The 71,482-nt window shown below is 46.8% G+C and overlaps 6 protein-coding genes across 6 annotated transcripts; 5 read left to right on the forward strand and 1 right to left on the reverse strand.

The window, feature by feature from the left end:
* Positions 1 to 7,467: 7,467 nt before the first annotated feature.
* PtA15_1A430 (uncharacterized protein) lies at positions 7,468 to 10,520 on the forward strand (the record flags this gene model as incomplete). Its single annotated transcript, XM_053165458.1, has 6 exons — positions 7,468 to 7,758; positions 7,823 to 9,825; positions 9,971 to 10,087; positions 10,158 to 10,237; positions 10,315 to 10,386; positions 10,459 to 10,520. 6 exons carry the CDS (start codon positions 7,468 to 7,470, stop codon positions 10,518 to 10,520), a joined length of 2,625 nt encoding a protein of 874 aa, XP_053016647.1.
* A 29,868-nt stretch (positions 10,521 to 40,388) lies between these two features.
* On the reverse strand, positions 40,389 to 40,932 carry PtA15_1A431 (uncharacterized protein; the record flags this gene model as incomplete). Its single annotated transcript, XM_053165459.1, has 3 exons — positions 40,389 to 40,530; positions 40,624 to 40,820; positions 40,900 to 40,932. 3 exons carry the CDS (start codon positions 40,930 to 40,932, stop codon positions 40,389 to 40,391), a joined length of 372 nt encoding a protein of 123 aa, XP_053016648.1.
* Positions 40,933 to 41,140: 208 nt separating this feature from the next.
* On the forward strand, positions 41,141 to 43,425 carry PtA15_1A432 (uncharacterized protein; the record flags this gene model as incomplete). The annotated part of the gene is made up of 4 exons (XM_053165460.1): positions 41,141 to 41,498; positions 41,588 to 42,854; positions 42,964 to 43,251; positions 43,350 to 43,425. 4 exons carry the CDS (start codon positions 41,141 to 41,143, stop codon positions 43,423 to 43,425), a joined length of 1,989 nt encoding a protein of 662 aa, XP_053016649.1.
* Positions 43,426 to 43,628: 203 nt separating this feature from the next.
* PtA15_1A433 (uncharacterized protein) lies at positions 43,629 to 48,452 on the forward strand (the record flags this gene model as incomplete). The annotated part of the gene is made up of 4 exons (XM_053165461.1): positions 43,629 to 43,719; positions 46,528 to 46,636; positions 46,717 to 46,984; positions 48,330 to 48,452. The coding sequence occupies 4 exons, from the start codon at positions 43,629 to 43,631 to the stop codon at positions 48,450 to 48,452; spliced, it is 591 nt and encodes a 196-aa protein (XP_053016650.1).
* Positions 48,453 to 64,531: 16,079 nt separating this feature from the next.
* PtA15_1A434 (uncharacterized protein) lies at positions 64,532 to 66,356 on the forward strand (the record flags this gene model as incomplete). Its single annotated transcript, XM_053165462.1, has 9 exons — positions 64,532 to 64,746; positions 64,828 to 64,919; positions 65,008 to 65,135; positions 65,246 to 65,281; positions 65,383 to 65,481; positions 65,565 to 65,735; positions 65,816 to 65,957; positions 66,028 to 66,236; positions 66,309 to 66,356. 9 exons carry the CDS (start codon positions 64,532 to 64,534, stop codon positions 66,354 to 66,356), a joined length of 1,140 nt encoding a protein of 379 aa, XP_053016651.1.
* A 939-nt stretch (positions 66,357 to 67,295) lies between these two features.
* Positions 67,296 to 69,035, forward strand: PtA15_1A435 (uncharacterized protein; the record flags this gene model as incomplete). Its single annotated transcript, XM_053165463.1, has 10 exons — positions 67,296 to 67,353; positions 67,453 to 67,473; positions 67,553 to 67,616; positions 67,690 to 67,873; positions 67,982 to 68,239; positions 68,351 to 68,416; positions 68,484 to 68,517; positions 68,594 to 68,634; positions 68,721 to 68,815; positions 68,903 to 69,035. The coding sequence occupies 10 exons, from the start codon at positions 67,296 to 67,298 to the stop codon at positions 69,033 to 69,035; spliced, it is 954 nt and encodes a 317-aa protein (XP_053016652.1).
* Between the last annotated feature and the right edge of the window lie 2,447 nt (positions 69,036 to 71,482).

Genomic DNA, 71,482 nt, shown 5'->3' on the forward strand with positions numbered 1-71,482 from the left:
AAAAAAAGAAAAATCAGAATCAGTAAACTGACATCCAACATGAATGATAATAAATGAAAAAAATGAGTACCAAAATAAACTTCAAATTTTGGGTGGCAGTGAAAACACATCAAAAATTCCAAATTTGCACTGCAGGTAACAAAAAAAACAGTATTTGATGTGTTTTCACTGCCACCCAAAATTTGAAATTTATTTTGGTACTCATTTTTTTCATTTATTATCATTCATGTTGGATGTCAGTTTACTGATTCTGATTTTTCTTCTTTTTTTTTGGAACAGTATTAAAGATTTTCCAAAATTATCATTTCATGAAAGAATATTTTCAGCTATTATGCACTTATTTTTTCCAAAAACATTACTTATATTCATTCTTTTGAAACCTTTCTGTCCATCCTCCCAATAACTCAGAACTTAAGAGGCATGGTTTGTAAGTCTCCTATTCAAAAGAAATGTCATGAAAACTTTCTTCCGGGCACTGTACAAAGAAATCTGAGTATACAGTTTTCTTGGCAGTACTTTGGGAACCCTCATGTAAATTCTTCAGGCCAAAACTAAAAACCTGATTGAAGGAATCTGTTTTGTACTATATTTCAAAGGAATCCTCAAGGATATTTCATTGCTCTTAAGGATGGCTATCAGTTGGGCTGTCCAAAAGGTGGCCCAAAGCCAGGTGGGTTTGGGCCGGGCCCGGACACACTATTCAGATAATTTTTGAAAATTGGCTTGGCCCATCAGACCCGTTTACTAAACCGGTGGTGCATGGGCAGCCCACGGGCTTCCCCCAATTGGGGATCTGGGGCAAAGAGGGGGGAGGGAAAAAACCAGTTCCAGCATCTCTGTTTCTCAAAATTCCAGCCATTTACCAACCAACCATCAGACATACCCACTTCACATGGAAAAGAGGATGGCAAAACCTGGTTCACCCAATGACCAAGGTGGAATGAACAACATCCAGGTATTTGGAGCAGAACAAAAAACACCGTCTACTATGCAGCAGGACAATCACCCAGGCTTTTTGGAAGACCTCAAGCTTTTTATTTCCTCAAGTTTCAATCCTCAATCCTCAAGACTCATAACTCATCTCCATCTTTCTTCATCTTCACCCCCTCTATTCTGTTCTCATCTCCCCTACTCCTTTCCCTTTCTTGGTCCTAAAACATAATTCTGTGGGTTTATTTATGATTTCTTCCTTTCTCTTCTTGTCTCTTTTCCTCTTCTGTCTTACCTCTCAATGGTCCTCAGTTTCTCTTGATTCATCCTTGTGTCTTTTGTGATGTGTTTCTTTTTTTTTTCTCTTCTCTGTTGTCTGTGGTGGGTGCGCGCGCATGGAGCGCGAGGAGATGATGATATGTTTGTGACAGGCCTCCAGGAATCCAAGTTATTGGTGAACTTGGAGGATGGGGGCATAGCATCCTTTCTGATCCAAGAGGGAGGTTATCAAAATAACATCAATTTTTTTTTTCTGAATCCGAGTCCCTGAGTCAATGAGTCCCATTGAAGAATCCATTGAGTTCCATCAATAATTCTCCTCTACTTAGATCTTTTCCCAACAAACCAAACTGCCGCCAAGGATCAACCCTCAACAAAAACCTCAAAACCACTCCACCAGCTATCAACTCGAATCCCCTTGACTCTTTCTTTTCCGGACCATCCCACAAGGGCAGCCACCAGGCACTTTTCCCCTCTCAGCGCTGTCGCCGGCCTAGCACCGGACAAAGCTCCATACCGTCCAACTGCACCTGTAGTATACAAAGTCACCATACTTCCATGTCTGTTTTTTGGCCCAAATTGTCAAACTTGTTGTAAACTTAAGGATGGGCTCAAGGTTGTCATTGTAGGAAACTTAGTTGAGCTAGTCCAAACTAGTGTGCATTGCATCCCTGGATCTTTGTCCTGGATGGACACCTTTGATAAGGCTCTTTTTTCAGTCAACCTTGATGAAAAAATGCAAGACCCATCCAAGTATGTACCAACAAGATGGAATGCTACCTTCTTAATGATTGAGTTTTTCAATGGCATACAAGCTTGCGTCCCAGATCAAACTCAAAATTGAAGATGAAAACTTTGAATATTTCCCACGCAAACTTTGCAGTGGGAGGAAATCAATATCATTGAACAATCCCTTGAACCTTTCTACCAAGGCAAGCTTATTTGTATCTTTGTAGGATCATGAGCTTCTGCTTATGAATTAATGACTTGGATATTTCTCTCTTACTCCCAGCCATTGTTGTCTTAGTGGGTCACAGTACCCAAAAATCAACCACACCTACTGCGCAATGAAAGCCATTGAGAAGCAACTTGCCTATTACCCCAAAAGTTGCACCAGACCTAGTGAAGCCAAAGCTGGCCTCTTTGATATGGTTAAGCCAATGAAGGAGAATTTTGTCAAGTACTGGGATCCAGAAAAGTAACTAGCGGCCATTGGACTGGTTTTAGACCCTCAATATAAGATTCACTATCTCTGCTACAGCACTAAAAGTGTATGAGGTGGTATTGAGAACCAAATTGGTTGGATAGTGGTTTTTGGGACCAAATTGGTCTGAATTTGGTTTGGGAACCCATTTGGTTACCAATTTGGTTCCCAAAACCATTTTGTGAGAGAATGACCACCGTCCCCTAAGAGATTCAGTTTTCAGAACCAATCTTGCAACTTTTTCCCAAATGTTGTGGGATTGGTTCTGGAAACCAAAATGTTTGGTGTAAAGTTCATCAAAACCAAAAAGTTTAGCAGAGCAGTTCCCAGAAATATTTCTTGGAACCATCCTTAAGTAGGCAGTTTTGACAACTGTAAACGTTCCAAGCTGGGGACTGCGGGCTGCGCAGCCACTTATACCATATAAATATTTATGTCCAACCGGCCACTTGGAAAGATCCCCCAGTTGCTTCCTCCAACCAGAGACTTGAAAATCCCCCCAGTTGCTTCCATCTCAATCACTTCATGACCTTTGTCCCTCTTCTCCACCCACTCCATACCGGACATTGCCCATCCCGCATCTTGTCTTGTCCCGCTGATTACCTTGTTTCTTGTTGCACATAGTCATGTCCATTGAATTGGCCAAGAGAAGCCAGTGGAACACGGACCTGAACCGGCTGCTGAAGCCCCGCCACGCAGTCCTGCCAGGTGGCAGCCTTGGCCTTATTTGGCGGAGAAGTCAGCCGGTGGCAAACATGTTTGGCCTGGCGTCAATATTTGAGGCCAAGGAGTCCCTCGTCTCTCCCATCAACATCAGTCCCACACCTCCTTTCCCCCCTTAAAAAATCCAGTGTTGTGGTAAGACTAATCCACTTACAAACACATCAAAAATAGGGAAGAATTAAGATAATAATATAGTATAAAGTACAAACAAAACCATTATAGTACAAAACATACTACAACCAACATCTTACACATATTTCTCAATTATATTATCACCCAGAAAACCAGTACTAGTCTATTTAATTACATAATCAAATTCATAGTAGAATCCTAGTTTCACATACAAATCACACCCATTACATAGTACAAATCTATTCTAGGACTAAAAGGGACACTGCTGAAAGATTCCACTATCACATGTTAGAAAATCTACTCTTAGATCATGTTTTCAACCCAAAGAGGAACAAGCCAAGTGATCACAACTCAAAGTAGTATACTATTTCACAAATATCGTGTACAGCTTCCCAATATAGATTAGTATTTCAACACTACAACTGTACAGCATCCCAAAGTAGTATTCTATTTCACACTTGTAAAATCCACTCTCAGACTAGATTATTTACTATATAAGGAGGTCTCTTCTGCCCCTTCTTGTTCCCTTTCTTCCCCATGCTTGCACTAAAATATAGTAATATTAAGAGATTACTTCTGCATTCATCACTTTATTATAGTTAGATCATCATAGTTAAGAGTTAGATCATAAATCAAGAAATTGATAATTATAACTTGCCCTTATTAACAAAACTCAATCACGTCAAATTATAACATCTCTCTTTAAGCGCTCAAAATCTGGTTCTTAGGTTCTGAAATAGCTAGATTTTTGAATACTTCAGCAGATTGCGCCACACTATAAATTCTAGTGTACATTCTCCCAGAGCTTAATTAAGGAAGGCAGCCCTTCAAGCACCTTATAGTTTAAACTTACTCAGTTTTGCTATTATTCCCTTCCAAGCTCAGATCACGCATTGCGCAGAAGTTCCACAGTGTGCTTACCTTCTTTCCCATCCCCTATTGAGGACTGGGTCTGCAACACTTGTGCCGCTTCCCCCTGCTCCAAACAAGCCCTTGCCTTGGCCAGCCAGTACACAATCAAGACCAAGTTTGCGGGAAATCTGCAAGAAGGCGCGATAGCAGTGGTGGCCATGTACAGCATCCTGACCCCCTACAACATGACTAGGTATGCTCCCTTCCTGGTCCCCCCTCTAGTACTACCCCGTCCTCATATTGACCCTTCTGGTTTTTCTTTCAGAGACAAGTTTTACACCCAGTACATTCAGAGTTCCGTCTTCTGTCTCCTCTGTTCTGGGCAATGTTGAGGCACAATCTGGCGAGAATACCATGCTTGGTGAGGTTGTGTCCCTGATCTCTGAAAAAATGAAAGAGGTGGACCAGGTCTTCATGTCCTGATCATTTTGTTTCTGTTTTTATTCTTAATAGTGTTTTTGGAGTTTTTATATCTTGTAGTTCCATAAAGTCTTTTCTTATTATCTTCCCTGAGACCAAATTGTAATGCAAGGACTCTTGAAATTGTTCAAATCAAATTGGTTTGCACAGATGTTTCCTGGAACCAAAGATCGTCCAAGAATGTTTTTAATAACCAAAATATGGTTATTGAAACCATTTGGCTCACCAATGTTGGCTATCCAAACGGATTGGCCAGTTTCAGGAACCATTTGGCTGACCAATCTTGATTTTTCAAACCAAATTGCCAACCAAAATAGTTTCTGCACTCTTTTGGTCAACCAATTTGGGTTTTCAAAACTGTTTGGCCAACCAAATTGGTTTTCAACACTTATCAGCCTGCAACCATGTTGGTTTTGATAACCATTTGAAGTGGTTTCAAGAATATTTCTTTGACCAAATCAGTTTTTAAGATGTTTTCAGAACCACCTGAGGTGGTTCTGTGAATATGTTAAAAATATCTGAAAATGGTCAGTTGGACTTGCTCCTCAGGACATCCAGGACTGAAGCCCCATTTATAAACAAATATTTGAGTTTTATTTTGAAAGTATTCGAAAACAATTTTGAAACAAAAACAAAAACAAAATGAAAGATTTTTGATTTCAAAAATCTCTTGGGCAAGCTTCAAACAACAGGGTGCAAATATAAACATTTGTGCATCCCTGACTGAGTAGCCTGCCGGAGTGGGTAGGCAGGAGCAAGATATCTGTGACACAGGCCAGGACAGCTGGAATACAGCTCCAGGACCGGAGCTTGAACCGGATGCTCCGCTGGCCCAGGAGGTTCCCTCGTGTGAGTACAATGTTCCTTGCTTGCCAAAGACCTCGGCAAGCAGGTCAAACTATGTATCGGCACCAGTTTGGACCGGTAGGTCCAACAAGTCCTTGGAGCGGCCTGTCCGAGCAGTTCTTGGACATGGCCATCACCAATTGGCCCATCTGCTTGGACAGGCAAGTCCAACCCCTTGTTGGACCGCCATATCCCAGAACGAGGTTGGCTAGAGGAGTCGTCAGACATGCCGGTCCGAGAATTGGTGGTATACATGTACCCATTTGCAACCTCCGCCGACCCAGTACAGAAATTTGAATGGGGAGTAGTAGCCTGGCAACCACACAGGTGTACTGCCATTTCAAAAGTTCAATTCCTCAGGTGTTGGATTTCTGAAATCTCAAACACCCCTCCCGGGTGCGTTTGAAGAGTTTTGAGATTATTTTGAAATGAAAAGAAGTCAAAACAAAGTTGGTTTTGATTTCAAAACGATTTCAAAATAATCTCAAAATAGCGTTTATAATTGGCGCCTGAGTGTATTGGAAATATTTTGAAAACCATTCAAATTGGTTTTCAAACTACAGTTGCGAGGGGCATATTACTGTACAGATTAAACCCTCAGGGGTCCCCGGTTCGGAATTTTGGGATCTGGGAGGGAAAAAAAAAACAGGAGATTCAGCCTAATTTGGCAGGATCTGACACTGATCTTCTGAGTGAACAACCTCTGGGATGGTCTTGAGTCTTGAAGAGAAGCAGTTGGCAACGGCCGCGTGTGGAGCAAAATTGTGTGAAGGGTGCTGAGAGGTGAAGAGGGCACTCGGACTCTGTAGCTATGGGCTGATGAGTGCTCGGACAGGCTCGGACCCCATGGCTATGGGTTTATGAGATCCATAGTCATGGAGTTACAGGCTATAAACCCATAATTATGGGCTTATGGCATGTACTGAGTGTTGGGTTTGGAATGTAGGGGCCAAAAAAAAAAAAAAAAAGAAAAAAAAACTGGCTGGTCAGATCAAACCTTAGCCGGGATAGAACTAGAATCTACAGCCTCCAAAAGGCCCAAAACTATCATTTACATATTGTGTTTTGTAGAATGCTTGGACGGATGGTCCTGTTGCTGTGCACAAATCATGGCGTTGCGTAATTCCATTTTTTTTGTTTTTGCCTCGCATTGTGAAATAAAGATCATCATGATCATTTTCACTTTGGTACAGGCGGGCTCCGTATGGCAGAATGATGGAGATTAAACTGGGGCTGTGCCAGATAACCCCATAACTATAGCACTCAACTTCACTCTTGAAGTCCAACCATTAAGCAAAACACAATACATGTTATGTTAAGCCCATATGCATGGGCCTAATTCGGCCCGCGTCTCAGATCTGATTTTGCGGGCAAGGCTGTACAGTACATAATGGAGGACTTCCCGTCACTTTTGAACAGATCTGGAATTTCAGATTTCGCAGGGAAATCTGGAATCTGGAACTCTGGATCACTTCGGGGATCTTCGGGGACCCAGATTTCCCTGCGAAATTTGACATCTGGTGGCTCAGATCTGACTTTCCAGATCAACAGGAAGTCCTCCAGTATGCCCCTCGCAACTGTAATATTTTTTTGCACTTGTGCAGTGTTTTGGAGATCATACCATGGCCAAATTAGATTTGCATCTTGGAGAACAGAAGATCATCTGCAGCCCCAATGGTGACCAAAAGCAGTTCAACATTCTACATAATAATTGGCTGGTGGGAGGGAAATGGGGCTTGATTCCCATCATTTTCTCAGTTTGCCCGAATTGTGATGCAATATCTGTGGCCTCCCCCTCAGGATTGATGATTTGCCTCACGATGGTTGATGGATCAGTACGGCAGACTCCTGGATAGTCAAGGTTATGATGGTGTTATGTAGCTGGGGTCCAGACTCCTGCAGAAGCATCGTTTGGTCCTGGGGGTGCTTTTCCCTCGACTGATACACACTCTTTTTTGGGTTTTGGGGCTGAGCAGCTCTTGCTTGCTTGTGTCCCTGCTTTCGACCAGCCACCCTCCGCCATGTCCTCCAGCACACCCGCCCCCGCCAGGCTCATCTCCCCCCTCAAGGGCGCCCTCAGCCGGGTCAAGAACATCCCCAGCGCACTCAAGCCATCCAGCCTCTCCCCCGCCCGGCCCCGGCCCAAGTCCAAGTCGCCCAGCCGGAGCCCCTCGGCCTCGGGCGAGCTGTCGAATGCCGTCGGGATGTGCTCGCTCGAAGTCAACAGGGCCGCCGGGCTGCCCTACTGGAAGGCCGTCACCCGCCTCAGCTTCGACATGGACCCCTTCGTGATCATCAGCTTCGGGAAAAAGGTGCGCACACAACACACACACTCACCATCCGAAAGCTAAACAGAAAAACCCCTGCTCGATATAGATCTTCCGGACCCGGGTCATCAGACACTCCATGGATCCCGTCTGGGACGAGAAGCTCTTCTTCCATGTCCAGAAGAGCGAGATGCCCTTCACGATCCTCTTCAGCATGTACGACTGGGACAAGATGTCCTCAAACGACTACATCGGCGAAAGCCAGCTGCTCCTCGAGCACCTCATCAACGACACCCAGCAGAACATGCTCCTCGACCCCGAAACTGGCCTCTACCAGCTAGACCCATCCGGCAAACTGATCGGCGACCACATGACGTCCTACGAACTCCCCGTCGTCCACACACCCTCTCCCACCACCACCACCACCACCACCCCTTCAGCCGAGCCCGCCGGCGAAGCCACCTACAACGGCAAGCTGTCCATCAAGGCCAAATTCATCCCCTACTCGGCCATGCGCCAGGTCTTCTGGAGGAAGTATCTCGACGAGTTCGATACCGACGACTCGGCCACCATCTCGACCACCGAGCTCACCTCGATGCTCGACTCCCTCGGCTCAACCCTCACCCGGGAGACCATCTCAGGCTTCTTCTCTCGCTATGGGAAATCATCAACAAACGACCAGCACACCCTATCCTTCGAACAGGTCATCGGCTGCCTAGAATCAGAACTAGTCAAGCCTGCCCACCAACGAAACCAGATCGATGCCGAAGACGAGCAGATCGGCGTCGGCCTGAATGCAGTCCGTCCCCCAGCCGAAAGGCCTCCGCAACCCGACGGGGGACCCGACCAATCACAATCTCCAGCCGCCCCCGATCCCTCCACTCCGGCCTCGCCCCTCGTCTCCATCAGCTTCATCGGCCACAACCCCATCGACGTCACCACCAGCCTCGACCACCAGCCCGATTCACTCTCCAACTCGCCATGCAGCACCAACCTGGATGAGATCAGCGGCGACGAGCCCTCGAGCCCAACCCACACCCGAGCACGCTCCCACCTACGATCCGAGAAGGTCGTCAACATCTCCTGCTGTCCGATCTGTCACCAGGAACAGCCCCACTCCCAGGCGGAGATCGACATGGTCACCCACATGGCCGTCTGTGCATCCCAGGACTGGACCTCCCTCCAAAACATCCTCTCCCCCGGAAACTTCGTCACCTCCTCCCAAGCCAACCGCAAGTGGTTCACCAAAGTGATCGGCAAGGTCCAGAACGGCAAGTACTCCCTGGGCGCCAATTCGGCTAACATCATCGTCCAGGACCGAAGGACGGGGAAGCTGATCGAAGAGAAGATGCAGGCCTACGTCCGCCTGGGGATCCGCTTGATGTACAAATCCGGAGGCGGCGGCGGCGGCGGCGGCTCGGGGAGCGCGAAGGAGAACCGGATGGAGCACCAGAAGATCAAGAAACTCCTGAAATCATTGACGATCAAGCAGGGCATCAAGTTCGACTCGGCCGACTCGATCAAAGAGATCCAGCCGTTCATCAACTTCCATGAGCTGGACCTGAACGAGGTCAAGCTACCGCTGAGCCAGTTCAAGAACTTCAACGAGTTTTTCTACAGAGAGCTCAAGCCCAACGCGCGCCCGATCGAGAGTGCCGAGGACGGGTCGGTGCTGACCTCGGTGGCCGACTGCCGCCTGATGGTCTTCAAGGACCTCAACCAGTCGAAGCAGATCTGGATCAAGGGTCGGCGGTTCAGCCTGCAGAAGCTTCTGGGACCCTTGGGCCTCCGGAACATCGTCCCCGGCGACACTCCTCCTCCTCCTCCGACGACGACGATGGGCGTCGATCAGCCGTCGATGGGCGACGAGAAACAGGGCCTGGGAGGGCCCGGAGCCGCAGCAGCCGCCGAGGAGGCCGAGCACGACGCGTCCAACGAGACCAGCTTGGCCAGCATCGCCAGCTCCGCCGCCGACGACCCCGCCGCCGCCGACCTGGCCCTCAGATGGGCCCTCGCTATCTTCCGCTTGGCCCCGCAAGACTACCACCGCTTCCACTCGCCTATCGACGGCAAGATCGTCGACGTCGAGTACATCGACGGCCAATACTACACGTATGTCCTTCCCCCCCCCCCCCCCCCCTCTCTACTGTGCCTCACAAACTCACATAGAACGCGGGGTTTCTGTGGCGGGCTGGAAGGGTCAATCCGATGGTATGTCCGCTGTCGGTCCACACTCGCTAGAGACTCGTATGCTGAGATGCTTGTGCCAGGCGATCCGGTCGACCATCGATGTCTATGGCGAAAACGTGCGGGTGGTGGTGTGCATCGAGACGGAGAAGTTCGCGAAAGTGTACTGCGTGTTCGTCGGGGCCATGTACGCATCTCTCTCTCCCTCCCTTTTCTTCTCCGTTTCGCGGTGCTTGGCTTGATTCGTGTGGACGTAGGATGGTGGGCAGTATCAATATGAGCATCAAGCTTGGCGACCGGGTCCGGAAGGGCGACGATATCGGGTACTTCGCCTTCGGTAAGCGCCCGCAGTCTCCTCCCCCCGCTCCTCCCCAATCGCTGATTCTTTGTGTGTGTGTGTGTGGGACTCTGCAGGCGGGTCGACGATCCTGGTGGTCGTGGAAAGCGACAGGATCGAGTGGGACGCCGACCTGCAGACGAACTCCAGTCAGCCCCCTCCTCCCGCTATCTTCTCCTTGACGTCGCGTCTGAGCTGACATGCCCGTGTACTGTGGACAGGCCATTCGATCGAGACGTTGGTCCGGGTGGGCACACGCGTGGGCGCCCGCAAACCTGCCTGAATCATCTCTGCCCCCCCCCCCCCCCCCCCCCCCCCCCCGCCCGGCTCTTCCGCACCCTCGCCAGATCTATGTACATCTCTTGTACCACTCACTTATCTACTCGTTATCTCCGCATCTTCTTTCCCCTTTGAATCCTCACATTACGCACACCTGTAGTCGCTCTGAACTTCCCTGTCCTTTTACTTATCTCTCCCCAGTATTAACTCTATATTTATGACCCGCGCACCATGTTATATTATTATGAGTATCAAGAATGCCCAAGCAATGTTGTATTATCCTTATCAATAGACAGTTCCACAACAGCTATTTAATCAGTTTTATATATATATTCATTTGGATAACCAAGCAGTACATCTCTCCACCTATGTTCCTGTTTTTTTTTTTTTCTCCTTCCGTTGCCTTGGTTGAGGCATGTGCAAGTTCAGAGTGCCATTGTTGACCTCTTAGTTCGGCCGCGTTTGCAGCATTATCACTCTAAATGGTTGATGAAGAGCGGCCGGGTGTCCCATGGGTTGAATGGAGCCTCAAGGTCACTTGCACCTCAGAAAGGCCCTGGTGACTTGGACACATGCAGCAATTGGAGTTCTAAGTGAACCTACTCTGAGGCGTATTCATGATCTACTTGAGGGAATGGGCCATAGCCTGTTCCTAGGAGTGTGTCAAACTGTCATATCTATTTTGGACTTCCTGAGGTTGACCACCACAATGCTAGATTCAATCAAGCCCCCAAAATGTACCAGAGAGGCACTCCAAAGGTGTACGTAGATCATGCTGCCCTCCTGGCCGCAAGCCACAAGCCAAGCTTCCCCCATCATTGGGAACTGGACAAGCACAACCCAGGCCTCAAGGCAACCAAGTGTTTACCAAAAGCACTCCAGAAGTGAGTGTATGGAGTCCGTACTCCGATGATTGTTGGAGTGCAGACTGGAGTCCTCCAAGCCGATTGGAGTGCAGAACCGGGGCCTCGAGAGTCTTTGGGGTGCGCCCCAAAGAGCTGCAGTGGCCAGCAGATGTAAGGAGTGTCCGTGAGTCTCACTCCGCAAGATAGGAGTGCGTACCCCCAGCACTCCATTCCTGATCTTTCTCCTCCCCAACAGGGGAGCGCACTACTGGGACCGCCAGCCAGAGCTGGAGAGCCTACACTTGAACCCCATATCTGTGCCTCTGACTGGCCGGATGGCCGGTGATTGGGCAAGGTATACTACACAGCCCATGGGATGTCTGGCCATCCAGCGGGCTATGTGCATGCACACTCCCCTCAATCCTGGCTGCCAACTCCTCTCCATGACTGGCACAGACCAGCATTGAGTGGATTAACATCTCCTCTCAATGATCGGCCTGTGCCGGTGTGCTATTCTATTTGTGTAACAATGCCAAAAGCAGATTGATTGAAGAGGTATTGTGACAGCATAGACACAGCTATCATTCATTATAAGAGGAGGAAGTAAGATATTATGCAAGCAGTGTATGTGTACATACATGGAAGGGACGGGGTGTTATAGATGGAATGGAGGAGACCATTGAGTGGCAACATACACACCCCAGGTTGCTTGACGGCTGGTCATTGAGTGGGCTGTGTAGGAAACTCAATGGCCGGTATGGGACTCCATCTGTCCTAGGTGGAGGCAGTCAGGAGAGGGGAAGAAAGGTCATTGAGTGGGGTCTCCTCCACTTGATGACCATTGAGTGGCAATATACACACCCCAGGTTTCTTGATGGCTGGTCATTGAGTGGGCTGTGTAGGCCACTCAATGGCTGTTATGGAACTCCACCTGTCCTAGGTGGAGGCAGTCAGGAGAGGAGAAGAAAAGGTGCTGTTTAGGCTGCCCTCTGTATTGGTCCGGATGATGTCCATGTTATGAGCTGCACGCGCGCCGTACGCTAGGTCACGCCTGGGACATGTTGTATTTAGTACATGTCACAGCTCTCCATCCTAAGGGAGAGCGGAGGAGAGATCCCCAAACTCTCCTCATCTAGCAATCTACATAGTTTGCCAAGACAAGACAGGATTAGGTCTTTCTTCTCTATAGTTTCGACCATAACATATTGCTAGATCATCTCAAGAGAACAAGGACCAATCAGAACTGAAAACCAGACACCAAACAGAACAAGTTGATCCGTCGGATCCGAATAGAACAAACTGAACCCAAGAACTGAACAGACACGAACTGAAGAAACCAGCCCGAACCTGTAACTGAGATGGATGCCGCCGCCGTCGCCGCATTACAACAAAAACTGGCCAATCTGATGGCCGTCGTCAACAAAGAATGTGGCCTCCGTTGACAAGCCGAAGCCGCTAGACAAGAGGCCGGGAATGCACGTCAAGCGGCCGAGAATGCATGGCAACAAGCCAAGAACGCTCAACCACCACAGGACGCCCAGGTCCCAGCCAACAACCAACTGGTCGTGGTAGCCCAACAACCTATCCGGGCCCCGAAGATCGGAGTACCGGACAAGTACGACGGCTCACGAGGCGTCAATGCCGAAGTTTACGCAAGCCAAGTAAGCCTCTACATCCTTGCAAACGTTGCAGCGTTCCCGGACGACAGATCACAAATCATATTTGCCCTTTTGTATTTGACGGGACAAGCGAGCAGTTGGGCCCAGCCTTGGATGCACAAGATCTGCGAAAACCGAGCCGCCACCTACAGCGAGTTCACGGACGCGTTTGAGGCTATGTTTTACGACACGGAGAAACAAACGAAAGCCAAACGGTCATTACGACTTCTGAAGCAGACAAAATTGGTCAGCCAGTACACCCATCAATTCCTACTATACACTCACAACACGGGATGGGAGCCCCGGACCCTCGTTGGCCTGTACACTCAGGGCCTGAAGAAGGAAGTCCGCATAGCCCTGGTACTATCTCGCACCCAGTTTGACACCCTGGCAGCGGTTTCCAACATGGCTCTTAAAATCAACAACAAATTGAATGGGCTTGAGTCCGGCACCATCCCCTCAGCCTCAACAGCGGATCCAGATGCAATGGACATATCAGCGATGCGTGGACAGCTGTCTGAATCAGAGAGGAGTCGGATGATGAGGGAGGGGCTGTGTTTTTGTTGCGGCAAACAGGGTCACCAACCACGAGAGTGCCCTGACAAGGGCAAGGGGAAGGGAGCCGTCCGCGTGGCCGAGATGGAGGAGCAGAGCGAGGAGGTTCGAGAATGGGAGCACAACGGAGGGGTCAAAAAAAGACGGAGCTTGGGAATGATGGGTATGCCCCTCCCGAGCTCACACAAGGAGCTATTAGTTAGTGTTGGCGCTAGTGATTTGGTTAACAGTAATACAACAATTGATCCCCGACTGTTCATTTCATTTAACCTCGCGCCACACACCCTCCTTGAGCATACCACGACCAATGTTTCCCATCCAACCAGATTCCTGGTGGATTCAGGGGCCACACACAATGTGCTGAGCCTCGCGTTCGTAGCAAGAGCAGGCCTGCTGGCCCTGGCGTCCTCGTGCAACAGGACAATAGCAGGGTTCGACGGATTGACTAAGAGGTCCTCATATGAGCTGGACCTTAGACTTGACCACTCGACCGAGCCGGCTAAATTCATTGTTACGCAACTGAAGGACTCGTATGATGGCATATTAGGAATGCCCTGGATCAAATTATTTGGACACCGCATTGACTGGAGGACGTGTTCACTTTGATTGGACAAAGGCTACATTGCGACCACAGAGGCAGTTTTGTCTTATCCGACAAAAGCCTTGTCAGACGGGAGAGAGCCCGTGAGGCAAGCAAGGATAATTGACGAGGGAGTGTGTGCTTCGCGCACGTTAGCACTCCCGCAATGTAAGCTTGATTTCATTCCTTTACCTGCAGTTATAGAATCAACTGGCAAGCAGGATCCTCTCCTAGAAAACACTACCCACAGGACACCGACGAACCACACCGCCACGGCCGGCAACCTGGACCAGGCTGAGGATTTAGCAGCCGCAGAATTGGCTTTGTCTTATCCGACAAAAGCCTCGTTAGACGGGGAGGAGCCCGTGAGGCAAGCAAGGATAATTGACGAGGGGGTGCACACTTTTAGTGGGATAACGCCCCCGCGATGTGAGTCCCCACCCCACCAACCCCTTAAACTCAATGAAGCAGCTGGCAAGCTTTTGTGTCCATTAGAACTTGAAACACTGGCGGCCATCAGTACGACCAAGGCATCATGGTCAACTTCAGCTTGGATTGCAGCAAAGGCAAAGCAAGCAAACCCGGTAAGGAGAGCGGAGGAAATCGTCCCACAACGCTATCACCGGTATCTGCACCTATTCCGAAAGATAGGGGCCCAGAAACTACCACCAAGACGGCAATATGACTTCTGAGTGGAACTGCTACCTGGTGCGATCCCTCAAGCCAGCAGGATTATCCCGCTATTGCCCGCGGAGAACGACGCAATGGACACATTAATCCGCGAGGGCCTTGAACACGGGACCATCAGGCGGACTACACCCCCTTGGGCGGCTCCGGTGCTATTTACAGGGAAAAAGGACGGCAACCTGAGGCCCTGCTTTGACTACCGGAAGCTCAACGCGGTCACCGTTAAAAATAAGTACCCACTACCCTTGACTATGGATCTGGTGGACAGTCTACTGAATGCAGACAAATTCACCAAACTGGACTTACGGAACGCGTACGGGAATTTACGCGTGGCGGAGGGCGATGAAGACAAACTCGCGTTTGTGTGCAAGGCAGGCCAATTTGCGCCGCTAAGAATGCCGTTTGGCCCAACCGGGGCGCCAGGATTCTTTCAGTTTTTCATCCAAGACATCCTACTCAGGCGCATCGGAAAGGACATAGCGGCTTACCTGGACAACATCATGATCTACACACAGAAGGGGTCTAATCATGAAGATGCGGTTAGTAGTGTGCTGGAAACATTGAGCAAGCACCACCTATGGCTTAAACCTGAGGAGTACGAGTTTGGACAGGATGAGGTTGAATATTTGGGCCTTTTGATCTCATGCAACCGGTTGCGGATGGACCCGACGAAAGTCACGGCCGTGACTGAGTGGCGGGCACCCACCAACCTCACAGAACTTCAACGATTCATTGGTTTTGCCAACTTTTACCAACAATTTATCAATCATTTCTCTGGCACCACGAGACCACTACACAATTTGACAAAGGGGGATCAAGCTTTCCAATGGGACTCACGGTGTCAGTCGGCGTTTGAGCGACTGAAGACAGCGTTTACTACAGCGCCGGTATTGAAAATTGCGGATCCCTACCTGCCTTTCATACTGGAGTGTGATTGCTCAGACTTTGCCCTGGGCGCAGTACTTTCACAGGTTTGCACCAAAGGCGACGAACTACACCCGGTGGCGTTTCTATCCTGATCTTTGATTCAGGCCAAGCGGAACTATGAAATTTTTGACAAAGAATTACTGGAAATTGTGGCGCCCTTCAAAGAATGGAGACACTCCACACAGACTGCAGGCAATAGTGTATACTGACCACCGTAATCTCGAGAGTTTCATGACAACAAAGAAACTCACGAGGCGGCAAGCACAGTGGGCCGAAACATTAGGGTGTTTCGACTTTGAGATTGTTTTTAGACCCGGTAAACAGGCCACTAAACCGGATGCGTTATCCAGACGCCCTGACCTAGCCCCGACAAAAGAGGACAAGCTATCATCCGGTGTGGAACTACTCAAAGGGGAGAATAGAGCTTGGAAGGGAAATGGATAGCAACAATAGTACTAATGTAAGCTATGCAAGGGTGCTGATGAGGCTGCCTTCCTGACTAATGCTGAGGGGATGAGAGTAACACTAAGAAAAAGAAGAAAAGGTGTGGCTGATTTCTGCTTGATCTTAGGAGCTAGTACTATGAGCTTAACTACTGACTAATGAGGGTAAGAGAGTTGGAGGAGTGATGAGAGTGGGGAATGCAATGGCAAGGTTCAATAGCAATGGGTTCAGGAGCAACTGCACTGATATCAATGGGTGATGAGTAATTTCTAACTTATAATTTCTGTATATAGAATTCTGCATATAGTTCTCTGCATGAGGTACAAGTGAGGGGGGGAAGACAGTTCTTATAGTAAGGAGGGATGAGCACAGACAGTGGAGGCATTCTGGCTATGGGAATAAAGGAATGTACAAATGGGGAAGAGTGATGTGAAAATAGTAACAGTATGTAATGATGAGCAATGCTGAAAGGGGAATGCTGGTTATGGGAATAAAAGAATGTACTAATGGGGAAGAGTGATGAGAACATAGTAACAACTTGTGATGATGAGCACTACTGAAAGAGGTAAGCACAGATCTAATGATGTAATGTGTACAATAGGTATAGTACATAATGAGAAATGTATGTAAAGGGTTTAGTATGTGAAAGTAATTATGTAAAAGGAATGTACTGTAATGATTCAGGTAAGTTACTAATGAATTGAGTATTGTAACTAATGAAGACTGTAGGTTGTCTGTAAGTCTTATATCCTCTATAACTACTGAACCATTGAAGATAAGGGGGTACTATGTAGGAGTGACTATATGTGAAATTTGATGTAGAACCTGAATATTTAATAATAATGAGGTATTTGTGAAGGGTGAAGGGGAGATGGGCTATGTAATGATGAATATATGTAAAAAGAAGCAATAAAATACTACTTATGGTTTGGAATGGAGCACCACATCCTCCCCCAACTTATTGTCTGTCCCCAGGCAATGCACCAAAGAGAAGAGTGATCCAGAAAGAGTTGAAGAATGTTGAGTCCAAGAGTCCAAATTCCAGTGTTTCTGCAGGAGGTGAAGTCCAAAGTCCTGAGTAGTAGTCCAAATCCAGAGTCCAGTGTCCAAAGCCAATAGAATCCAAGTATAATCCAAGTCCAGTATATCTGAGTCCAAGGTATCCAAGTCCAATCCAAAGTCCAATAGTCCTATGTATCCAGAGTATCCATAGTCCAGTATCCAATCCAAAGAGTCCAGTATCCAAAAGAAGGTCCAATTATCAATGAGGGGTGAATGTATAAGAAGATCTAACTCTGCTGAAGGCAATATCCTTGAGACAGACACATATTAGACTAAATTCCACTCTGAAGAATACAATAATTTTCCTGCCTAACTGAGGCCAATGGAAGAATGCAATGATTGATGATGAATGATGGGGTTGATAATTGTAGTTTCTGAAGGTTGTGAATGATTTGGGGTTGAATGGCTGAATTTCTGAGTATCTGAGTATATAATGTAGGGTTCTGTGAAGAGAATTTGAAGTCCAGGGAGGCTGATAAGCTGTCCAAAGAATATTCTTGCTCAAGTTGGGTGGTTTCTGAGCTGCAATGTGTTGGAAGAAATTGATTATAATAGTGAATGAATGAAAGGTTGGTTTGTTGGCTGAAGAATTCCTAGAATACAGGGTGAAGATGATGATGAAGGAATGATTCATGTTCAGGAAATGAAATGAATGATGATTTTTCAGAAAGAATGATTTAGGATGATGATGATGATGGAGGAATTGAATGAATGACTGGATGATCCATAGCTGGGGAATGATCCCTCCTTCTCCTCATTATTGGGGGGGAATGAATGATTGATGGTTCCTCTTCAGTACTGGGCACTTTGGAATTCACCCTTTTGACGAAAAAAGCCTTAATTTTGTCCAGATGGGGAATGGAACATGTGTCCATCCGCGTGTACTGTTGAAAGAGGTTTCCTGATGTCTGAGCAGGGGCTCCATGCGGAAGGCGCGCGTGCGGAACGCCAAAAAAAAGAAAGGAAATGGTCGACCTGTATCTTCGGAACGGCTCGATGAACTTTCTTGAAACCAAGCCCATTCGAAAGGACCGATTCCATAGATCAAAATGGTATATACTAATTATTTTTAAGGGTTGATTATTGGTTGTGTAGGGCCGGTTAAGGATTCAGGCAAAATCTGCGGGCGCGCATAGTAGTAATGTGAGCCTGAGCCTCTATAGTGGCTACAGGACACAAGAAAAGTGGGAGGCACTGGTTGTATTTCTTGGGATAAAGAACTACAATCAGAGAGAAGAGAGAAAGAGAAAGAAAGAGAAAGAGACAGAGGATATAATGATCTGGAGGGGGTCTATCTACTCCTTGTAGGAGGATCCTCAAAAGTCTACTTGAATCACCTGGAAAAGTGATAAGGACAGCTGTGCCAGACCAACAAGGGCTACAGCCTCCGCGCGCACCAAGGAGACGGTGGGGGGACACAGAATAGTAATACTAATCTGCTCTGATTTTTAGACTGATTCTAGGATTAACAGAGTAACCTTTGATCTTGAGAATAGTAGAGGTGAAAGCAATAAAGAGGAGCAATCAGGAGGCACAGAGAATCACTCTGGATAATCAAGGTTCAAATGAAGAGTATACTTACTGTCAATATCCTAGGCGCCTGTGACGGTAGGAGTACTGGGAGCGGGGTATCCTCTTGTAAGGTGATCCTGGGTTATCTACGGTGTGGTTCTGGGTGGTCTGAAGTCTGTAGATCCTCCTCAGGCAAGGGGGATCCTGACTTCGAAAATTTTCACAGTTTGCTTATGTAATTACATATGTACATGTGGTTTGGCGCGCCTGGTAGCGCTGACACGTCACAACTGCGCATGCGCGCCACAACTCAAGGACTCAGGGAAGGAGTAGAGTTACAAAGAATTGGTGAGTTGTAACTAGGGTTAAAATTGCGTGAGGAAACAGAATATGAAGTCAGAATAAGGATATCTCTTAAGATGGAAAAGATATAAAGCAATTCATATGTAAAAGTAGATAAAGGCAGACTTTGGGTCAGCTGTGATGACTCTAAGGCTGACAAGTAACACCGCGTAAATATAAGGCGATATGTTTTTGGGTATAACTTGGATGTCCGTCGATGAAAAGTTCTAATTCCGGGCTCATTAGAAAGGCAAGAAGGAGGAGATGAAACGAAAGCCGATCATTATGAAAGATTAATTCGGCCAATGGGCGGCCGTGAACGCTGAATGAAAACCGTAAATGAGGCCGCGTAAATCCTAACAAAGCTTCGAGCGCTTATAATTCCAAAACCGCTCGATAGAATCGGCTAAACCCAAGTTCAAACGAAAGCCAAGATCGGAAAGATGAAACTGGAAAGGTGTAATGTGAATTTTGAGGCCAGCCAAATCGTTATTGAAACGCTCCAAAGTTTCATTACAATTTCCGTGGTTTCCGCCGCAAAGAAGTTGAAATCCAAGGGATACATAATGAAATGAACCAAAGGTACCGCCGAGGGACTGTCCAAATGGACTCCTGAGGCTGGCCAATCGTCTTAAGAGGGTGTTAGATGAAATGATCGCGGTATTTACGCGCCAAGAGATATCGGAAAGGGTAGATTAAACTGGGTCGAACACCAGAGTCAAAATTAAAGAAATGAAAGAATAACCGCGCCAACCAATTCTGAAAGGTGAATGCGTCCATAGTGACCTCATGAAGTGAGGAAGGAATAGTTTCTATAAGGTCTAGGTCATTGGTCAACGGAAAGTTCCCGTTATCGCTGTTTGTCATCCGTAATGTTTTCCTCCAGCGCCACTTCCACGCCCTCGTCACCAAAAGAGAACCTTGATAACTCATTAGATTATTCGTCAAACACATCCATAACTTCATCTCAACTTGACAAAGAGGCCGCTATTAGGCCTTCCTACGAAATCCCATTCTCCATTCGCAGAGCGCACTCGTTCGTCAACAACGTTCACGCGTACAACGCCGGTATGAGAGACTCTTTTAAGCCCGAAGAAGTCGATGCCTTGCGCCACTATATCCAACAAGGACTCCTCGCCTTTGCTCGTGAGGACCTCGGCGACCCGGTTGCCGCACGAAACGCACGCCTTAAATTGTATAGCCGGTTCCACAATGCTTTTACACATGTATGTCAAATGGATTCTGTATGTATATATATAAGAATTTGAAAAAAAAAGAAGATTGATTATAATACTGATATTTTTCCCTGTTTCTATAGATGGATACCCATTCAATCATAGATGCCATGATAGAGGAAACTGAGGAAAAGAATGCCCTGGAGTTATTAAGGGTGAGGGACCAAGTGGAAGAAGAGGAAGATGGTTGGAGAGTAGAAGCAGAAATGGAGAGGATAAGAGCTGAGGGTAAGTTCTATTTTTTTTTTTTTTTTTTTTATTTAGAATTTTACTAATGCTATGCTTTAATTTTCTTTTATGTATTTTAATTTTTATTTTCAGATAAGGAGAAGGGAAAAGAGAAAAAGAAAGATGGAGAAGAAGGAGAAATGGAAGAAGATGATGTAGTGATAAAAGAAGAAGAGGTGAGCTTGACTTTATTTTAGTTATTTTTATTTGAGTGTATTTGAAGCTGATTTATATTGATTTGTTTCTGATTTTATAGATTTGATTTTTATTTTGCTTTTATATTTTTGTGTAAGAAGATGAGAAAGAGAAAGATAAAAGAGAAAAGAAATGAATTGATTATTCCTTATTTATTATTTTTACCTGGAGTGGTATTCCTTGACATGAGTTGCAGCAAACCTTCTGGCCAGTTCTGTGCCATCCAATTCCTCCAAGATGTAAGATCCTCCTGGGTTTTGAGCTTTGATTCTGTAAGGGCCATTCCATTTATTCTCAAAGAGCTTGCCAAATTGAGAGTCCAAAGATTTGTTATACACTACTACTAATTGACCTTTCTTTAGTGGCTGCCTTGATGTTTTCTTCTTGTTCCAATAATCCACAGAGTTTTTCCTGGAATCCATGAGCTGCTGGTGTGCTTGCTGCAAGATGGTATCCCTGTTTTCAAGCTGCTGAGTCCTAGCCAATAAAAGATCCTGAGTTGATTCTACCTTTGACCAATCCACTCCAAAGAAGGTTTCCAATTCTAAATCAATGGGTAAGATGGGGGGCTGTCCAAGAACTAGCTCATAAGGTGAGTAACCAGTTGATCTCTTGGTGGAAATTCTGTCTGCAAATAAAACTAAAGGTAAATAATTCCTCCACTTCTTGCCTTCTTTTCCACAGAGCTTGACCAAGGTATCCTTAATTGCCTGATGTCCTCTTTCTACCATACCATTTGCTTCAGGATGATAAGGGGTGGTGACTTTGATTTTGATTCCAGATTCCAGAAGGGATTTTTGAAATTGTTGTCCAAATTCAGAGCCTCCATCCACTGTGACTGACCAAGGGGCTCCATATCTGTAGATCCAGTTGTCCAAGAACCACTGAGAGATTTTCTTTGCCTGAATCTTTTCTAGTCCAACTGCCTCTACCCATCCAGAAAGGTCATCTCTTGCAATTACCAGGTACTTCCATTTGCCAGCTTTGATGTGAACTGTATCCAAACTGACTCTTCCAAAGATGGTTGCTGCTCCTGTAGGTTTCTTGGGTTCCATTGGCAATTTTGAACTCCTCTTCTGGCAAGCTTCACAAGACTGGACCCACTTGGTAACACCTCTCTTGAGACCTGGCCACCAAAATCTGAGTTTAATCCTTCTGTAGGTTTCAGCAATACCTCTGTGGCCTAAGGATTCATGAAGGGAATTGAGGATGGATTTCTGAGCTGAAGGAGAGGTGACTACTATCTGGGAGAATGGTTTGTTGATCCTGTGCAAGACTTCATTGGAAAGGAAGAAGTTGGCTGATTTGTGCAAAATTTGCTTGAATTCCAGGCTGCTGCATCCTGGAGGTTTGTTCATGGTTGAAAGGTATTCCTGGAGGTGCTTCCAAATTCCTTGCTGCAAGTTACTTACCCCCTCCCCCAACTTAGCTGATGTCCCCAGAAGCAGGCCAAAAGAAGAATTTTTAGTTCCAAATCCAGGGTGAGGTTTGATCCAGGTTTCATCTTCATCAAAGCTAGGACAATCATCTTCATCAGAATCAGGGGGTCTTCTTGAAAGTCCATCAGGTAAGGTGAAAGTTTTTCCAGGAGTGTGAACAAGGTCATAGGAGAATAACTGAATAAATCCAATCCATCTGTTCATAGGGGCATTGGGAAGTGAAGGGTTGTTGATCATTCCAATAAGGCACTGGGCATCCACTCTGAGTTAAAAATGTTGGCCCCACAGTTTGGTTTGAAGTTTCTTGATGATCTTGGCAACACCACAGAGTTCTAATTTGGATTGTGAGTACTTTGATTCCCTGGGTGAAAAGACTACTGACTCATATAACACAGGCCTATCCAATCCATCAGAATCCTGTTGAGTAAGAACAGCACCTGCAGCAATAACACTGGAGTCCACTGAGAGTTTGATTAAGCCAGCATCAGGTCCATAGTCCAGTTTCTTTAGGGTGATATCAGTTCCAACAATCCTTTTAAGGTCCTCAAAGGCATCCTGGCAATCTTCAGTCCAATCCCAAGAGGAGTCCTTCCTGGTGATTCTTCTGAGTGGAGCAGTGAGGGTTGAGTAATTTTTAATGAACATCCTAACATATACACAGATACCTAGGAATCCTCTGACATCTGAAGGAGTGGTGGGAGTTGGCCAGGTTTCAATTTTGTTGAGCTTCTTGATGGATATCCTTCTGCCTTCCTTACAAACCACATGGCCAACCAGATCCAGAGCAGGTACACAGCAAGCAAATTTCTTCCCAGAGATGGTGAGTCCAGCTTCTTCAATCCTGAAAAGAATCCTTTCCAGAGTAATGGCATATTCATAGATAAATCTTCTGATCTGGGGGTTGTCCTTTAGAGTTTCTTCATTGTAGTCAGAGGTTGGTCCTTTTATACCTCCATCATCCACAAAGATTCCCATATGTTGAGGTAATTCATCCTGGAGTATCCACATCATTTGGGCCTGGTAAACTGCAACTGAATTGGTGGCTCCTTGGGGTAATCTGGTAAGTTGAAATCTTCCAAGGGGTGTTTCAAAGGTGGTCAAAGGTCTGGATTCTGGAGCTAATTCTCTTTCATCATATCCTCCCATAATATCACCTAGTCCATAGCAAGCCCTTCCAGTAAATGATTCAATGAGTTCCTCTGTCTTTGGTGGTAGTCCAGCGTCCTTAATGGTGACTTTGTTGAGTTTCTGAAGGTCATGTACAATTCTGAGCTTACCATCCTGCTTCTTTACACAAAATATAGGGCTGGAATAACTGGAAAAGGATTGTTCATAGAGGCCAGTGCTGAGTCTTTCCCTTACCAATTCTATAACCTGGTCTTTGATGGGTGCAGGAATTGGAATTGGTTTCTGTTGCCAAGGTTCATGGGAAATGACTGGAATAATATAAGGCTGTCCATAGGTGTGTTTAAGAAGGCCTCTTTCTGTTTCCACAAAAGCCAAAGCACCTTGTCTAATCACAATTACCCATACCAGCAGGAGATATTCTTGAGGAGAGAGCCATCCAGGAGGTCCAAAGTCGATGAGGTCCAGCCTTTCTTGAGTAATCTTAGAGGTAGGAGTGAATGGTGGAGGAAATGGGTTCAAAGGAGTGAGGTAAGGATCTCTGGAGAGTGGTGGCCTTGATAATGGGGGATTGAGAGATAATGGCATTGGTTGGTTTACTGGTTTTATTTTTTTTAGAGTTGATTTATATTTTGCTGAATGAGTGTCTACAGTTTGTTGCTTTTGGTTGTTTTCCAGGGTTGCAGTTGTAAGGGAAGGGAACTGAAAACCTGGTCTCAATCTAAATAATTTACCAGTCCAGAATTGGAAGGTATGCTGGTTTCCCACTTCTGATTACTGGGGAGTATGATTGGAACCAAAAAAGTCTGACCAGCTGAATCCATGATTGAAAGTGCTTCTCCTCTGGCTCCATTGTAGTTGATGTTAGCTGAGACATCCATCAAGAAAGGCTTTCCAATAATCATCTGAACTGGTCCTTTGGCTACCCAGAAATGAACTGTCCTGACTACTTTCCCAATGGTTACCTCCACATCTTCAGCAATTCCAGGTATATCAGTAAGGTGACCTCCAATTCCTTTGAGCTTCATAGATTTAGCAGTGAGTACTAATCCAAGTTTATTTGCAAGAGTTTCAGGAATAATGTTGACCATAGAGCCAGTATCCAAGAGTGCTTGATGTTTCTCTCCTCCAATAGTGATGGTGATGTATCCAAGGGGGCAGGAGTAGTGAGTAGTGGGTTGCTCCTGTGCTGGTTCTTCTCCATCCTCCATGTCTGTGAAGTTTGCTGATTTGACACCATCCAATGGGACCCTTCTGTTGGTTATCTTCTTCCTAATACAGTCAGTAACTCCTGGTGATATAGCAAAGATTTCTCCAAAGGCCAACTCCATCTTTCCTGCAGTCAACATCCTACTAGCCACTTCCTCTTCAATTCCTGGGTACTCCTTGGCCAAAGTCTTTTCCAAATAGGTCTTCTTAACTGGTTTGTCCTTAGGTGCAGTGGTTGAATCCTTGTCCTTATCCTGGAATCTGACTTGAGGGGAGCCTTTTGAAGTAGGGGATTTGGAAGCACTAGGAGTAGGGGGCTGTGTCATGTGAAGTAATTCCTCTGTATCCATGTCCATTAGGTCCTGTTTCTCCTTCCTGATCCTTTTGTCTGACTTGGCTGGTTCCTCCTCATCCTGATCCTTAGAGTTGTTTCTGGTCCTCTTTCCAAGGTCTGCTTCATAACTGTGGGTTTGATAATAGGCTGGGTCCTCCTCTAGTTGGCCAAAAGAAGATGTGAGCTTAGTTTTAGAGTACTCTTCCACTGGGGTTCTGATTGGTCTGCTTGGAATCCATGGAATAACTGATTTGTCTGGAAGTTTGTAATCTCTTCCATCCTTGATAACAGCACCACTAGACATGTCCTGGGCAAGTTGAGAGCAGCTGTTGGTTCCATGGGTTTCCTGATGACAATAATAGCATTTGAATGGCCAGGTCCTAGCAGGTTTGTCCATGTGGGGAGGTAGTCCTTTGCCAGCAGTGAGGGATGCAAGTTGTTTGGTAAGGAGTTCCACTTGTTTGTCCAGAGAAATAGAAGCAGTAGGAGCAGTTCCCTGAGTAGCAGGTGTGGGTTTGAAGGTCCTAGGTGAGTTGTCCAAAGTGAATTTCTCTTCTGCCCTCCATTCAGTCCTTCTGTTGACCACTGATCTTGAGTAAACTTCCTGGTGAATGTAGGTAAGAAGAGTTTCAGTGTCTGGCAAGATATCACCTCCATCCTTTGAGGCTAGCATTTGATTGTCCCTCATCAAGCTCCTAGTAACTTTTTGATCCAGATCCTTGTGAAGAGTTTCCAAAAGAAGGTGTCTGAATTCCTCCAGGCTGGTACTGTACCCCATTCTTACCAAGTAGTGAGTGATGGTTTCAAACTTGTTTCTGAATGTGTTGAAGGTTTCCAAGGTGCTGATTCCTCCATCCTGAGCTGATTTGTAGACTAGTTTCCTGAGATCCTCCCTGGTATATCTGACCAATGGCTGAGAGGTTCTAAATCTGGTGAGTAACTGTTTCTTCAGGGTTTCCCAATCCAAGTTTTCATGGCCTGACATGTCTTCCACTTCATCCTTAAGGTCCAACCCTTTGATAAAAGCAATGATTTGTCCAGCCAGTTCCTTAGAGTTAGCACCATCATCTCTTCCAGCACTTTCATACCTTCTAATGAATTTCTCCACAGGCATGTTGGTTCCATCAAAGAAGAGCTCTTTGTCCATGGGTTTGATCTTTACTCCTCTACTGACAGGATCCTCATACCTAGGCATAGCTGGTTCCCTATTTAAAAAGTGAGTGTTGGACCTGGTAGAGTGTGTTGAGTCATCCCTTTGGCGCTGGAACCTGGGAAAGCGGGGTGGTGGCGCATTTAAATCCTCTGAATCTTCTGAAGGCTGATTGATATCTCTATATCCTGTGTATCTAGGAATACTGGAAGTTTGAGGTCCAAGTGGAGGTCTGTAAGAACTGGAGTTGACTTGTGGAGTAGAAGAACCCTGGGGATCTGGAGCATTGGAAGAAGCCTGTGGACCTGGACCATTGGGAGGAACCTGAGTCTGACCAGCCTTGGAAGTGGTGGAGTCCTGAACTGCAGCATTACTGGAAGGATCCACTGGAGGGTAAAGACTGGGAGCAACATTGGTGTTGGGGGATCCTTGGGCAGACATGATTGAAGCAGATAAGTTGACTCTAAATCTGAAGGGTGTTGAGGGTTGATAGTGGAGATGCTGATAGTGTTACTGTTGGTTGAAGTTGATTCTAAAAGCAGGGAGTTGATTTATAAAGAAAGGAGTATGAGGAGTGTAGGTGAAGTAGTATGTAGCTGATGGTAAGAGTGTTACTAGAGCTGAAGATATCTGAAGTATAGAAAAGCCACTGTTGGGACACCACTTGTGGAACTACTGAACAAACAGAAAAGAGCTTGGAGGGGAAATAGACAACTACACTAGTAATAATGTAGGTTGAAGCTAAGGGTGCTGTTGAGGCTGCCCTCCTATCTAATGCTGGAGTTGGTGAGAGTTACACTAAGAAAAAGAAGAAAGAAAAGGGTGTGGCTTGAGTTCTACTAATCCTTAGTGAGGTCTAGAATAAGGAGTTTATGTATATCAACCAATGTCTAGTTGGAATACCACAAGCTTGAGGATGAGGTGAGTGGAAATGAGGGTTGTGAGCAAATGTGCAAAAGGATGAGAGGTTGAGAGCAAAGTATGTGATGGGGTTCAATTCTGAGTTCAATATGGGAGGTGATAGCAAAGATATGCAAGTGATGATAGTCTAGCAAAGAGTACAATCTGAGGAGAAGGGTAAGAGCAAATTGTGCAAGTGATGAGAGTTATACTATGGGGGGGGATAATCCAAAACAAACCAGCATGAGGGGGAAGTACAGCAGCTGAGGGGAGTTTATAAGTGAAAGAAACCACAGGGGGGTACAAGGATGAGCACAGACATGGGAATTCTGGCTATGGGAAGAAAGACTGTACAAATGGGGAAGGTGATGTGAACATAGTAACAGCTTGTAATGATGAGCACTACTAAAGGAGGTGAGCACAGATCCAATGATGCAATGTGTGCAAATAGGGATAGTACATAATGAGTAATGTCTGTAAAGGATTTAATATGTGAGAAAGTAACTTTAAGAGGAAAGTACTGTAATGATTTAAGTCAGTTACTAATGAAATGAGTGTTGTAACCAATGAAGACTGTAGGTTTTCTGTAAATCTTATATCCTTTATAACTATTGAACCATTAAAGATAAAGGGGTACTATGTATGAGTGACTATAGGTGAAATTTGGCGTAGAATCTGAATATGCAATAATAATGAGGTATTTGTGAAGGGTTATAAGAAGATGGGCAATGTAATGATGAATATATGTAAAGAAAAGCAATAAAATACTACTTATGGTTTGGAATGGAGCACCACAACGCGACGTTATAAGTGATAAATGGGCAAATTTATCACGCGCTACCCAAATTTTGCCCCCTGTCTCCACCAAAATTTTGGAACCCCCGGGGTTCACGTGTGATAAATTTGCACACTTATCACGTAGAACACGGCGTCCAAACGGGGCCTAAGGAATCAATATTAATCAATCAACAATATAAAATCTGAGCATGTGAAAAACCCACCACCAGTCTTGTAGTTGTAAGATTTGAGATCAGTAATTGCTTTTGAGTGGCTCAAATCTTGTGGATTTGCTTTGGTAACTTCACATGATTCCTCGCCAGCGACCAACTCTTTTCCTTTTGGAAGTGCTTCTGGAGACACATTGAGCAAGTTGTGACCATTTGGTAGGAAACTTTCATCCTCTTGATGTTCAGTGTTGCTTGGATTTTCAATTGAATGGGCTAATAATTCCTCAAAACAAGGCATCAACTCAGCAGAAGCGACAGAATTTGGGTTTGGTGCGGCATCAGAGGGCGGGGAACGGTGGTCCAATGGAGGCGCTGGAGCCGGGACAGATGCTACAGCGGGATTCAAGGCCAGAAACATAGCAGAAAGTGTTGCATTTGCAACCATACCTTTGGCAAGACTGTGACACCAGTGTTGGGGGTGCCGGTGTTTGGGTTGCTTGACATGTTTGGCTTGATGGAGTGCAGTGTGCTTGCTTTCTGGGTTGAATGTGATTGAGTGCAGGGGGCTTTCTGAGTTGAAAATATGGAGTGCTGGAGAGTGAGTGCGCTGATCAATCTGAATTGACAAGTTGGCGTGAGTGCAAAATTGATGTGGAGTTTTCTGTCAAATTATTTGAGAACATAAAATAGTTCACCGGTGGGGTGGTGAGGTGGATATGCCATAGCTGTAGGGAGAACTAAGGCACTCCCTCACCCACCATCTAGTCAAAAATATGAAATTGGAGTGCGGGTTCTGAATACTCCAAGTGCTACTGAGTGTATCATGGGTTCACCACTGAATATTGCAGGGACATGAGTGCCATTCTCTGCACTCCACCGGCATTGGTGTCCTATTCTCAGTGCTCCATGTGTATTGGAGTACGGTGTGAGAATAAAGGATGGTTAGTAGGTAGAAATGACCACTATCTGCCTTCTTCAAGAATATATGTGTCTGGGCTGAGTGATTATTGGTGTCTTGGCTCTGCACTGCTACTTTCCACTAGCCTTTAGCGCTCCTCAGTGAGCCTGATCTATAGCGTGATAATCCTCAAGTGAATAAAGGTCCGCACTCCGCAAGCACAAATCTGTTGAATTCTTGGCTGACAGTTAATAGACAGCTCTCCGCGCGGAGCGCACCCTGCACCAAATCTATGTTATCATCAAACCAAACCTAATCGGATGCCTCGCTCTAGTATTGCCTCGTCACTTCCCTCATACTGTTCTTTATCCCTCATCTGATGTTCAATCACTATTATGGCAAACTCAAGATCAAGACGACTCTATCCTTGGCCAACCACATTGGCTCAATATCCTACTTGCGTGTTTAGCAAAGCCTTAACTCTGGACAGCCTTTGTGGCTTCCAACTTGGTGAGAAATGCATCCACATTTCCTAGTCGCTCATCCTCTTGGCTTCACTCCTCAGTCCCCGGTCAACACACTAACCTTCTATCTTGTTTCATCAGTCATTAGTCTCAGATCATTGTCACTTTACTCCTTTCCCCAATACTCCTTATTACCTATATTATTGGGTTTGTTTTTCTTAATGTTTCTGTCAATTTCTTTCACAAGTCCACTGAGCCTTCTTACTTCCATCTCAGTCTCTGGCCCAATCTCTCCAGCTTCATCAAAATTATCTTGTCCATCATTTTCTATTTTAACAGTTGATCAGGGTTTGTTTATTCTTACTATCTTTCTTTTCTTCCGATACTGTTCATTGTTCTTACCTTCTGTTTCAGTCTCTGATTTTGGTTCTTAGAAATAAAAGTCAAATTCTATCAAAATCTGCAAGAGTAATCCCGTAAGCAAAAGATAAGGTCACATAAAACTCTTCTGATACTCTAGTACATCCTTAAGTTGTGTGTACAATAATGAGTAGTAAGTAGGATGATAGAAAAGAATAGAGAAGAGAAACCATGAACATCCACCCCCTTCCTTCCCTCCACACACATCTTTGTTCCCACCCAATCCCGCGGGTCCGGCACTTTCCTGCACTAGTCCGTCAACTCCGCCTGATTTCCCGCACATCATTGTCCCAGACTGTGCTCCTCTCCAACGCTTGACCTCCCACGCCCTCTGTCTAGCCCCCGTCAGTCAGTCTCTCACCAACGCCTCCGCACAAGTTCCACCCGCTGGTGGAAACCGCTTTGGCTGCCTTGGTGCTGACACCCGGCTGCTACCAGTCCTCAAGTGTAGCCCGCCGCAGTCCAGCCCTGTCTTTCTGCTCTGGTCCAAATATCCAATCTGTGCATTCCATAAGCTTTCTTAGTGTGCTTTTCTGAAATCATCCTCAGTGTTTATGTCACCGCAATGCACTCTGCGCTCAGCCGCTCTGTGTATTCCTGCCCATGTTACCTCCGAGTGGACATTCTACCATGCCTGCCCATATAAATCACCACAACGGACTGATGCACTCCAGATTTGTTTGGAGTGCATCCAATTTGTACTCATTTTTGGAGTGTATGGAGTGCATTTAGGCAGGACCCCGGAAAGCCCCGACCAAGCCGCCTCATGTAAATTTTGCCAATTCCGGGTTTTTTATACGTGGGAAAATTGGGTTTTTCCCACTTGGACCCGGTTTGGATACGTAGTACATGAGGAGTATTTTTTGGGAGAAAGGCCCACCGGGGCAAAATTAGACAAAAAAAAACTTTTTTGGCTGGGAATTGAACCCAAGACCTAAAAAATTGGTTTTTCTTTCCACGCAAGCCAAAAATATACCAATTACATTACAAACATCTTGAAAAAAAAATCAATTTAGATACGTATCCGGTGATTTACATGAGGAGGATTTTGCAAAAAAATGTCCCCCGGATATGTGTTACATGAGGCGGCTTGGTAGGGGCTCTCCGGGGTCCTATTTATAAGGTGTTTCTATCACATCAATTCATTTTTCATCTTGAATATTCCAAGTCATCTTTCTGTTGTAGTGGGGAAGAAGGTCATACAAGTGGTGCAACAGCTATGGCCCTTGGGCCTCTGCGGGCCGTACCCGCGGGAATTGGGAACAGGATGCAGGTATACCCGTGGCCCGTCAATCCTGCGGGTACCCTGTTCCTGTTCCTGATTCCCACGGGGACGGCTAGGGCTGCTTGATTTTGGTACCTGAGTGAGGGGTGTACCCTTGGGACGGCGCTGGGCTGGCACAAAGTGGCCGGGTACCCCGCAGGATCCAGCCCTAGTATGAATCCACTCCTCTGTCTGTTTCTTCAATTGATTATTGTTATTGTACAATATTCTCTCACATTTTTGCAAAGACATAAATATCTGATTGCTCTCCAGCTGTATTGCTCATTGTACTCCTCCATCTTGTCCTGATGATCCCCGTCCCCAATTAGCATTACTAGAGGGCTTCCTGTCAAGATCCACTGGTCCTGTAGAACCGGATCTGAAGCCTCTGGTACTGAAATTTAAGGCAGTAAATCAAGTAGCTGCAGATTTGATGGCAAGTGGAGGACTTTCCATTGATCTGCAGCCATGTGGTCAGAAAGTGACAGAAGAAACTCAAATATGTATGAGTTTTGGACTTTGATGAATATGGTGTCTTGGAGCCTGAGGTATGACGTAATGAAGATGTCTACAAGGGTTTGCAATTGCTTCTTGTCAAAGACCCCATGAACACTGCTCATCTGGATTCTGCATACACGTGAGATGTGAGATGGAGTTTTAGATTTCAAATTCAGCATACAAAATTGAAGAGGAACTCAATGGTTGATTCGGCCAGAAATACTTCAGGCAAGCTGGAACACCAGCGGATAGAAACCCAAACAGGTATGCAGTGTTCCATAAATAATAACAATCTTTACTTTCAAATCCCTCAATTGACTTGTCAAAGAAAAGTTTTTTTGATTCACTACAGAGTTGGTTACTGAGGGCTTTTGAGACCTGAAAATCAAATACTATCTACCTCATGGCCACAATCTCTCACTTAAGCCACTGTGCAGAAGGAGAATCTCTTAAACCAGCTAGAATCCCGCTTACTGCCCACATTATGTGGCCAACTCATCAGTCTCTCAGACTACCTCATTCCACTTGGCTTACGGAAAGAGCCAGCGTCAAAGCTCAGAGTTGTCTTACAGATCCAATTGCAACTTGAATGGCTAGACGAAATTATAACATTGATTCTCCTCATCTGCCCAGAACCCTCAAGTACACCAAACCGATTTGATTACCAACACCTGAAACAATTCAAGTCATGTAGGCTTCACAGCAACACCGCAAGAGCTACGCTACGCAAAGCAATAAGCGTAGCAAAAGCGTAGCGATTTGGGTCCCACTTCGCTGCGCTTTTAGTAGCGGACTGAGCGCTACGCTTTTTGCTTTTTTTTTCAAGCAGAAAAGATCCGCAAAAATAGCGAGCTATTTTCAGTGGTGAATAGCGGAATTCCGCTACGCTTATTGCTACAGTAGCGGAAAAAACGCTACTTTAGCGATTTTGCTGCGCTACTGTAGCAACATTCCAATATCAATCCCCAGCATCATAATTGATGGAGGATTGATGATTAATTTTCATCTAAGGCAGTTTCCACAGAAAGGCGGACTGGCCCGCTACGCTTTTTCAAGAAAAGCTGCCCCATTCGCTACGCTTTGGGCGCTACAAGGCGCTAATCGCGCCAAAAAGCGCCGATTTCGCCGCTACGCTCAGCTTGCTACAGTAGCGGAAAAAACGCTACTTTAGCGATTTTGCTGCGCTACTGTAGCAACATTCCAATATCAATCCCCAGCATCATAATTGATGGAGGATTGATGATTAATTTTCATCTAAGGCAGTTTCCACAGAAAGGCGGACTGGCCTGCTACGCTTTTTCAAGAAAAGCTGCCCCATTCGCTACGCTTTGGGCGCTACAAGGCGCTAATCGCGCCAAAAAGCGCCGATTTCGCCGCTACGCTCAGCTTTAGCGAAAGCGGAAAAAAGTTCTCTGCGCTATGCGCTAATCATATTTAAAGTAGTGGTACTGGCGCTTCGCTACCGGTTTAAGTAGCGGCCTTCTGCTCGCGCTATCGCTAATTGTCATTTGAAAAAGTGGTACCCCCGCTTCGCTACACAAAAGCGCCGCTTTTTGTAGCAAAGCGTAGCTCTTGCGGTGTTGTTCACAGCATAAAAGAGAGCTTTGGTTACACAACTAAGAACATTTCTCTAGTCTTTGAGGCAAGCAAGGACCTAATTGGTAAAACCTTGATCTGGCCAGCACAACATAGTCGCCTTACTCACACACTTTCTCGGCAGGAATGGGTAGCTCAACATATGTTTGACTTGATTGAATGGACAATTGAAAGCATAAGAGGATCTGGCTTAGAAGTTGCCCAACTGGTTTGGCCATGCAATCTAGATTATATAGAAAATATTATAAAGATACCCCTATGAAGTGTCCTTGACAAAGCTTGTCTGGGAACTGGTCATCCACCTTGCTCAATTAGCATTAGGACTTGTAAAGATATCAAAGCTATTTTTTACCAAATTATCAAAAGACAAGATGAATATGAGGCGGCTTCCATTATTTACCGGAATGTGTTCCAAAAAAATCAAATCTTTGGCTCAATGTGCTCACTTAATTGGTGGCAATATCACACTTCTGCACCAGGAAAAAAAAGTAGTCACTTGATGGCAAGTGACATGATTCAGCTTTGTTTTCAGCTCCAACACTGCTCCAATGCTGCTCCTCTCCACCAGCACATCTAGGGCTCACATGACAGGTGTCAGGATCAAAGCACTCAATGTGACAAAACCAGATGATGCTAAGCTTTGGCCCTGGCCCAGCTGATGCTCAGCTTTTACCCTGGCTCAGCTGATGCTCAGTTTTTTCCCTGGCCCAGCTTGTCAGCCACTGAGACAATTGTCCATGTGTCTACAATGATAATTACAAGTCATGTAAAACTGCGGGCATCTTGATGTCGCTGCGGACCGCAGCAACATCTGACGATTCAGTGGGGATTCAAACCCCGCGCAACAAGTATTGCAGCAACACTTGGCCGGCTGTCCATCAGCCGGCCACCAGGGTATGTACACACACCGCACCTCTCAATGGCTGGCACAACGACCGGTCACCAAGAGGAGTACGCACTCCTCTCGATGGCTGGCCCAAGGACCGGCCATCAGGAGGAGTCCTTGTGCCGGCCATTGAGAGTTGTCCACACTCCTCTCGATGACCAGCATAACAACTGGTCATCGGGAGGAGGAGTCCACACTCCTCTCGATGACCAGCACAAGGACCGGTCATCGGGAGGAGGAATCCATACTCCTCTCAATTCCAACACAGGCCGGCGTTGAGAGGAGTACGTGCACCTTGATGCCCGGTCTGTGCCGTCCATCAACGGAGGTGTGTATGTACTCCTCCTGATGACCAGGCCTTGGACCAGCCATTGAGAGGAGTGCGTACTCCTCTCGGTTGCCAGTTGTTGTGCCGGCCATCAAGAGGTGTCTGTACTCCTCTTGACGCCGGTGTGTGCTGGCATCAAGAGGAGTGTGGACTCCTCCCAATGACCGGTCCATGAGCTGGTCACCAAGAGGAGTGAGAGGAGTGTGTAATCCTCTCGATGGCCGGCACAAGGACCGGTCATTGAGAGGTTGTTATGTACATATGTACTGCGGTGGCCAGCAAATCAGCTGGCCAGATGTCGCTGCAGATGACGCTGCATTCTGGTATGTAGCGACAGCGAGATGCCCGCAGTATAACCCAATGGCTAAAGGCTATGTTAAGATTGACCTTGATCTTGTGTGAGATCCTGTGTTCAAGTCCTCCTGTTGTCTTATAATAGTTCTTTTGTTGCAATCATCACTTTATCTAAGTATGTTAAATCCACAGTTTCATGAAAATTGGGTTCATGGGTTCACCCTCCCCCTTTCCCAAAAGGCCCCAAAAGGGGCCTGCCAGTGGCACAGTGGCCAACTTGGCAATATTTCCCACAGTTCCCTTCTTCCCAGGCAGAAGTATGTTTTGCTTTGCTGCCGTGTGAATTAAATTTTAAGTCCCCAAACATTAATGCCTCGGACTGATCCCCCAATTCATGAACCATGAATGAAAAGGGACCGGATTCTCCCACCTCTGCCTGTTGCAAATGCAAGGGGAGAGAGGTGGGCAAATGGTTGATTAAATAAATTGCCCAGCCTGAGCAAGTGCAACAGGGGAGTAAAATTTACCTCAACCTGTGCAAGTGCAACAGGGGAGGTTTTTTCCTTCTTTGTGTGATGAATTTTTTGACCCACCTTTGCAAGCGCAGCAGGGGGAAAAGATAAGACATAATCAGCCTGCGCAAGCGCAACAGGGGATTGAGATAAAAGATTAAAGCCCTCAAACCTTTGCAAATGCGAAGGCGGAGAGTGTTAACCGACGGATCGTGCTCAACCTCCACAACTGCGAGAGGGGAACTCGACCCGTGAAGGTCCAGCCCCCGTCGAGGCGCCTTTATTTATTGTCTACCTCCCCTTGCTCCTCTTTTTTTCTCTAGATCAACAGCGCACACATGTTTCAATAAGTCTAGGAGTCCTCCCCATTTTGGGGTACTCCAACACTGCAAATCTTTACAGTCGCGTGGCGCTGTCCGAGACAAGCGACTGGGACCCTTCAAACAAAACAAAACAAATCAGAACTTCGCCTTTAGATGACCTGCACACTTTTTTGTTGTTATGGATGTATATGTTCACACCCGGGCCAGAACCGCTTTTGGCCAAGGCGGGTCTTTTTTGACGGTTCTCCCTCTCGAAGATGCTGCGCCTTTGCTGTACCTTCCTAAACCACGAGAGGCTTTGACTGTCACGCAGCTTTGTACAGGGAAATACCGCTTCCCAGGTCATGAGGGTATTGTTGCTGGTAGTGATCCCTCAATCACGAAGGCCGAGCTGCTTCTTGTGCATCCCCAGGAGTCCTGCCGATCCCGCCCGCCCGCTACACAGGCCACCAAAACCTCCTCGGCCTGCTCATACTTGCCCAATGCTGTTTGCTTCGCCTCCGGCCACGGCTTTTCACAATGGAGTGAAGGCTCTAGAACCCAGCTGTTGAATACTACCTGACAAGGTAGAGGGCCCTGTGGCTGCAATCATGTATCTCACACACTTCGCCGAGGTCTAAAACCACTCGCCCACCATCATTGAGAATAGCCCCCCCCCCCTTCCTCCTTGAACTAAGCCTGACCCCCAGGAGGGGGAGGAGAAGTAGGCCGGTCATCGAGAGGAGCGATGACCAGAACCCGGTCATCGAGAGGAGAAACACACCTCTCGGTGACCGGGACCAGACCGTTCATACATTGAGGGGATCAAGTGCTCCTCTCGATGGGTCCGTTTTCCAGTCATCGAGAGGAGTCAAGACTCCCCTCAATGACCGGAGCGAACTGTTCATCACTCATCTCGTTGAATGGTTCGCTCCGGTCATTGGGGGAGTGTTTCTCCTCTCAATGACCGGGTCTGTTCCGGTCATCAAGGAGATTAAGTAATCCTCTTGATGACCGGATCTGCTTGGTCATTGAGTGGATTAAGTACTCCTCTTGATGACCGCAACGGACCCGGTCATCGAGCGGAGTACTTAATTGCCTCGATGACCGGTCTGCTCCCGGTCACCGAGAGGTGTGTTTCTCCTCTCGATGACCGGTTTTGTTCTGGTCATCGAGAGGTGTGCTTCTCCTCTCATTGACGGATTCCGTTCCAGTCATCAAGAGGTGCGTTTACCCCTCTCAATGACCGCAACGGACCCGGTCATCAAGAGGAGTGCTTAATCCCTTAGATGACCGGTGATTTGCACTCCACATGTGTGCTGGCCGGTCGTCGGGGGAGTGTGTATCCTCCGCACTGTGGGCCTGCGCCGGCCGTTGGCACGGCACAGCGGCTGACTTCTGCCCCTCGAACTATGTTTTTGAGGGGCTGTGTCCCCAGGTCATTTGTGGCAGGTTAGATATCCCCGGGGGAGAGTCACCGGGGGATCCAGCTCATTAATGGGTATTTATTTTTCACCCTTGTCTTGTGTGAAAGTGAGTGTCCCAAAATTTCCAAAAGAATTGTTGGAGGGGGCGTGGGGGGGAAATCTCTTCTGCCGCATGGCAGAAAAAAAACGAGAATTTTATGGTTTTTCATCTGCAGTGCACAATTAAGCGTTTTGAGCTTCCGCGCACTATGGCCGGGATGTTGAGTGGACGCCCCCTGCAGTGCGCAAAGAGTTTTTTGTGCACAAAGTACATCCATATTTCTTTTAGAGTGCGCGTCATTTGTCCTGTAGGAACACATGTAACTGAACTACTCTCTGAATCACATTCACAAAGGAATGAAGTTCAATGCCAGATTCCTCTGTTTTCTTCAGCCTCAGAACTGTCAGGGGCCTTGTCCGTGTTATTTGATTACTGGTTCATACAGCTGTAGTGAAACCTTCTCTTTCTCAGAAATTGTGTCCAGGAACAGTGCGGGTATGACTGAGGCTCATCAGGCTTTCTGTCCATTCCTAGCAATGGTGTCTGTAACATACCAGGATGGGGTTGGATATTTATTGTCTGTTGCATCTCTCAGCAAGGCATTCTTCTACACATCAATTCTCCATAATCTCTATACTGACATGGTTCCAAATTTCAACATATAACCACAGATTGATGGCATTTTTACAACTCTGTGTGGATTAATAGTTTTTTTATTTTTCCTTCCACAATAAAAACATGTAAATTCTCAACCCTGAAGCAAAGAAGGTGAGAGTCAGCCAGTGTATGCAAATTGTTGGCAGGTGATGTGAGGCAACCTCATAGTGTCTTGTATATTTCCCTACAGCATCATGACAATTCAATTGGATCAGGATATACCATTGGAAACCCAGGGATCCAAAGAGAAGTTCTTGTAGTACCAAGTGGGTTGCACACTCAGAATTCCAGGTGTGCTTCACTGCACATAGCAAAACCTTTCACCATTGTCATGACTACACCCCCTCTTTGAAGAGACCCCAGACTTTTTTTACCATATGTTGTCATTATGGTCATTCTTGGTCTCAAGAGTGCAGTAATCCAGCTTGATGTTTCCACTGGCATATTACCTGATTAGGATAAGAGATTTTTTGTATGAGAAAATAACACTACTTGAAAATTGATTATGCTGTGAATATTTTTCAAAAACTTTTGGGGTGGTGGGATAATTTGGTTCTCCATTTGTTGGCTATCATCCATCATGTTTTTTGAAGTGAAATTTTGATCTTGCTGCTATTCAGATATGTACATGTTTTCGACAATAATTCCTCCTTCAGTATCCATTTCTTTACACAAAAGAGGTGGGGGGGGGGGGGGGGGGGGTTGTGGTTTAGGGTATGTTACCCTCTTTCCCCAAAGGTGCAGCGGTGTAGCCGCTTTGAACTCTAGTATGTACTAAACTGTATGATTTCACACTTATTATGTATTTACCTTGATTGAGAATAACACTGTACTAGTGGATTATATCTCTCTATGGATTTACCATCATACATAGAGAGATTACATAATTATTCATGTAATTCCTCCTCTGAATTCCGTGGACCTCTTCCCCCTCCTTGGAGTTAAGGATCCCTCTGGGGCCTTGATTTGAAGGAGGATCAGGTCCCTGTAGGCTGTAATATAAAAGGGGGATATTTCCTCTGAAGAGATCTTTCCCCCAAGATTATTACCATACAAACCCGTGCACCTTACTAGAATCATAGTGAGTGGGGCTTTACAATAATCAACAAACCTTTCTTTTTTTACAGCCTCAGTCCCTTTTGTGTATTTTCCTAGGTACAGGTGGGTTTTATAACACCTGTAACCTAGAAGATAAGAAGCTCATTCCTTAAGCTACGGCGCCTGGCTTGAGTTATTGCCGTGTCCCCTTAAATTTTTAAGGGAGCTAGCCCCTCCGCTATTCAGCGCCAAGGCGTGGTTTATTCCCATTGGCCTGAATAGGTTATAGTGTGGCCCTAATTCTGCTGGCCGCTATCCAAGCTGCTACAGCGTGAACTCAAAACCCTATCAACTCCGTGTCACCAAAGAGACCGGAGCTGACACAGCTGATGCTCAGCTTTGGCACCGGCCACCTGATGATCATCTTTGGCCCTGGAAAAGCTTATGCTCAGCCTTGGCAGTGGCTCAGCTGATGCTCAGCTTTGGCCCCAGCCTAGCTGATTTTCAGCTCTGGTCCTGTCCAAGCTGATTCCCATCTTTTTCCCTGGCCTGGCTCAGCTAATACTCAGCAAGCTGAGCATCAGCTGGCCAGCTGGCCCAGGACTGGGTCAAAGCTGAACATCAGCTGGGACAGGACTAGGAAAAGGCTGAGCAAGGACTGGTACAAAGCTGAGAATCAGCTGCGCCAGGACTAGTACAAAGCTAAGCATCACCTGGGCAAGGACTAGTAAAAAGGCTCTATTCCAATTCTGAGAGTGAGCTGCGTGAAAAGGCTGAGTATGAGTTGGGCAAAAAAGCTGAGTATGAGCTGGGTACCAAAGCTGAGTATCAGCTGGACAGAACTGAGGATCAGTTGAGCACATCAAAAACTGAACAGGACCTACTTGGTAAATTTTGGAAGGTGAGGAGATGGTTGGGAGATTGGGGTAGATAGTGGATAGATATTGGATAGATGGTGGGTAGCTGGCTGGAGCTGGTGTGATGTCACTTGTCATCAACTGACTATTTTATTTTCCTGGTGCTGTTAGGTCTCTTAAGCCAAGCTGATGATGTTCACGGACTCACGTCCAGCCAAGACTTTGTTGAAATGGCCACACAGCTCAAATCTTGATTTCAAGCACCTTTGGTGGTTCTATTGCTTTATGTTATTCCTTCTACCCTCGATGCCAATGGTTCATCATATCAAGACGGCTACAAGAATTGGTTTGCGACTTGGAATACCCAGCTCATCTTAGCCACTGAGAAATTCATTAATGTTGCTAAATTACTTGATGGCAATCCTTCCTAGCTTTTCTTTCTCTGGTTTCTCCCTCAGTGTGCATAGGTTGAGTGTTTTGACCCACTCACCTCTTCCAAAAGAAGAACAAGTCTGCGACTATGCAGCTGTGCTGCTGAACTCTGTTAAACACACCCTAAGCAAGGTTTATATCTACCAAGTCAGGTTGAATTGTATTGGGAATGTAGTAGAAAGGTTTTGTGGATTCAATCGGCTATGCTTGTTTGCCTGAAGACTGAAATCGTGTGGATTGAGTCAAGCCTATTAAGCTGTCAAGTTGATCACGATTCACATGAGTTGTTTCACAAATCCCCAAGCACATAGCTCTTGTTTTCTACCCAGATGAGTTGGGCGCAACTCAAATATCAATGTAGCCTGTTATTATTCAATGCCATTTTCCAACGCGGTACTCCATGATTTTAGCTCTCGATTAGATTGAACTGATGCAGATGACGGTGATACAAATAGTTACAAGCTCTTAAAAACGGCCTCCATTCTGAAAACTCATTCATTGGGACACTCCTATGGTTCTTCTACCCTTTTGATTTTGTTCAGACCGAGGGATTTCCAGGTGAGGATTGTTGCCTTGGCTAACGAGCTATCTCAAGCCTTTATCGAGTAGATCTTTTGCTTCGTTAATTTTGCTGGCCATGTATGGACTTCCGCCTCGATCAGGATGATTGGCCAACATGATCCTTCTATGAGCATCTTTCAATTTGTTCTTTGTCACCTGCGACTCTCTACGGAAAATCAAAATTGGGGAAAAGTAGGCAAAGATAATCAAAATCAAAACATAGGCTCCGAGTCTTATAGCTGGTAATGATCAATCTAACTTGAGACCTAAGATATCCCTTGCTTCTTTTCGATCCATCTTGGCTTGGAATCCACCGACATGCCAATCTCCTGTCAATTCGCCAATCTTCTTCGCTCGAGGTTTGCCGGCAATCATGTTCATCATGGGTGAGAGGACCTGTCCATTTGATCTTGCTGTCCGCAGCGAATACCTTAGTAGGACTACTCCTCCGATTCCCTGTTGAGCGGATAAGTTTGAATGAGTCCGAATATCGCGGCCGTGTTTTCTACGAGGTAGATCTCCGTAAGTACTCAACTGATGCGGCGGCTATGGCTAGTGGGGTGAGCATGTTGTCCTCCTGGGGGCGATGATGTTTCGGAGCCCGTTCTGCTGGTCTCACCCGCAACAAGAAGTTGGAGATGGACCCCCCTTTGAGGCTTGAGGCGGCGGTGGATTATGGATATTCATAATGGGTAGCTCACCTTGGGCTTCCGGATATTTGGCGTGGCTGAACAAAAAACCGGGAGCAACCTGCCCTCGAAGCCAGACGGTCGAAGATGGCCAACCAGCTCATCAAGCAGAACATCAAAACACAACTACTCAGAATCGCAAGCACCAAGCCATCGACCCACTTCAGCCTGCCCACCTGCTATCATCCTACCACTCCGTCTTCATCGTCAACAATAACAACCACTGCATCTGCTCCATCGCCAGATCTTCAAGCTCAACAACAGCCCATCCATCACCATCAACCACCACGAACACTCCCAGAAGCACGACCAGCCTCAGAACCAAGGTCGCTCTCAGATCACGAAATATCCTCTTTCTACCGCGATTTAATCTCATCACCGCTGCCCAACCCAACCCAGCCATCAACGACCCCTGAGCCACTACCGACACCACAAGACCTCCAACGTGAGTGGGGATTTCAAAAACTGCAGATTATTGCGTCAAAGAAGAAACCTTAAGCCTATTTATTTTTTGGATTTCTGCGGGTCATCCAGCGGACCTTTCATTCTCCTCAGATACTCACTATGTCGAAGTCCATCGATTACTCCATCTCACCACCAACGGACCGGTGACTGCCTTCCAGAAGGCAGATAAATATGTCCGCCGACTCGAGAAAGCCGGTGATCCGCCAAGCACGGAGGTTTATCTCCAGCTGTTCGATTTCATCAATCATGTGTCTATGAAACGAGTAACCTCAATTGATCTGTTCAATCGATTGCGACTTCTGGCCCATCCTGATCCACCGATCTCGATTTGGAACGCCCTTCTAAGAGCATTAGCTTCTGGTGCAAGCACTCAACCCGAGAGAGCGATGGATGCATTCCTGGACTTGAAAGCAAATGGCCAAGCTCCGACCGTAGAAACGTACAACCATTTGATGCGCTCTATGATCCGCGCCAGACGGTCTGCCATCGGAACTTTCGATCGTAAGACGGGCTATGAAAAATGGTACTACAGCGCTTTAAGACTGTTGAAACAAATGATCGATGATGATGGTCTGAGGCCGAATATGGGCACCTTCTTGGTTCTCCTGGAAGGTGCTAAGCGACTGGGAGATCTGGAAAGGGCCAAGTGGACTTACGGCTTATTTCTACAACAACTCAACCAGGAGAAACATAACCCATCGGCCAAGGTCCAGGAAATCGTCTGGATGCATGTCTCCGCTACAACCTCTTTATTCCAGACTTACGCCTCCTTCTCACCAGTCAACAAGTATCTGCTCAGCCATCAGAAGAACCAGAAAAAGAAGGCGACAGGCGATGAGCCTCCTCAAGCAGTTATCCAATCTTCGTTAAATGATCCCCATTTTTTCAAAAACATTCCTCAAACAACACCCGAGATCCTCAGTGAGATTGAATTGATTCTTGCCCAATTCATCAATCCAACGAACCAATTCCGCATGCGAACGCGTCACCGGGCCGACCAGAGACAACTATCGATGTTAATAAGCTCATATCTCTCCGTTTATTCTTCCCATTCGACGATCGAGGAGTTGTACTCGAAATATAAGACCCACACCCATCCGATCAGCGACTTCAACCAGGGCCAATTGGGTGCGGTGCGGATCAGTTGGACCTATTTGATCCTCTTAGAACGCTGTGAGTTCCTGAGGTCGGCACAAAAAGCCGGCCAGGTCGGCAGGGAAATCTTCCGCGAATGGCAGACCAACCAGCCCGCGTTGTCGCAGTTCGAGTTGGTCCAATCAGTCGAATCTAGATTGATTAGCCAGATTTGGGCCGCATGGATTAGGTTGCAGGCTAAGTTGAGTGACATGTTTCATCACTGCGCCGATTCACTCCCTTATCATCTGGCCAGATTAATCTCGTCCGGAACATACTCATTGCTGACATTCCTTGTCGGTCTCACATAGATATGGTTCCACCGAAGAAGCGATGCGAGAGCTAGAACGGTTCTATAAGACATACCCGCCCAAGTTCCTTCCAAAGCCCAAAGGCCAAAAGGACGATGAACAAGGAGAGGAAGAATCGCGCTCATTGACGACAGTCGGCGCCCCGCCTTCCTCCTCCAGCATCGCAGAGTCAAACCATATCCTCAATCTTCCCTATCTGTCCTTCCAACATCTGGAAATACTTCACCATAAACTGAAGCTCAGCGAGGACCAGAGATCGATCAAGCGCCTCCAATCGATCGTCAAAAAGTATGCCTCCCTCCTTCCTCTTTTCAACCAATCTTTGCTCGCCTAATGTAGAAGATGAGGGACCTGATGTCTTGAAACTCTGACGTGTCCATACTTAGATACGAGACCGTCAGGAGAAGTGCGTATGACTTCAACGAGCTCGAGAGAATCAACCGGATCCAAAAAGGATATTAAGAACCGTTAACAAAATCGACCATCTGTACATTCATATACATATCCCTACTTTGGCCACAGCATCTCCAGATTTTCTTTCATGGGATTGAATCGCTGTCTTTTAACTTGTATCTCTGCATGTTGCATGTTCTTCATGATCTTTATTCCAAGAAAATGTTCGTGTCTTGAGTAACACATGCGGGATGCTAAACCAACGTTTTGCGATGGTTCGTATGGAGATATGGCCGAGTGGTCTAAGGCGCCGTCTTAAGGTTAGTCCTCCCGTCCGGGTGGCTAATCCGGCGGTCTTCGGGCGTGGGTTCGAATCCCACTGTCTTCAAATTTTTTGATTGCATGACGGGGGCAGGGGGCTGTCCTGTACTTTGGGGGACAAAAGTTTGGTTGTTTTTGTTGTATGAATTGTCCATGAATGTGTTTAGAAAAAAAAATCTTATTGCTTCACTCAGGGTGTTGTTTAAATGTCTTGTGAAACTGGTTGCATCTATGGTATTCAAAATTGCATAAGACTTTTTTACATAAAATCATAAACTGCAATTTTGGCTGGGAGATGTCACTTTAAGTTTTATGCACGTTGACATCTCCCAGCCAAAATGGGATTTATGATTTTATGTAATCAGTGACATATGCAATTTTGAATACCATAATCCAAGACATGGACTGCATTGTTGCATGCCCCCAATACCTCAGTAAAGATTGGTTGCATGTGGCTACCAGGATGACAGTTTTTGACACCATGACATGGACTGATTGGCTACTGGTTCAAACTCAATGGTCTCACCAAAACTGCATATCCCCATTGTATGTGTATAGATCAGAGCATTGAGCTGTTTAGATCCTCCAGGTTTCATTGAATTTGAGAGGGACTGTCTGACAGAGTTTTGGTGTGGTCTCCCATACCTGAAAGTATTGGGAGTTTGTCAAAAGACACCCAGACACTGTAAAATGGACTTCATGTGAGACACTGTAGACAAATGACCATATTGATCATTCATAAAAGGTGTTTGGCAACTTGGAAGTTTGCAAGAGTTGTTCACATATAATTTTCCCAATCCCATCAAGTATATTTTGGACAGAAACAACAGAACACACAAGATTCTTATTCACAAATTATCTATTCTTTCATCAAGCTAATATTTGAAAAATTGCTGAGAATTTTCAACATGTTGGCTCCATTGTATAAAATTCTGACACTGGAAGTAGTGCAGTTTTTTCTTCAAATTTCAAGAGGTTGTTCCAATAAGCCTCCAAATTAATCTGCTATGATGTCTTCTGGGAAAAATATTTAGGAAAGGCGGGTACAACCCTCCTCAACCAGGGGCCTGCACTTCAGTCATACATGTGGTTTGGACATGAACCTAAAGGTGCCAATTTTTATGAAGTGTCTCTACATGATGACCCTGCAAATTCAATCAAGGAGGCAGTTGGACTCACAGATTTACATGTGAGTAATTCTTTGAATCAAAAAATTAGAAAACAGGTAAATTTAGGTCATAAATTACAAATTCAGGGGCAACATTCAAACACAAAAAGTGCTTTGATGGAAGAAGTAAATCAAAGTGAGTCAGAACCCCTGAAATGAAGAATGCTTCTATTTCTGAATTGATTTCTGATTCTATTTATGAGGATACAGGACTTGAAAGAAAATATGGTGAAACTAAATGCCCAACTTGCCTTGATGACTTGACACTCCCTGGTGCAACTATATCCATGAAACATGGAAAAGATGTTTGTGCAAGATGCCCACCCCATGAAGGATGGCTTGATTTTTTTCATATTCTCAGTGAACTCATTTGGGAAGCCTAAAATATCCCCCACCTACTCATAACCCACTTTCATCACCTGTGAATTTCAAAACCACAATATAGAGTGGGGCTAATACTGTAGAGTGACCAAGTGTTGTACTGTTATGGGGTAAGCTGAGTACAAGTAGTTTGCTGGGAGAAATGACAACTGGGGGGAGGAGAACCTCCTTAAATAGAAAAGAGTGAGACATTTTAGCTCCAGGGGAACAGGAGACTGAGGGATTTTAGCTGGTGGTTGACAGGTAAGGTGAGATAATGATGTCGTATGAGGGAATTTAGCTAGTGGTTGACAGGTCACATAAGGTAATGATGTCATATGAGGGAATTTAGCTAGCCTGGACTGTCAAATGATGTCATTGTCACATGCTGCCATCCTGTCATGATGTAATCTGCAAGCTGCATGGGGTGTTTTTGCTAGCTTGACACCTGCATGATCCTGCATGATGTCATCTGTCAACTGTCAGACTTCTGCCCCTATTACATTAGTCTGCATGCGCCTGCATTAGAGAATGTCAAAACGGACCCAGGTATAATTTACACCGCCGGTACCCGTGTTTTTTTTTCCAAAAACAGGCACCCAGCACCGCATCTGGCACCGCCTGGCGGGTACCAGCGGTCTTTTAGGCGGGTACCAGCGGTACCCGCCAGCTTTTTTTCATCAAAAAGTACACCAAGAGGTGTCCTTGATGACCGGAATGGACGTGTCATCAAGAGGTCCTCCCCTAGATGACCGCAACATGTTGGTCATTGAGGGGAGGACCTCTCAATGGGCAGAAAAGCGATGACCAACCTGTTCCGGTCATCAAACAGGTCGGTCATGGTCATTGAGGGTGCTCCCCCAACGACCAGCACGCACTTGTCATCAAGGGGAGTAGAGATGGCCATTAGCACCCGCTGGCGGGCACCTGCCACTCTTTAGCATGTAGGGGTTTTTATTACACAACAAAATCATGTACATATTGTCTTTTCATGAATGCTTGGACTGATTTTCAGCAAGGTTCGCCAAAATCCTCCAATTTCAATCTTAGGTTTGGCTTTTGTCTCCTTTCTTCAAAAGCCATGATCTGTCAAGGATCTCTCCAATGTCGTCATCAACAATCACGGCGGCCACAGCTGCCACCATTCCTGGCCGGTCAATGGCCAACAGGGAAGCTACTCCCAAACCAACTAAATCCAGCTTCCCTTCAACCCGCCAACCACATCCGTCAAAAAAATACCAGACCCACTCCGGAAACCTCGTCTTCTGCTGCCAAGGCAAACTGGTCAGCTCGTGTCCAGCCCACTCGATCCCACTGACCAGACGGCGGACAAAGACCGTGGTGGAGGCCGAGCAATAGGCGACGGCCACGACGGCTCTATCTGCCGCCCCAGACACTCAGTCTTGACTCGCTGGCCCTGCTACTTGGCCTGTCCGTCCTTTTTCTTTCTTGTCTCGCTTGTTCACCATTCCTTGGCCATCGCCACCGCCCTTGTCGCCCTCTTCGCTTAGATCTGGCTGCTCGTGCTCAGCTCAATGGCTAAGACTGTCTAGCAACCCCGGCATCCTGCCCTGCGGCCTCAACCCAAAACCGGAAATTGCGTGGAACTTGAAGCCCGATTCCATCGCCCTCATCCCGCTGACCCTAGGATCTGTTTGGGTACAAGCAGCTCGGCAAATGGGAGCTTCAAGATGGAAAGACCCATACAAACCGGCGCAATCTTCCACCCATATTGACAACCAGCAGCTGCTGTTGCTCGACTTCATCTCTAAGGAGGAAGTCAGTTGGATCCAGTCCAAGTGGTGCATCACCTGCGAGTGGCCCCCGAGATCATTGCATGTTGACTCGTTGAGTTACAGCATTCTCAACTGAAACATGTCCTTTTCTTTTTAACTCATGTAGCTTGGACTGGTTTTTCTGTGTAATCAAGCTCGCGTTTCAATTCTCCTGTGGGATGTTTGACTTTGTACTCAGGAACAAACGGGAATCCACCTATTAATGGATCCAGAGAAGATTTAGAGCTACTTGTGAGGAACAGAATGACAATTGCAGAGAGCATCAAGAAGGGTGAAGACTTGCCCTGCCCCAACACCCTTAAAGTGGCGAGCATAGACTGAGAGGTGTTCCTAACTTGACTAAGTCCCGCCCAAGGGAGGCCTAAGGCCCTGAGGCCGGGTGAAGCGCATCCAGTCACCTTTGGACTTAAGCTGGGAGTTTTCCACATACTGGGCACTTGATCGAGCAACATTTCTATGGTGACGGAAAGCTTGGTTAGAGAGCTGATGAGCATTCAGATTCAAGTGGCTTTCCTCAAGGAATTTCTGAGGCAAAACCGAAGCAAATAAAAAAGCAACTTGGGTTTCTTGATCAGGGTGATCAACAAACATTCCACAATATTTCTGTTGACAGTCTTGGTGCTGAGCAGGAGACTGGACGAGTCATAGCGACACACTCTTTGATCTCATGCAGAAACAGACCCGGTTCCGACTGGACCACTTGAATCATAAAATTGCATTTGACAGGAGTCACGCTTGCCGGTCGGCCGCACCGCTCATACAAGCTTGACAACACATCATGTTTCTTCAAAAAGATGAATCCACCTCCAGAGCGACTGTGGAGATACCGTCACCTTGAGCAACCATTGGACGTTGTTCAACGGCAGCCCTTGTTGCGGACCACGGCGACTTTGATTTCCGGGGCGTACTTGTGATTAGGCACAATGGTGTCGAAGCTGATCGCAGAGGTGTGTATTGGTCGGTGCAGGCGGCGTCGCTTGGAGATATTGGATGGGATCAATGATGGTTGCCGCCTCCTGACCACACAGCTGGATTTAGGAGGTTGTCCAACCACAGCTGGCAAGCTGTGAGCGGCAGAAACCTGGAGATAAAACAGGTGCTGTGCCCCAAACCCCATAACCTTTGCATCCAAAAATCATCTCAGAGTCCAAGCTTTAGTGAAAAGACAATACATATAGTAGGCGTTGTGGGGGGATCAACCCCCGGGGGAATTTGAAATTCTGACTTTCTACCAATATCTCGCTCTATAGGTTATGAGCCTGCGCAAGTAGGATCTCTCATTTAACTATTCAAACTCTTCCCTCCGGTACCGATTCCGTCTCGGTCAGGCCAATTACGTCTCGGTTAAGCTGGTTTTCTTACAACAGAAGAATCTCAAACGATTCCGATTCCGGCTCGGCTCGTTTTCAATTGTCATTCGACTGGTTCCGATTAACTCGGTCATTCTCTAACCTGGAAGATTGGGTTAGGTAGCCCACAGTGCTAAAGTAAGTCGGTCTACGTGTGCACCTCCTGGGGTTTCTGTGGTGAACTACGCGCCACAGCCGTGAGCATCCCTCCAATCTGTCGTATTTTCAGATTCCGGATCTACCTCGAGGCACAAGGTCCGGCAAGAGGTTCGATAGGCCGATCTCGTTGCGAACTGAATCCACTGCTGAGACTCCAATCGTCGATCGTCCAACCACACCTTCTGTGCCGCTGCCGCCAGAAGATCGCTCTCCCTTTCGTAAACTCCTCAGCTTCCCGCCATACGCCGCCATACACACACCTCTACCTGGTTCGGTTTCTGTCAGCAGGGACGAGGTGAAGATGCCTGAAGACCCCACCAAGGACAAAGGAAAGTCGACTGCGGGGTCGCCTGCGGCGGGTCCTCAGTTTGTCTCCCTGGACCAATTGGCCGCGCTTCTGCAACAAATCAATAGGCCTCGGGAGGAGAAACCGGATGTGAAGACCTCGACGGATCGCGCGGTGGCGCTGGCGGATGCGCTCTCAAAATACCAGAAGCTTGGGAAGGCCATTGAGCCCCATCTTGCCGAGGATGGGGTCAACTTTCCGGACTGGGAACTGTCGTTGAAGGCCACCGTCACCCGGGTTTTTGAATCGGCCGATTACTTCAAGTCTAATGTGACGGATAATGACGGCGATCGGGCGGCGCTCACCGGAGTGCTAGTGGAGCACAGTGTGCATCCTTCACTGGTTGCCTTGGTTCGTGGGAAGACAGGCCGAGCTGCATTTATGGTCCTTCAGAGTCGTTTCGCAAATGTGTCTTGGACTTATATCATGGCCAGGTGGGCGAAGGCCAATGACCCGACCGACATCAGCTCTAGTCTCAACTCGTCTTACTCTGAGATGCAAACATGCCTGGACGAGATCGAAAAACGAGTTGGGGCCATCAGTAAAGACCTAGTTTTGGCACTTCTAGTTCACCAGCGGTGTCATCCGCACTTTCAAGGAATTGCAAACGCTCTCGACGCTCGCATTGCAGTCAATCCCGGTTGTACAATTTCGTCCAAGACAATACTCGAACTTGCTGGACGAATGAATATGACTGATGTCCCGGCATCGTCGTCGACGTTTGCGTATCGTGCGGTTAGGGGTCAAGGAAAGGCTGGACCTAGTAGCAGGGGCAGCGCGCGTGAAAGTCAAACAATGGAAGGCAAGAGTGGGACCTGGGCCAGGCGGGTACTTAACGAGAAGAACCCTTGTCGATACTGTTTTGAATGGGGCCACTGGATAAACGACTGCCCATTGAAGAAGGAAAAGAAGCCGCCTGTTGGCGACCCACGGCTCCTCAATCCTAACGCGCGGCTGAAACGCTCGGAGGTCTGTCATCCGGCACTCTTGCAGGGCGCATCAAGCGCAACGGTGGCTTCGGTGGAGAAACAGCCTAGTGTTGAGGGCGCACTACTGGATTCTGGTGCGACGGACAGCGTTAGCAACGATGTTTGTTTTTTCACGTCTATGAGGCCTGTTTCTATGTCCCTCATTGTTGCTTCTACAGATCGGTTTCCCGTGAAGCAAATTGGTGATGTGGAACTTCCGACGCCGTATGGGAAACTCAAACTATCAAACGTACTCTATTGTCCAAGCATCCAAGGCACAATAATCTCAGTTGGCAAGTTCAAACGGTGGAACGGCGAAGTTAAGTGGGACGGGGGAAAATATACACTTGTGCAGAACAACATTTCGTTTCCGTCCTTTGAAATCAATGATCGATGTTTTCTTCCGATTACATTGGCCCCAGCGTCTGTTGCCGCTGTTCGAGTGGCAAGTGATGTATTGCATGAAAGGATTGGACATTTGTCCCTGCGAATGTTACGAGGGTCTGTTAGCAAGGGAGCTGTGGTAGATGTGCCGGAGATGTTTGAGGTGTCTCCTAATAGGTCATGCGATACCTGTGCGACAATGAAGGCAACTCATTCACCGATTGATTTTCCTTCCCGCGAGATTTGTCTGGAGCCTGGTGATGTTGTAGCGGCCGACGTGATAGGACCGTACGACGTTTCGCTGGATAAGTTTCGCTACATCCTTACGGTGCAGGATCTGCATTCCGGCATGGTATCAGCGATTCCAGTCAAAACAAAGGGTGATGCAACTCGAGAAGTAATTGGATGGGTTAAGAAATTTAACAACCTTTCGCGGTGGAACGTCAAGAGGATTAGAACCGACAACGCACTTGAATTTGTCAGGAGCGTGGAGATGAAGGACTTCTTAGATAGCAAAGGGATCATCCATGAGAAGGCAGTACCTCATGAACATCACCAAAACGGGGCTATTGAGCGAGTGAACCGAACTCTTTCAGAGATGGCGAGGTCTCTCTTGTACTCGAGACGGCTCCCGAAGTACCTGTGGTCGTATGCATTCAAACAAGCGGCCTACATATTCAATCGGATGGTGCATCGGGGACACGATGTGACACCCATTGAGCGGGTGCTAGGGGTCAAACCTTCTTTGGCTATGCTTCGCGTATTTGGATGTGTGGCCTACATGTACGATCACACTCACAAGAAGCAAATGGTTCCTTATGCGGCCAAGCTCCGGCATGTTGGGGTCTCTACGGATTCGAAGGGTTGGTTGCTATGGGATCAGAGTAGTAGGAAGGTTTTCACAGCTATTTCTGTGCAGTTTGATGAAGCTAAGCCATTGGTTGTGTCTGAGGGCCCTGAGGTCAATCAAAGTCTGGATGCGGTTTTGACAGCTATCAAATGTTCAGGGCTTGGGGATTTCAAGTTGGGGAATGAGTTAGATCTGCAAGATGCGGTGGTTGCGGCGCTGGAGGCGAGGAATCCGTACGGCAGTGATTCTCTGACGTATCAAGAGGCCGTGAACTCTCGGTATTCAGCAGATTGGAAAGGAGCAATGGATGAGGAAAGGCAATCGCTGGAGGAGATGGAGGTCAAGATCGAGGATGATCCTCCCGCTGATAAGAAGAAGCTCTTGCGGTCACGGTGGCTGTTGGGGACGAAGAGGACGATGCAAGGGGAAATTCGGCGGCGAAAAGCAAGGATCATCGTTGGGGGTCATCGTCAAATCAAGAAGGTTAATTACGACAAGACGTTTGCACCAACACCAACATTTGCGTCAATGAGGACAGCGCTGATTATAGCGGCGAAAAATAAGTGGCCAGTGGTGTCATTTGACGTGAAGACTGCCTTCCTGCACAGTGAAATTGACGAAAACGTTTGGGTTGTTCCGCCGCCCGGTTATCCTGTCACTCCCGGAAAGGTCTGGAAGCTGAAGAAGGCCCTCTATGGAACAAAGCAGGCGGGAAGATGTTGGTGGTTGCACCTCAAGTCCGCGCTAGGGAAAATCGGTTTTGAAGCTAATCCACAAGACTTGAGCACTTACACGTTCAAGCAAGACGAAGAAACCGCTTTCTTGTGGATCCATGTAGATGACGGACTTTTGGTTGCTAGTTCGGAAACCATATTGGCAAAACTCAAGTCAGAGCTATCACAGGCACTCACGCTCAAATGGGACAAGGAGCTGTTGTCGTTGGTCGGTATACAAATTTGCCGGACCGAGGGAGGTTATCGATTGCAGCAGCCGTCTCTGATAAAGAAGTTACTGGCAATGGACGACTCCTCTTTGACTTCGTCGGTGCCCTTGTTGGAAAGCAATCTTGAGTCAAATGCGTCGGGGGATCCGGATGTCTTGTATTTGTCCTTCATTGGCATCTTGCTGTATATCGCACAGGGAACTCGGCCTGACATATCCTATGCCACACATTATCTTGCGCGATTCTCTTTGAATACTGATGAATCTCACTGGAAGGCTCTCAAGCGGCTTGTTGCGTATGTGCGTACGACGGAACATTTTGAGTTGCGAGTTGAACCTGAGGAGGAGCATGAGCCGCTGAAAACCTATGTCGATGCAAGCTGGATGGGAGAAGGAGCGCGGTCACATCACGGATTTATTACGACACTGTGGTCCGTGCCTCTGGCGTGGAATGCGAAGCGGCAAAATGTGGTAGCCAAGTCCACGTGTCAGGCAGAATATGTAGCTTTATCGATGGCAACGGACGAAGCTATATGGATGGCGGGAATCCTAGGACCTTTAGTGGGCAAGATGCGGCCGGTTCTTCTGTGCGACAACAAGGCGGCCGTAAAAATTGCGACTAACACAGCAAGCATGAAGAGGACAAAGAACATTGATAGGGAGTTTCATGTTACCAATGAGCAGTTGCGGAAAGGGAATCTCAGCCTCAAATGGGTGCCCGGAACGGATCAATTGGCAGACTGCTTCACCAAGGCATTGGGGACAAACTTGGTGGAAAAGTTTAATGGTGCGGTATTTGGGAATGGGAAAGGGTCAAGTGAGTGACTTTCCCTTAACTATGCACCTGTGGGGTCCCACTGGAGTAGCGGTTCACCCAGCCACTCCAGTGAGCATTGCGGACGGTTTGTTTTCTGCAACGGAACAGGGCTCTTGGAAACCTTATGTGAAGCGACAATACAACGGGGTCAATTTTTTGGTTGTGTCTAGGTCTTGTCATTCTGATTTTATTTATTATTATTATTATTACTTTCTGTTTCATTTTCCTGGTACTTGTTTCTCTGCATTCTTTTCTTGTTTGGTTGGTAAGGTTTTTTGTTGTGGGGGGGAATGTAGGGGTTTTTATTACACAACAAAATCATGTACATACATATAGTAGGCGTTGTGGGGGGATCAACCCCCGGGGGAATTTGAAATTCTGACTTTCTACCAATATCTCGCTCTATATAGCAGGTAGCTATCTGCCCCTACAGGCAACCATGGCAGGTGCAAAGCTACATGCTTGACTTTTTACCAAAATTGAACACCCCAAGCCTGCTGGCTGGCACTTCCCAGGGCATAAAGGACCTGCTGAATAGTGGCGGGTACCCGCCAGCGGGTGCCAATGGCCATCTCTAGAGGGGAGTGACAACTCCCCTTGATGATTGCACCAGGGACCGTCCTCAATGACCGGTCTATTGTCAGTCATTGAGGGCAGCTCAGAGCTGGCCAAGGGCCGGGGGTCCGGGGGTTACCCGATTAACCTGGCGGGGGAAAGCGGTACTTGGGGGCGGTACCCAGGTACTGCACCACTTTTTCCAAAAAAACGGGCACCCGGCACCGCCTGGCGGGTGCGGGCGGTACCCGACCGCGGGTGCTGGGTACCGGTTGACATTCTCTAGCCTGCATAAGACTGCATTACAGTTCTGCAAGGAATCCTACTGTACAAGAAATACCCCCGGGGGACCTCAGTCCGGAATTTCAGGGCCTGTTTTTTTGTTTTTCCCCAATTTATTTTGCCAAAAATGAGTTGGAAAAGGGGTTGGGACGGGTTGGGATCAAAATGTACAGTCACTGGACAGAAACATTGGTACCCCCAAAAGCTCATTCCAGAAGGCCAACCCACAAAGTTGAAGTCATGAGAATTCTCCAGCGCTCCTTTGGCTTTTAGCCAAAGAAAAATCATTTTTCTTTGGATAAGAGCCAAAGAATTATAGTGCCACAGGTGACCGGGAGGGACTAATCCCGGCCAACTGTTGTATGTTGCTGTCAACTGGGAGGGACTCCTCCCAATTGACAGAATGGCCTTATATGGCTGCCGACCGCCGCAGCTCCCATATCCTAGGGTGAGCGGATACCCGTCCAAATACACGGGTACCCGCTGGATTCTGATGGAACATCAGACATCCACATCCATTGGCATTCTCGCGGGTATCTGTGCGCTCTAGCCCGTACCCACCAGCGGATAGCGGATACCCGCAGCGTGTTCAAAGTGACAATCTCTAACCATACTTACCCAGGACCATGTAATCCGTTACATGGACCACTCTGACAACTTTTCTACCCTTTAAATAAACATCACATCATCAGCTGTACTCATTAAATTGTGCTATACACATGCCATGCAGTTTCATGCAGGCTTGTGCAGTCTACAGTTGCACAAGGCATGCTACCGTACAGCCTTGCCTGCAAAAAGACATTTGAGACATGGGCAGAATGTATGGCCCGTCATTTGAGTTGTATGGCCTTTATATGACATTTTTGAGCTGTTTGGATCATGTAGATTCCAGTTCTAAGTGGGCTATGGTTTCTGACCAGCCAAAAAAAAGTTTCATTTTTTTTGGGTCTGATATCACGGACATTGGCCTAACTACATACTGTAAAGCCATACATATCAGCTTACATATGCTAAACACATATGTATGGGTGTATTGCACCTATAAGTCCATAGATATTGCACCTCCAATTAACATTGGACCCACCGGAGCAACATCAGAGCACCTCCAATGGGCCTGAGGTGACCCAGCTGGGCAATTTGGGGCCCTCACTGCAAACATGGAGTCTGACATATGTACAGTCACTGGACAGATACATTGGTACCCCCAAAAGCTCATTCTAGAAGGCCAACCCACAAAGTTGAAGTCATGAGAATTCAAGAATGAGTGGGTAAAATGACTTCAGAAGAATGAATACAACAAAATAAAAAGTATTTGGAACATCACAAAATTTACAAAATTGCTTGCATTAAATGAAAATTTTGGAAAATCTTCAATACCATTCCAAAAAAATAATGAATAATCAGAATCAATAGATTGACATGTGAAATGAATGATAATAAATGAAAAAACAAAGTCCAAAACCCATTCTGAAATTTTGTGGGCAGTGGTTTTTTTTTAAAAAACTTGGCAAGGTGTATAGTACACTGTATTGGATACGTACCGGCAACAGTGGGCCGCTACGCTAAACTACGCTATTTTAGCCCTAATGTTTAGCGTAGCGGCAAAAAGCGCTGGCATTTTTTGAATAGCGTTAGCGCGCTGTTAGCGCCGCTACGCTGCGCTAATTTTTGTTTGGCGTTAGCGCTACACTACAGTCGCTACGCTACGCTACGTTGCGCTATGGCGCTTTTAGGGGAAAAAAGGCCCTTTTTCCCTCAAAAAGCGCTGTAGCGCAGCGTAGCGAACACTCTTTTGCGCCCTGCGTGCTTAGCGTTAGCACCATTGCGCGAATCTGCGCTAACGCTATGCTAGAAGCTAAAATAGCTTTGCACCCTGTGTGTGTAGCGTTAGCACAGATGCGCGCAATTGCGCTAACACTACGCTAAAAAATAGCGCATTTGCGCTGCGCTACGCTACGCTAACAGCTATGGTAGCGTAGCTGACCCACTGTTGGTACCGGATACGTATTGGTATGTATCAGATATGCATTGGTATGTATTTGTTAGTACACTGTATTGGTATGTATTGGATACGTATTGGTAGGTATCAGATACACATTGGTATGTATCCAATACGCATTGGTATGTATCGGATATGTATTGGTATGTATCAGATATGTATTGGTATGTATTGGATACACCAATACAATGTATTGGTATGTATTGGATACACCAATACAATGTATGCCAGCTCATCCAGCACCAGCCAGCGCGCCAGCTCCAGCGCTAGCCAGCGCACCAGCTCCAGTGGAGCTGGCCCGGACAGCTCCTCTGTCCTTTGGCTTTTAGCCAAAGAAAAATGCATTATTTTCTTTGGCTAATAGCCAAAGGAAAAAAGGGAAAAAACTCCTCCCGGTCAACAGTCATATGGAGCAGTCAACCAGGAGAAATCCCTCTTGGTTGACAACTAGACATACCAGTCAACCGGGAGGAATCCCTCCTGGTCAACAACTATACACACCAGTCAACTGGGAGGAATCCCTCCCGGTGGACAACTATACACACCAGTCAACTGGGAGGAATCCCTTCCGGTTGACAACTAGACATGCCAGTTGACCAGGAGAAATCCCTCCCAGTCAACAGTCATATCAAGCATTAGGAGTCCCTCCCAGTCAACAGCCATATTGAGCAGTCAACTGGGAGGCGTCCCTCCTGGACAACAGCATTATACAGCAGTCAACCAGGAGAAGTCTCTCCCAGTCAACAGCCATATTGAGCAGTCAACCAGGAGGAGTCCCTCCTGGTTGACAGCCATATGGAGCAGTTGGCCAGGAGAAGTGCCTCCCAGTTGACTGACATATGCAGCAGTCAACCGGTGAGCACATTTTGAGGGGCGGGTATCCGCCCAGGAGAGCGGGTACCTGCTGTTGGATGCGGATGCAGGTGTTGGGATATGGGTTAAAAATGCTGCGGGTATCCAAACACGCGCAGGTACCCAGATGCAAAGTGACCATCTCTAAGTGTGGTTCATGTAACAGATTACATGACCTGAGTAGGGTGTTTGTGTGTATGTAACTGACTGATTGTGTCTTGAAGGGGTTGTAGCTTCTGATCCAGAGGGGTGCAAGGTGTGTTGTCCATATTGTCATGTGTAGTTTTGGTTGTAGAATCCAGTGGTGCCACTGTATTGGGTGATTTATGAGTGTACATATGAGAAAAAAGGAAATTTTGAAATGGGCTAGATGGGTAACCATAAAGCATACCACAGCGGCATGCCTCTCTGGCAAGCAGCAAATCCCTTTGAGTCTCCCTATAGCTTAGATGTAGCTCCTTGATCAATCAATTGGCATCAGTTCATTGCATGCTGAAGTAACATCTATTTTTTACTCACAGGATCTTCAATCCTCTCTGCCCCAACTGTGGGGCCAGCCGCCAGGGAGATGGTATACAGTGGTATACCCCTTCATGAAATTCCACCTGCATGCAAGAAGACAACAAGTGAGTCCTTGACAACTCAAGATCAACTTGACAAGTTCCTTGGCAATTGGAAAGCGGAGATAGCATTGTTCTGTTTTCTGCTTGAAAAAAAACTGATTCGCCAAGTTTCTCTTGTGATGAAAGCCTGGAGCAGCAGAACACATTTAGGGATTTTGTGGAAGGATGAGTGTCATTGCATCAGCAAAACAAAGGAAAGAGGAAAATGAGAAAAACAAGAGCACTGCAAAAAAAACTGTGTCAACTGTGAGCAGTTGACATGCGGTAACTCTGAGGAAGCTTGTGGTGTTACACCAGCCTTACTCAAGGTTTGATTCAACCCAAGCTTTCATGCACAGTCACTGTGCACCTTGCACAGTGACTGTGCCAACAAAGACACTTGTGCATTCAGGTGGAGTTACAATGGCAGCTTGGCTTGAGTATCCTGCATGTCAACTGCAAGCAGTTGACCAAGTCTTTTTTGCAGTGGAGAGAGAAAGAAACTCACCTGGAGCCGCAGAACACAGCGTGGAAGTTTGTGGAAGGATGAGGAATAGCCTTCCACACCTGCAGCTCCAGGTGACCACAACACAAGATGTCACAGGATGTGATATGTGCTAGACATGTGGTTTGGGGCAGAAGCAGAGAAGAAAACAAAACAACAGTATCTACGACAATAATGTGTTTTTTCTCAAGCAGATGCTATCATTTTATCTCAATTTCTTTCCATCTCACTAGCACTTTAGGTAGGTGTGTTTCTTTATTTTCACAAAGATGCTAGATCATTTGCATCTGTTCACTTAATGTCCAGGTCAAGTAAGCACAGGTTTGCGGGCAGGTTAGCTGACCAAGGTATTTTGAGTGTGCAGAAACATTTGTTGGGTCAGCTTCAGGCTAATAGATGTCAGAAATGCCCTAGCCTGAGGCTAAATCTCAGGTTTAGGCTAGCTAAATTTAGCAAGCCTGAGGTTTGTTGAGGGTTAGCCCAGACTGATATGATTGCTGGCCAGGTTAAGTTCCCCAAAATTGTCAACTTAACCCAAAAAGTGCAAATGCTTGCACAGATTCACAGTGTGAGCGAACTTAGCACAAGTCCCTCGCCTGCCGGGGGGCAGGGGCGCGAAGCGCCTCGCACAAAGTGCGACCTCCCTTCAGGGAGGGACTTGCATGCAATCCACGATTCCTGGCGTGAGAGCCCCGCGTGCAGTTTGTGTTTTTTGCAGGTGGCCAACTTTGTGCCCCCAAATCCCCCACTTCCCAGAGGGCATGTTGCCCGCCTCTTGAACCGGTGAAAGACCTGCATCTCCTCTTCAAATTGGTGGTAGGCCTGCCACCATTGCCCTCCTCCCATGAGCTGGAGATTGGCTCAAAGGAGCTCACTTTCCAAGAATCCTTTGAGATGACTAATAGAGTTGTACAGTTCTGTACAGTAAATCTCACTCCCTACACGGCCACTTTTCCTCCATGATTGGAAATTTCAACCGGGAGGATCAGGCCTTATATTGGGAGCTACAAGGCTCAAATTGCATCAAAAGAAGCGCAATGCCGAGCACTCCTTAAGTCCCGAGGGGCAACTTCAACAGATGAATGGTTGATTTTTAAAAAAGGAAAATGTGAAAAAAAGCCTAATACAGGCGGATATTCCTGGGGCTCTCAGGCCAGGTACAGGTTTTTCCAGGTAAGCCTCTCTGCAAGGGTGAAAGCGCTGCGCTTCAAAAAGCGCAGCGCAGCGGTTTTGGTGGCCGCTGCGCTGCGCTGAAAGTAGCGGGCCCGCCCGCTGCGCTACCGCTTTTTGGGTCTGGCAAGAAGCAGGGACCCGCTACTTTCAGCGGTAGCGCAGCAGAACCATTGCTGCGCTACTGCTTTTTGAGCTGGCCGCGTAGCGCTCCCCCGCTGCCAGCCAAAAAAGCGCAGCGCAGCGCAAAGCGCAGCTGTTTTGGTGGCCGCTGCGCGGCACTGAAAGGAGTGGCCCCGCCCGCTGCGCTACTGCTTTTTGGGTCGGGAAAAAAGCGGGAACCCGCTATTTTCAGCGGTAGCGCTGCGGGACTGGCGCTGCGCTACCGCTTTTTGGGCTGACCGCGCAGCGGTTCCCCGCTGCGCTGCGCTAAAAGACCGCTTTTTTGTAGCGCAGCGCAGCATTTCAGCCTTGCTCTCTGTGAGACAGAGACCCTGCGGGGCTGCCCCTTTGGGGCTCTCACAGGCTTTTTTAAGCTCACAGTGTGAGGCGAACTTAACACAAGTCCCTCCCTGTGCTCGCGGGGCGCGAGCACCCTCCCGCTTGCGGGAGGGACTTGTGCCTAATGTCCGATATTTGGCCTGAGGCTGCCCAGCCAAACATCTAAAAATTCCTTATATCCCCCATATCACCGTATACCCATTGGATTTCTTCACAGCCTCTGGCATCATTAGAATCAGATTTTCTTTCTACATATTCTGGTGTGTTTAACACAACACCTACCCCCATCCCTTGAAAAAAAAATTGTTGTAAAAGCATGGCTTGCGAGGCCTTGCAAGGCTGAAACCGTGAGAAAGTGTCTGTACTTGACCTGCAAATGGCCCGGCGGGTCTGTCACATTGCTCAGAAAATGCCCTTACAAGAATGGCTGCTGAGCGGCCAGTTCTTGATGAATTTACTTGAAAAAACATGTACAAGACAGCTGAGATCAAGGGCTAGACATGGCCAACTGGGATTTGGATTATGAGGTGATACCAAGTTGTAGAAGAGTTGTAAATACAAAATCACACATTTTCATTGAAAAAACCCGTCAGCCTCAGGCCAAATATGGGACATTAGCCCTAAGCTCGAGTGTGAGGCGCAATTTCATTTTATAAAATGATGCAAGCCAATGGGAGTATTTGACAGGTTGAGCTGTAGAGAGATCAAAACAAGTTAACCCCTGGGGGCTCAGAAATTCCCCAACAACCCCGCAGGGTGATGGAAGCATTTGGTAATAGTTTGCAACCAGCAATTTGATTATCCTCAGTATACACTTCACTGGATTAATCACTTGCACCACCCGCAAATGGGTGTGGTTTCCTCCGCAGCCACACCCAGTGGTTTTCGCGCGGAACTCGCGCGGCCCCCCGAAAACTCGTGCGGCCCCCGGACCCCCTAGCTGCATATCATTCGGGGTGCTTGTGGGGCCGACCGGTCATCAAGGCATACACCTCGATGACCGTCTCAATCGAACGGTCATCAAGGTGTATGCTTTGATGACCGGAGCCGGCCGGTCATCAAGGCATACACCTCGATGACCGTCTCAATTGAACGGTCATCGAGGTTTGATGACCGGTCGGCTCCGGTCATCAAGGACCTTGATGACCGGAGCCGGCCGGTCATCTGAATACCACACCTCAATGACCGTCTCAATTGAACGGTCATTGAGGTGTATGCCTTGATGACCGGTTGGCTCCGGTTATCAAGGACCTCAATGACCTCAATGACCGGAGCCGGCCGGTCATCTGGATACCACACCTCGATGACCGTTCTCGATGACCGTCTCAATTGAACGGTCATCAAGGTGTATGCGTTGAAGACCGGTTGGCTCCAGTCATCAAGGTACCTAAATATGTACCTCAAGGGCCAGCCAGCTGGCCGGTCATCGCGGTGTATTGATGACCGGAGCTGACAGTTCATCAACGCATACACCTCGATGGGTGTGGTATCCAGATGTCCAGCTGGCTCCGGTCATTGAGGTCCTTGATGACCGGAGCCGACCGGTCATCAAGGCATAAACCTCGATGACCGTCCCATTGAGACGGTCATCGAGGTGTGGTATTCAGATGACTGGCCGGCTCTGGTCATTGAGGTCCTTGATGACCGGAGCCAACCGGCCATCAAGGCATACACCTCGATGACCGTTCAATTGAGACGGTCATCAAGGTGTGGTATCCAGATGACCGGCCGGCTCCGGTAATTGAGGTCATTGAGGTCCTTGATGACCGGAGCCAACCGGTCATCAAGGACCTCAATGACCGGAGCCGGCCAGTCATCTGAATACCACACCTCGATGACCGTTCAATTGAGATGGTCATTGAAGTATACAGATGACCGGCCGGCTCCGGTCATCGAGGTTTATGCCTTGATGATCGGTCGGCTCCGGTCATCAAGGTACTATGTACCTCAATGACCAGCCAGCTGGCCGGTCATCGAGGTTTATGTATAGCTCAATGACCGTTCAGATGGTCATTGAGGTACATTTATACAACCTCAATGACCAGCCAGCTCGCCGGTCATCGAGATTTATGCTGATGACCGGTCGGCCCCATAAGGACCCCGAATGATATGCAGCTAGGGGGTCCGGGGGCCGCACGAGTTTTCGGGGGGCCGCGCGAGTTCCGCAGGAAAACCACTGGGTGTGGCTGCGGAGAAAACCACACCCGTTTGCGGGTGGTGTTGCCCGAGCATAGGGATGTAAACGGGTTGGGTTCGGGTCGGAAAATGGTGCCCAAACCCGACCCGACGTGAGCACCGGGTCGGGTTGGGTCGGGACAAAACTGCAAATGTACTGCCCAAACCCAAATCCATTAATGAAGAGTTGGGTCCGGGTCGGGTCCGGGTCGGGTCTTGGGCCGACCCGATCTCACAAATGAGAATTAGACTGTAAATTTTCATAGAGAAAGAAAAACAATAGACTAGTATTGTGTATAGTAGCTGGGTTTATTTTTGTAGAATTTAAAGAGATGAAATCAAGGAAGTATTTAGTTATTAATCAATTTCCTCCACCTTGGTATCAGGGTCAGGGTATAGACCCTCCTTGCAGCGGATCCAATCTTGCGCACAAATGAGGGCCTCGAGTGTTTCTGGCTTCAACCTGGTTCGATAGTCGCAGAGTACTCTCCCGCCGGTTGAGAATGCAGACTCGGAAGCAATCGATGTCATTGGGACCATTAATAACAATCTAGCAAGCTTGGCGAGATTCGGAAATCTGCCAGAGTGGGTGCTCCACCAGGCAAGAATCGAGAAATTCCGAGAATCGTTCACGACCGGGGGTTCTTGAAGGTAGAGGTCAAGCTCGGCGGTTGTTGATACCACTTGGGCGGAGTGCATTGCAGAAACATATTTTTTGAAACGCAAGTCAACATCGTCGTCATCTTGAGTCAAAGTTAGCTTATCAACTCGGGCTTGATTCGTATCTGCGGATTGTCCGTCCCCATGTGGCTTCGTTTTCTTTGATAAGATTTCGCTAAACCAGGTCAAGAGGGTCTTTTTGATAGAATTGATACTACTTTCTGCTTCATCGGTACTGAGCTCGTCAGCGAGAAGGAATTCTATCATAGCCAGTTTACAGCGGGGATCGAAAACAAGGTTGATTGCGGCAAAATCCTTCATTTTTTCCCAGTACTTGTCAAATTTCTCTCTCATTGGATTGATTAGGTCGATAAGGTCTGCTTGGCCGTTGTTCAAACTTGATTTGAGCTGCGCATCGATCTTTTTCATGTATTTATAAACCGCAGGAGCCGTTGGATATTTGGTCATAGCGAGTTTATTTGTGGCTACAAAGTGGGTAGTAAAACAGAAGGACCTTTTAGAATATGATTCGGAAAGTCATTGAAATAAAATCTAACTGGAAAATAATCCTCACCAGAATTAAATATGGCCAAAAAGTCCTTCATAGTCAATATTTCCTGCCACTCGGTGGGGGTCGGGCAGTCGGTGAAGTTGGCATCTTGCAAGGCCAAGGTATCGAATGCATCTTTGTAAGGAATAGCTGATTTCAACATCAGATAAGTCGAGTTCCAGCGGGTTGGAACGTCGAGCGAGGGGAGGGCTTGTACTCCTTCTATGCTAGCTAGCTCGATGGCCTCCCTGAAGAGCTGCTTGCGAGAAGGAGTACTTCTAGCATATTGAACGGCATCCCGAATCTTGTTGATGGAATAGGAGACGTGCTTGAGGCCGTCCTTCACAATCAGATTGATTACATGAGCAGCACAACGGACATGGAAAAATTGTCCATTCATATCGGGTGGATCACTGCTTCGATCTTTCAGAACAGAGCAGACTCGAGCTAGGCCGACATCATTTGCGAGTGCATTGTCCACGGTTATAAAGCCAACCTTATTGAATATCTTCCATTTGGCGATAGTGGTAAGCAACTGCTCAGCAATGGCTAGACCAGTATGAGGAGTCGGAAAATGCTTAAATGAAAGTATTCTTTTGTTGAGGTTCCAGTTGGAGTCGATGAAATGAGAAGTGATCACCATGAAAGGTGTCTGGTTGGATGATGTCCAGACATCAGTCGTCAAGGCCATACGATCAACGTCTTGAATATCGATCATGAGTTGGGTTTTCATTGAATTATAGAGATTGATGATCTCGGCTTTGGCGGTACCACGGCTAAGGAGTTTGAATCTTGGTTGCAACGAGTTAACAATTGCTCAGAAGAGGGGCTGCTCGACTAGAGTGAAAGGATGTTCATGCGCGATAATCATTTGCATCAATATTTCTCGAGATTTCTCCGGGGAAAAGTTCCAAGTTGATGACGACAACGACCCGTCCGCAAGTTTCAGCAAAGATTGCTTGCTCGATGTTGCAAAGGAGGTACATCGCTCTAGGTGGCGCCAAAGGTGTTTGGTTCCGTTCAAGCTTTTCCCATCCAACTGAGCTTGACAATAAACACAGGCTGCCTTCACGCCATTTGCTGGGGTAATAATAATTCAATGAAATTAGTATTCCAGGAGACCAGGCCAAAAAAAAAACAGAAAAATTTAATTTAACAGACCCTGCACCTTCTTCTGGGAATGGGCCCAGATATCGCTGGTGGCCTTGCGCTTCTTCTTGGCTTGATCGGAATCGGTAGTGAGATCAAGAACTTGATTTTCCGTTGGGGTTTTCTGGGATTCTGCTGGAGTAGCTACTTCTTTCTGACTGATGGGGGCAGATTCAGCCACTTCGATATCGGCAGCTTCCGAGGATGCCGATGATTGAACGATTCTGTTTCTTTTCGAGCGCGCCATCGGTGGTTGAGAAGGTACTTGGTGGTGGGACTGATCTTTAGTCCCACCCAAAGCGTGGTTAGTCGGGTCGCAATCGGGTTCATGGGCCGACCCGAATGGGAAAAACCCTGCCCAAGCCCGACCCGAAAATCTAATCGGGTCTCAATGGGTCGGGTCGGATTTTCTAACAGAGGCCTGAAGGCTGCCCAAACCCGACCCAAAAACCATCGGGTCTCGGGTCTTTGCGGGCCGAACCGACCCATTTACATCCCTACCCGAGCACAAAGATGCAGGCGCACACGATGCAGGGGTTATATAGCTTTTGAGGTACTGCGAGGGTTCGAATCCCCGTCTCGCCGCTTTCAAGTTTCTGCGACCCCAACCACGGCGCAACCTTCTGGAGGTGATCAGACCATCCTGGCCCAGTTATTGGCATTCAGAAACCGGACGAATAATATCATCACCCTCAACGTATCGCTTACCGGTCTAATGAAGCATGCTAAGCCATTCACCCTCCCCCGAGGCAAGATCGATCCCGCTGACGAAGACCACGATGCGAGCGCAATAGCATTCAAGGCTCCCTTACCCAAAGTGTCTGATATCCCCGCCGATCCATCCGCGGACTTTGTCCCTAATCCAACATCGAAAATTGGGAGACGCCAATGGAAAGATGATAATGCCGACCCGTGGGAGTTCAACGCCTGGTCGGTTTGCTGTTTGAAATTTCCCATTTTCACATCACTTGACTGAAACGATGTACTAATCAGGCCAACAAAATAATCTAGGGATAACGTCGAATGGAACGAGGAACAACAAAAATTTGCGGAGGATGCCACCATGAAGCAAGCAGCTAATCCAGTCCCACATGATATGAAAGGTGTGCATTTTCATTAAACAAAGGCTTGTTCCTTTTCTGTTAGACAGAGACGTAAACTGAAAAATCATTGAATTACACGATTATATAGTCAAGTTCAATGAAGCACCAGCCGAATTTTGGGAAACGTTTTACGCAACTCGGAAGGATACGTTTTTTAAAGATCGAGCATGGTTGCGGAACGAGTTCCCGATTTTGGAACAGGCTGTTAGACCAGATGTATGTCACTGGCAACTTGCCAATTTATCCATTTTCGATGGCTCAAATAAGCGACTTGTTAAATAAATTCTCATTCGTATCACAAAAACCATCAACTTCTGGCTCCCAAGTATGGTCCTATCCGAATAGCTGAACTAGGATGTGGGGTCAGTTTCCGATCTCAGACATATGGTAGATGTGTTGAATTGATAGACAAATTAAGCCCAACTCTACTAACACCTAATTGTATCGATTAAGTACATACTAGCCGGGAAACACGGCTTTCCCAATCTTGGCTGCCAATCAGAACCCAGAGCTATTCCTCTATGCGCTGGATTATTCGGCGAAAGCAGTTGAACTCGTGAAGGTTGGTTGCTCTATCCTCGTGAACACTATCCGCTCTTTGATGATTCATAAACAGTTTGGTTCCTTACGGGCTGATCAACACAGAAAAACCCTCTCTATGACCCCAAAAAATGTCTAGGAGCCGTATGGGACATGAGCTCGTCTGATATACCCGAGCAGATTACATCCCAATCGTTGGACGTGATTATTATGATTTTCTGCTTCAGCGCTTTACACCCTAAGGAGTGGTCACAAACCGTTCGTAACTTGTGGAAAGTTAGTATTGATTATTGTTTTTCCAGCATAGGTACCAACATTTGCTATCATTTGCTGACAAAATAAATCTACTCATGTAGATGCTCAAACCCGGGGGGAAATTACTGTTTCGTGATTATGGACGCTATGATCTCGCACAATTGAGGATGAAGGGATCTCGATTCCTGGAAGCTAATCTATATGTCAGGGGAGACGGGACACGCGTTTACTTTTTTGACAAGGGTAGATGGCCTGATTTACCTTACTATATGGATCGATTTTAACAGCGTGTGATTCCTTTCATACTTCTTAGATGAACTCGCCGAAATCATTTGTCAGGACATACAAGTAGACTCTCCCCCCAACTCTCATGTTGAAGCCACCGAGACAAGCCCGCCCAAGTCGGCTCCGAATGAAATGAAGCAACCGAGCTGCAAGTTTGAACCGATCAAACTGGTCGTTGATCGAAGGCTACTGCTGAACCGGGCTCGAAAGTTGAAAATGTATCGCATTTGGTTGCAGGTATGCATCTAATTCGTCTATCTTCCCCGTTTCTGTTGACCAGAAAATCGGTGCTTTTTTCGGTTCTGATAGGGCGAATTTTGGAAACCGCTCCGCATTGAATCACATACGCCTCTGTGATTACATAGCAACTTGTCTAAAAACTGTTCAGTGTAGATTTTTCTGAATGAAGAGGCCCTGCCTGAGACTGAAGCCTAATTTACAAGGTTCTTCTCCCCCAAGTTTGGCTTGCAAATTGAGCCAAATACTTTGAAGCTATTCAAATCTTGGTTACCAAATCGGTATGGATTCATCATCATGGCGCATTCAACATTGGGTAATTATGTAACCTAGTGACGCTGGAAAACGCCTTGGGGCAGGCTTTGTCAAGCTAGGCACATGTCGTATTTTGCTGTTTGGTCGGACATAATACAAATTGCAAATTTCAATTGCAATCCGCCGTTCTTGTTTGCGCTTCTACCCTGTCCGGCTATGTCTCTGATTTGGAACTTTCATTTTTTTCTTTTAACATTACATTTTGGTTTTGGAGGCACACTCGCCCTCAATCTGTTTCTGATTTTTCCGGGAATGGCCTTCAATTATGGGTCCTCCATGTACGTCTCCATCATGTAGCTTCAAATGAAGCGATATCTTGTTAGAATCTTCATGTTACTTGAGTTTCATTTTGTTGCATTGCCATTTCCAAATTTCGTGATCACAGTGTTGCTACATATCGCAGACAAAAAATGGAAGGTAGTATTGGGTAGTATGCCGGCAAATTCACACCACTTTATCCAACTATTGACATCGTAAATCTGGGGCACGTGGTACAGATTAGGGGGTTTTCGCGAAAAAGAATTTTCGCTTCGCGGGGCACAAAAGTTGGTTGACGCACTCGCTTAAAATATGGTCCTCATATATTGGCGAGCGCTCGAACTCTTTCCCCGGTAATAGTTATTGTGAAACCCCCCGCAGCATGTAGGTTGGATTTTCAAATGACACCAAATGATATTCCGAGCCGTGGGTTACTGTACAGAATCTTTTGCACTCAACACCATCTGAATCCTCGGAGCAATCAGGATGTTTGGGCTTTTTGAACGACCTCGATGGACAGCCGATCAGATCCCAGATCTCCATGGTGAGTTGAACATTTTTTTCTTGACTGGCGTAAGTAACATGGGCGCCTGGTATGTGCTACGATGCTCATGAGTGTCTGCCATCATCTCGTTCACCAAAGGCCGAGTTGCGATTGTGACAGGTAAAAAATTCATTCCGAAATTGACCATGAGACATCCAGTCGAGTGTACTGACTGTCTTGCTCTTGCCATTCATCATAGGGGCGAATAGCGGCATAGGCTACGTCACTGCGTTAGAGCTCGTTCGCCACGGTGCAAAGACCTAGTAAGCGAAATATCTCAACATTCTCAAGCACACGTTTACAAAGGAACCTAACAAGCCGATTTCTGGCCGCAAGTCTGGCATGTCGAGACGCCACTCGAGCTAAAAGTGCGATCGAAAAGATCAAGGCGATTGTACCAGACTCTGACCCTCAATTTTTAAAGTTGGACATCACCTCACTCAACTCTGCTCATTCGGCAGCTCAAGAGTTCCTCAAGCTGGAAAAAAGGCTCGATATTCTGGTCAATAATGCTGGAGTAGTCTGAGTTGATTTGTTTTCTTTCTTGATCTGAACCCACCAGTACATTATCATGGCGGCAACAATCGTTTTGTGTTTCTGACTATTTTTTCTGCTGACGGTTATCTAGGCATTTGCCCCATATCAGTTGAGCGAAGATGGCATCGAAATCCATGCCTGCAATGCCACAGGTCACTTTGCATTCACGATCCCTCTACTCAATCTGCTTGAAAAGACGTCGCAAGAACCTGGTTCGCACGTACGAATTGTGAATGTCTCCAGTAATGCCCATTCTTGGGTATGGGGTACCCCAGATTTCTCGTCGCTAAAAAATTTGAATGAGCACTGTTTCGGAATGATGGATAGGTATGGCTTAAGCAAATTAATGGCAAGTTCATCTCATCAGGTTATGACATCAAAGCCCGCCAAAACTCTCAGCTCCCCTTGACTAAAATAAAAATTGACTAGCAAGAGCTGCTTCCCTGGGTCTGCTTTAAAGAACATTCTTTTTACCAACGAGTTGCAAAAAAGGCTCAACCACACAAAAATCATTTGTACATCGGCTGTAAGACCTCAACTTGTCGCTACCAAAACACCTTGATGCTGATCACTTCTGAAATAAAACTTCAAAGCATCCCGGTGGAGTAAATACTAACATCGTAACGGGTAAGCAGACATAGGAGGTGAATTTTGAATGGGTGTCGACTGAATTCATTGCGTATTTATGCATATTGGAATATAGGCATATGGGTAGAGCAGTACCCCATCTTGAAAGTTTTTGATGTAAGCTACCGTATCGTTGTCATCCTATACAATTTTGAGAGACATAGACTGTTGTGATCTCATGAAGTGTGACCTTGTTTTTTTAGTGGGTTAAAAGCTGGCTTTTATTAACTCCGGAGGATGGAGCCATCAATTTACTGTACGGCGCTACAGACTCGGAAGTGGAGACCAAGGATTTGAGGTGAGGGGCTTTTTACTTGGAAGCTCCGCTGTGAGTTAGCGATAAACGTATATTGCCCAATCTCACTTGCCGGTGTATTTTTTTTAGGTCTGCTTACCTCTGCCCGTTCGTGAAGGTAACAAAGACCTCGAGGCTCGCCCAAGACCCCGAGGGAATCCTTGGAAAGCAATTTTGGAACTTCTGCGAGGCACTCGTTAAAGAAAAGGTCAAGGTGAACTAGATAATTTCAAAATCCTCCGGAGGTTTTGGCTGTAAAACTTGCAGAACCATCTTGTGGAGATCTTCAATTACATCCGCGTGAGCTTTTCGAAATGTGTAGAAAGCGGACACCCTGGTCATTTTGAATTCGAATTTCATTGCGGCATTTTACATACTGTGATTGAAAGCTACAATTTTCTGTGTGCTTCCGAACGAGATCTTGAAATAAAATGTTCATTCCTTCCTGGGATTCACTGAGGAAAAATGCTTGAAGCCTTTCGTAACAAGGTCTCTAGCATGGTTCCTCCGGTGCACTGCGAAAAAAAAGAGAACTTTGGTCCAAGGGATTTTTTGATAGCGAGTGAAACCCAACCCAGTGACCCATCCCATCGCTCACGCTCATCGAAATCCTCCCTTATGAAGTCCTGTGTCTATCCATTTGGAAACTGATATAGCGTACTAGCTTTCTAGGACCACTTACATAATGCATTTGAGAGCTTTTTTTAGGCTACCAAATTATTACGCATCCGGCCATCTGTACAAATGGCTGTACAGGATGCAAAATGGCTTCCGGGGCCCAACCGGAGCCGCTCTGACCTGCTCGCTCTCAAGCTGGCGAGAACGGGGCACTTCAACCATCATGATGGCACTGGATCCTAGAAAGCGAGAAGATTTCCATGATCTAAATCTCAACCTCTGAAACTCAAATTTGTAGGAGGTGCAATTTTACTCCCCAATATGACTGTAGCCACACCGGGTTCAACACAGGACTGAGGATGGGGAGGCGTACAAAAATGGTGTTGGGAAGTGCTGTATTTCTTCTGCAGTCAATGAACTTTCTATTCGAGAGAACACCAATCTTACTGCTTGCCCCTTAGCAACCATTGAAAACAACTTCAGATCGACTATTGTATCTACCATCGAATACTTGCAGACTTTTTCCTTATCGCTAAACGGCTACTCAACAGCTTGAATATGTGGATACAACGGATTGAAGGGAGGAAAACAAAATAGGTTGGGACTAATGAAAGAAATGAGTAGGGTGAGTGAGAAAAGAACAAGACTGTTTGATGAAAAGAGGATAGTGCGGATGACAAGAGAAGAGTGAGAGGATTCAACGAAAACAGAAGGGCATTGTGATTGCCAAAAGTCTAGAAGTCGACGGAAAGGGCCGTCCAAAGCCAAGGAGGGTGGCTGAACTCTGAAATGATCGGAGATTTGTCCTGAGAAATAAAAGCTAATCAGGACTTCATTCAGACTAGCCTGTTCAATGAAACGTAAGACTTACAGGTTCGCTTGGACACCTTTTGTGGGGTGCTGCTTGACCATTTTTTTGCCCCTGAGTCGGTTTTGGACAGTTTGGGTGGTTTCTGGGAAGCTACAAGTGCTTGAGGTACCGTTGCTCAGGACCCCTCGGATAGAAAACTGGGCTCAATTGTTTGATCCATTGTTTTGTACTTTCCAAGTCTACATTAGGTTCATCGTAAAGTTTCAGCAAGTCATTTGGTACCGCCTTAATCAACTGCTTTAGCGCGAAGCGCATCTCAGACGTAAGACAAGCAATATCATTCAGACCAAGAAACTGGTACGAAACTCTTCCGATGTCATCGGAGTCTGACGGCGTTTTCCATTCTGAAGCCTTATGAGAGGAGGTTCTCAAGTCGAATAACAGGACAAGATAAGGGTTGTTGATGCCTCGAATCTTGGCATGACTTTTTGACCATTGATGACTTTCATCCCAGGCAGTGGGTCCTGCCACATTTTTTGTTTGAATACCGCAAAACGTGATGTTTTCGAGGTCTAGTTTTGGAGATTGGGATTTGCGGGCGAGATAAATCGGGAAAAGCTCGTCCAACCCATTTTGACTAGGCTTACATTGGACCGCAACACCTCGGTACAGAAACTCCAAGAAGTCACTGGCGCTGGGCGTGTATGAAATCCGGGTAAAGTGGTTGAAAAATACCCGTCCTTCTTTTAAGAGTCTTTCTTTGTGGCCTTTCGCGATACAGCCAAAATCCACGGTATATGGGTCTTTGCCGGTCAAGGTTTCGAGGAAATCTGCCAATCGCACTGAATATCCATCGGGGATCGAATCGGTTCTGTTACAAGGAATTGCCTTGGTTTTCTGCATAGCGCGTATCAATATCAATCTGGTCGCCGTTTCTCCGACGTCTCCGACGTGAACGTGTCCTTTGTTTACTGCAACAGCAAGAAGATTGATGCACTTGATCCAATGCGTCTCGTTGGATGCGAGAATTCTGTTAGCCGCTAATGCGTATACGAACTGCGGGGGATAGTCGCTGACAACCATTTCTCGAGCCGAGTCGATAAACATACAATGCGCCGCGTGACTCGCGACGAGTTCCGTGTTCATGGGCGAATACGAGGACACCCGGGTCTGTATCACAGAGCCCAATATGGCGAAGTACTGCGAGGGGGACAATTTCATTGCTTCGGTAGAAACCGCTC

This window comes from Puccinia triticina, chromosome 1A (genome assembly GCF_026914185.1).
Source record: "Puccinia triticina chromosome 1A, complete sequence".
Classification (NCBI taxonomy): Eukaryota; Fungi; Basidiomycota; class Pucciniomycetes; order Pucciniales; family Pucciniaceae; genus Puccinia; species Puccinia triticina.